This window comes from Gossypium raimondii, chromosome 3 (genome assembly GCF_025698545.1).
Source record: "Gossypium raimondii isolate GPD5lz chromosome 3, ASM2569854v1, whole genome shotgun sequence".
Taxonomy (NCBI): domain Eukaryota; kingdom Viridiplantae; phylum Streptophyta; class Magnoliopsida; order Malvales; family Malvaceae; genus Gossypium; species Gossypium raimondii.
In genome coordinates this window covers 21,722,996-21,783,943 of record NC_068567.1, presented here as the reverse complement: position 1 = coordinate 21,783,943, position 60,948 = coordinate 21,722,996, and the positions used below count along the sequence as shown (strand labels likewise).

General features: G+C 33.9%; 2 protein-coding genes, 1 long non-coding RNA gene and 1 other non-coding gene across 4 annotated transcripts; all 4 read left to right on the top strand.

The window, feature by feature from the left end:
- The first annotated feature begins 24,503 nt into the window (after positions 1–24,503).
- Positions 24,504–28,543, top strand: LOC105793860 (probable protein phosphatase 2C 27). The gene is made up of 4 exons (XM_012622720.2): positions 24,504–25,606; positions 25,794–25,988; positions 26,957–27,162; positions 27,634–28,543. The coding sequence occupies exons 1-4, from the start codon at positions 25,415–25,417 to the stop codon at positions 28,187–28,189; spliced, it is 1,149 nt and encodes a 382-aa protein (XP_012478174.1). The 5' UTR covers positions 24,504–25,414; the 3' UTR covers positions 28,190–28,543.
- An 8,184-nt stretch (positions 28,544–36,727) lies between these two features.
- Positions 36,728–37,464, top strand: LOC105796149 (uncharacterized). The gene is made up of 2 exons (XR_001134346.2): positions 36,728–36,892; positions 37,211–37,464. It is a non-coding gene; the product is annotated as an uncharacterized LOC105796149 (long non-coding RNA).
- Positions 37,465–50,106: 12,642 nt separating this feature from the next.
- LOC105793859 (high mobility group B protein 3) lies at positions 50,107–51,745 on the top strand. Its single transcript, XM_012622718.2, has 8 exons — positions 50,107–50,266; positions 50,353–50,402; positions 50,525–50,632; positions 50,863–50,920; positions 51,021–51,065; positions 51,155–51,235; positions 51,313–51,405; positions 51,499–51,745. Exons 2-8 carry the CDS (start codon positions 50,362–50,364, stop codon positions 51,514–51,516), a joined length of 444 nt encoding a protein of 147 aa, XP_012478172.1. The 5' UTR covers positions 50,107–50,266; positions 50,353–50,361; the 3' UTR covers positions 51,517–51,745.
- A 1,656-nt stretch (positions 51,746–53,401) lies between these two features.
- Positions 53,402–53,465, top strand: LOC128040297 (small nucleolar RNA snoR101). The gene has a single exon (XR_008194953.1). It is a non-coding gene; the product is annotated as a small nucleolar RNA snoR101 (small nucleolar RNA).
- Positions 53,466–60,948: the final 7,483 nt, after the last annotated feature.

Here is a 60,948-nt window from a genome sequence, read left to right as displayed (position 1 = left end):
ACAGGTGGGTAATTTTGCATTTGTTATTGTTGTTGTTACTGTCTACTATTATGATTGATGATTTTCTTAGGATCTGATGTTGGCTCTATAAGGGTGCCCTACTCCGAGTCATACACTGCAATCCATAGAGAAAAAGAAAAATAAGTTAGTAAATATGACAATAACTTAATGAAAATTGAAATCGTATCTATAGTTCTAAGACTTCCTACTTCTCCTATTAAGATGCAGAAACTAAAGACTAATCTAATGTCGCAACCTCTCCAGCAACAATGCCAACAACTTGACTGATGCCCGACGTGCTAACATCGAGAGTGTGAATACTGCAACTAAAGATGTGGAATTAGGTAGTATCCATAAATATATGAGTCAGGTTGTAATATAGAAGTTACAACGGAACAGGGAAGTATTCCTAAGATCATACCCAATGGAGGCTTGATTAAACTAGTGATTAATCCCTACAATAACAAGTCTAAACAATGATGAATTAATACCATATTTCGATAAATCATATGAATATATGAATGCAAATAAAACATGTAAAGAACATTAAATAATAGAAATAAGTGATCGTAAATCTCTCAAGGATAAAAATAGTAGACTAACTCGCTTCAATTTTCATTGATAACTTCTAACTTAGGGTTCTATGCAATCAACTAGTAGTTAACCTAGTTATTACCTCTCGGCCTCTAACTAGCCTAACTAGTCGACAAGAACTATTTATCTCTCAACCTCATAGTTTATACTGGGACAAGCTAAGTAATGCTCGGTAGACTACTCCCTCGACCTCATCTACCTAAATGACTTTCTAGGGTTGTCAGGCCTAGGGTTTAATCTCTCTCAACCTAGGCCAACTGATTCAACAAGAAACCCTAAACAATTGTTAACTATTCCCACATTCGCTTGTTACTCTCCCTCATATTTTAGTTACTCATTTATCTAATTAAAATAATATTGAACTTGAATTGAAACATTAATAAAATATTACACGATAAAATAGAGAGAAAAGAAAAAATATTTTGAATATTGATGAAGTTTGCAACTGGAAATTTGTAGCAACAGTTAAGAGATTCATAATCCAAATTAAGAAAATAAAAAACTAAACAAGAACTAAAAAATACTAAAAACAAAATTGCCAAAGTAAAAACCGTAATCTACGAATTGAAAACTTAAACGGAGGGGAAGAAGTTCCTTTTTGAGTTCTGAGTAGTCTTTTTTATAAAAGTCATGTTAAATGACTTACTTAGACCTTATACAAGTGACTAAACATCATTAATTAGAGCTATACAGACTAAAACATCCTTGTTGTCTTTAGTGGCCTTGTCGTAGTTGTATCACGACACCGAAGGCTGCATGTTCCTTTGGTGCTCATTCAAGCCTGTGTCACAAAATCCCCTGGTGTGTGTCGCGACATGGTGGGAAGTATGCTCTTAAGGTATTCTAGAAGTCGTGTTGCGACATCCAAGTAGCTTGTTGCGACATCCAAGTAGCTTATTGCAACAGAAGGAGAAATCCACTAACTCTTTGGCCTAAATCGACATCCTGCACACTCAACGAAAATGTTAGTCCTCCCTTCAGCCCGAATAAGCTTAAAAGATCATAAAACACTCCTAATTATAAGTCTATTTCAATAAAAAATAAAATCTTAGTTAAACTAGGAAAGAGAGGGGTAGAACCCTAGTTAAATATATTAGGGTTTTTCATCCAAAGTATTAACATGAGGGGTTTTTGGGCTTCTCTCGTATCGGCTCCAATTATAAGTGCTCCCTAGATTTTTAACCCAACACTTTATAATTTGATCCAACGCAATACATGTTTTTCTATTATCCAAATTAAACATCATAAGTTAATTTAAATTAATTAATGAATTTCCCAATTAAATATTTTTCTCAACCCAATTCTAATTTCGTTAAAATCATGGCATCTTTACTGTAAAAGAATCTATGAGAAAACATATTAAATATTTCTACATTCAATGGATTATTTTAATTCAATTTTCTAACTTTAATTATTTAATTAAATAATAGTTCGAAAACCATAAATTAATTTTCCAAGTCATTTTCATTTAGTGAGAAAATCACGTTCATTTTTTAATGTTTTTCATTTCTCTCACTTTACCATTTCTATCTATTTTTGTTCATTTAATTCAACAAACAATTTATTTTCAATTTCAACGAGCTAGCGGAGGGATCAATTGGACATGTGTAACAAGGGCTCAAATGATTTATAATTAAGTTTTAGCATACCGCCTCTTAATTATAGCCTCATTTAGTCACGAAGTCGTTCCACTATAATATTTTGACTAAGCTCTCCCTAACGACATATCATTACTAAATCAACTCGATCAGTATTCATCCAATGACCTTGTCATAAGTATGTTACGGTCATAAGATATCCTTAATCTCTTTGGGATAAATTCTTTCTCCCAATATTAGTCTATTTTATCTCATGGTAATCATTATATATCCTTCATGAAAACTCAATTACTATCAAATAGAAATTAAGTCATCCATCACAAATACGAACGACTCGTGGTCATGTTTACTTTTCATCTATCCTGTAATGCCAATGAGAGGATATACTTTGGGATACTACTTAATGAACTTCAGCACAGACTCAGACACGTCATTTGCCTTTCCACTCTATGCATAATAGCCAATGCGCAGCTCCCTTTGGCGTAGCCCTGGTGACCGACTGCACGAGTGCGTATTAAAACACTGAATTTATGAAACAATTTTTAAAGTTTGGTTTTACTGCAAGTGTACAATGTCGGTTGCAATATTTATAGTGTTACAATGAAACACCAAAGTATTCCAAGGATTGAACCCAAAGGAGTCGACGATTTAATGATTTCTATTCAAAAATACATGCAAGAAAGGAGTCTAGCAAGCTACTCACTATTTTCTATAATATGAAAAAGCATAAATAGAGATTTTCAACACTACTTTCTAAATTAACTATCCTAAAGACTAAATTGAAAAAATATAAAACTAAGGGACTATCCAATAAATAACTAATAGGGGTTGGTTGACTTTGATGTGGTTCACAAAATCTCAGGCTTGGGACATAAATCGCTTAAATTGCAAAGTGGTTTCATTTTATCTCTTGATCTCAATTTTACCGACTTAGACAAATTACTAAGTGACTTTGATATGGTTCACCAAATCTCGGGCTTGGGACAATGCAAATGCATGTAATTAATCTAAATCATCCTCATAGACCCTCGCTCGGTCTCGCAATTCCTTTACCTTTGCCTTGTATGAGTAACTTCTTGTAAGATAGTTCAGGTTGCTCGGTCGATTCCCTGATGACGGGGCCTCCCGTGGCTGGTTGCTCAGATGTAAATAAATCCTAGAAGTCATCATGGTATGGTGTTGCATCATCATCTTTCGTAGCTTCGTCATCATCACATTTTTCCTCCTCGTTCCCTTCCTTGTCGGCTTCCTCCTCCATATTTTTGTCATTGGACCTCATCGACCACTGAACAGGGTCTTTCCCTTGGCTCTCATTGAATGCATCAGTGAAAATTTGCATTGCATCTAGTCTGCAGTTAGTGTATCAGATCTCCCTAAACAACCTTTCAAGTTTTTTCAATACCATCAAATGCGGATCTAATAAATGTTTTCTTTGGACGAATAGGTGGCATGTTCGTCTTATGCTTCTATTATTGGTTCCAATCTTTGATTTGTTCTCGGTGAAGAGCTTGGAACTGATGAAGCATCGAGTCACCAAGTATGTTACAAACCAGTTGGTGTGATTACTCCATTGGGTCCATAATCACCTTCGTCTTATGGCATAGATCCGTAATTAGGTGAGGAAAATAGATCCCACTTTACCTCCTGCTGCACACTTTTTCATCTCTTGATTAATCCAGTGTCTTAAGAAAATAAGCTTACACTACAAAATGGAGAAAAGAAGTATAGGACAAAAAACGTTAAAAATGTTAGTGTTGAGAAAAAGGCTAATACGTGTGCAAATGAATTGCATCCACATCTTAGATATGGGGAGCATAATTTCTTGTTTAAAGGAAAGTGAAAATTCAGTACCTCTACCACGTTTCCATACACCTAGGTCCTTGGTTAAAAATTTTAAAACAGTATCCATATCTAAACGATCAAGATCCATGTTTTGAATATTGTCCCTTTGATAAAAACGAATGCCATAATGGTCGCAAATACGTTCAAGGCAATGTCTATCCACTTATGCTTACGTATACTCGATCATCTTTTGCACATTATAAATTAGCATAAAACTCTAGAACTACGAGTATTACTACAGGTATAGTTGGTAGAACTACGAATTGATTCCACCAATGGTGGCGAACCAAGTCTCAAATTTCGTGACAATCTGAGGCGACTAAGTCGAAACCACGCTCATAAATGAACGATCGACTTTGGATCGATTGAAAATATTTTTCCACTTATTTAGAAAAAAAATTTCCTCATCATATCACGATAAATGAAAAGGTTCAAATTGTGTGCGAGTCCATTTAGAGGCTCTTGGTGGCATTTTAAAAATTTTCTTTCCCTTAAAAAGCAATTGAAATACAGATAATTGAAACTAACTACTAACCAACAATCAAACAACAACTATAATCGATAATTACAACAAAATGAAAATAAAAAAATTTCAAAAATACTAAGGGAAAGAAAATTTGAACCGAAGTGATTGGTTGTTGTCAAAGAGGATTGAGGCGACGTTTCTCTACTGATCCAACGTAAGGAAGTAATTAAACCTACAAGAAAAATAAAAGATTGAACAACACTTTAAAAGAATTCAGAGGAGGTTTGAGAGACTTTAAAAGAAACTAAAAAGACAGTGGGGATGTATTGGGGGTTTGGGGTTTAAAGATTTTGAAAATAATGAATATTTACAGGGTTGGAAGACTTAAAAAGACTCCCAAAATGCGCGGACCGTGATACCTGACTCAAGTATTGCCTTACCCAACTTGAATATCGCGATACCCAATGTTCGATATCACGATATCCTCTATTTTTAAACCCCTTTCATTCGACTCTATTTGCGGTATCGCGATATCGAGGGTTGGGTATCGCGATACCATTGTGTAAAGCAAAAGTTTTTAGTTTTCAAATTCCAAAGGTATCATGATACTAGAGACTTGATATCGCGATACCCAAAGGATTTTTAGTCCCTCACCAAACTGTTCAAGAAATTACAATATCCCCCTTAAGTATCGCGATTTCACTAAACTAATCCCCAAAAACACGATAAAATCATCAATTTTTATCTCAAACCTCAAAAATCCAACCTATTAAGTCTCAAATTAAACTAACATAATTTAAAGTCCTAATCTAAATTAAAGAAATAAATGGAGTCCAAGCTCAAAACATCTAATTATTTATAAAATTTGTTCAATCACCACAGACGGTGAATCAAAAATCAAACTTTGGGCGGTTAATAACACCACTGAAATGGTGTTTCATTAGTGTCCTCGACACTAGAACTCATCTTTTTTTCAGCACACATTCAAGCCCTCTTGAAAGTCGTATCTTCTTTCTTATCCTCATTCGTTTCCTGATCCTTTTATGTGGCATATAAACACCTGAAAATTCACACCATTCCATGAAAGTTGCAAATTTGTTAACATGATAACCTTTCGTCTCAATCACTTGGCACTTATACTCTTGTGATGGTTGCACTTCCTTAGACCTAGACTCGGGCTTGACACACTTGAGAACATCAATTTCTCCTTCGATATCCATAATCAATTCACCCCATCCAACGTTTATGGTGGCCCTAGACGTAGCTAATAATATTCTCCCTAAGAGTATCAAAATTTCTAGATCTCTCCGAAGTCAAGCACAATAAAGTCAACGGGAAAAAATGAATTGCCTAACCCTCACTAACACATCGTCAAGGACTCCCTTGGGACTCTAAGGATCGATCATCTAATTGTGAAGTGACTTATGTGTCCTTAAGCTCTCCCAAATCTAACCTCCTATAAATTGAAAATGGCATGAGATTAATACTGGCTTCTAGGTTACACAAGGTCTTTTTGAAGCTCACTCTACCTATCTCAAAGGGAATGGTAAAGCTATTGGGATCCTTTATTTTAGGGGGAACTCTTCTAGACACTACCGTGCTACATACTTTGTTAAGTGCAATTTGTTCTCCTCTCCCCATTTTCCTCCGATGGGACATAGCTTTCCCAAGGAACTTGGCATATTTAGTCATTTTCTCAAGAAGTTATAATAATGGGAGGTTCACATTCAAGGTTTTAAACATATTGAGAAAGTTTATAAACTCTTCATTGTCCTTCTTCTTATCTTCTAACCCGCTCGGGAAAGGTATGGACCTTGGGCTAAGTGGTGGAACAGGCTTATCCTCGGTTTCGACTTGTGTAGGTTCACTCTCTAGTCTTTCCTTCTCTAAAATCTCATCTCCAACACTAGGAGTATGGATGTTCTCATCCTTCTCACTCACTTTCTTCTCCCCACAATTTAGTCGAATAGGTTCCTTAACCACAGCTACATATCTAAGGTTAATCGCATTGGCGTGCTCATTTCATTCTCTTTTTGGATTAGGTTCGGTATTTTTGGGTATGCTAGAGGCTAAATTGTTTTGTAACAGTTGCAAAACTTGGTCCAATTGGCTATGGATTTAGGCACATCAGCTCGCACTACATGCAAACCTTCCTCTACTTTACTCACCCTAATCGACAATGGAGGGTCACTACTATAGGTTAGTTTTCCTTCTTGATCTTGGGGTGCCCTAAAAGGTATTTGAGGTTAATATGGTGCATTAGGTTTTAGAGGGTTAACGTTTTGGTTCACTTAATTTGACGAACCCACTTGGTTTCCTCCCCACCTAAGGTTAGGGTGGTCATGCCACCCAAGGTTATAGGTATTGGAGTAAGGGTTATATCCTCTATTCCCCATATAATTCACCTCTACATGGTTGCTTTCCATGTTTTGTCCTACATTAAAATGCGTTAGATTGTGCTGGTGTTGAACTTGTGTCTTAGTCGCACTCATCTCTAATCTTGTTTATACTTATCCTCGTCATTAACAGCATTTGGTGTCACTTGTTTAGTTCAATATGTGAACCGCTTAGCCGACCACAAATAAGAGTTCTTCGCTATATCTTCAATGAGATGACATGAAGGCTCCGGCAAATGCTTCATCAAGGCCAGAGCATAAATTCTCGTCAATTCCATTGTAGAAGACTTTAAGTTCCAACAAATCTTGTAAACCATTGTATGAACACTTGCGCAACATCAATTTGAAGCGCCCTCAAGCCTCGTATAATAACTCTCCTTTCAATTGTTGAAAATTTGTAATGCCCATCTGAATTTTCATGGTCTTGCTTGGTGGGAAATATTTTGCCAAAAATTTGCTCGCTAGCTCAACCGAAGTGTTGATTGAATCTACCAGCTGCAAATCTAATCACATAAAAGCATCATCAGTAAGAGAAAAAGGGAAAAACCGAAGACAAATAGCGTCACCGGATACCCCGTTATACTTGAAAGTATCATAAATGGTTAGAAATCGCTTAAGATGTTGATCCTCATTCATTGACCCTCGAAATTGAAGGTTCAATTGGATCATTTAGATTATTTTTAATTTAATTTTGAATTATTAGAATTAATAATCAGCCGATTAATGCTACCTCGAACAGCATCTAAATTGGGCATTGCATAGTCGCACAAAGTTCTTTGCTCCATGGGTGGATATAGTGGTTGTCAAATTTATTCTTGTGCATTTTCGAAAGGTTTCTCCCTCGGTGCAAATGGTATGTCTCTCAAATGTTGCGCCCTTCTTGCGTGTGTGATGATACATTCCAGTTCTAGCTCAAATGGCAAGAATCCGTTACCAATTCGAGTCATACAACGTTCCTACAAGCACGAGAGATTCAAGAAAGTCAATTAACTCTTAAAATAAAATAAACACAAAAAAAATAAGGTTGTATTTATAAACCTTACTTTGGTTACTTATCTCTACCTACAAGTGCACACTAAAAACTACTCAATCTTACATCGTCTTCCCCAAAAACAGCGCATACAAGCACATCAAAACACTAAATTTATGAAACTATTTTTAAGTTTGGTTTTACTACAAGCGTACAGTGTCAGTTGTAATTATAGTGTTACAATGAAACACTGAAGTATTCTAAGAATCAAACCCAAAGGAGTCGGCTATTTCATGATTTCTATTCAAAAATACATGCAAGACAGGAGTCTAGCTAGCTACTCACTAATTTCTATAGTACGACAAAGCATAAACAATGATTTATAACACTAATTTCTAAATTAACTATCCTAAGGACTAAATTGCAAGAAATGTAAAACTAAGAGACTATCTAGCAAATATCTAATGGGGTTGGTTGACTTCGATGTGGTTCACCAAATCTCAGGCTCGAGACATAAATCGCTTAAATTACTAAGTGGCTCCATTTTATCTCTCAATCTTAATTTTACCGACTTAAATGAATTTGGTCCAGTTTATCTCTCGATCTCGTCGATTAATCCGGGACTACCAAACAGGTGCGCGAAAAGACTACCTATTGGTCTCACATTATCTTCAAATTCCGTTAGGGCGTCACTACCTAAGTTTTTAGTTCTATTCAAATTAGTCCAATTTGTTATGATTTAGTCCTTGTTCCAAAGATTTTAGTTTATTCATATCTCTATCAACCAACCCCTGTAAAGGTCATATCATGAAACCAAAAGCATCTAACAAGAAAATCTAATGCAAGAAACATAAAAGGAACAATCTTTAATAGATTTAAAGTAAAATAAATTGAAATGCATTAAACTAAAGCTTAGGGAGTTTTGAAAGCAAAGTACAGGGACTAGAAATGCAAATACCATATCTACAGTGTTAACTAACAACAAGAATAAGAAGTAAATGTAAAAAGTAAAGTCTAATCTAAGTTAGAAGAAGAGAAAAGATAAAAACCCTAGAAAGGTGCAGAGAAAATTAGAGAAAACTAAACCTAAAACAAATTTAAATGTGTCTTTTTCCTCCTCTATAATTTTTGGTTATTTTGAAGGGTATTCTGATGACTTTTCGATGCCAAAAATTCCCCTACATGGGCCTGATCTACCGTGATTCAGTGTAGCAGATTAAACTAATTATCACACATTAGGAGCTTGAAACAAGCATTTTTAGTAGGTTTGAATTATGTTTTCTTAAGTTTTTAATAAGTTAATAAAATTTGCAAATTGAGTCTTTTATTGAAACTAAGAGCCGAATGAGGCCTAAGGGTGAGCTAAGGCACTATGTGAGTGTACAAGAAACCTATAGAAGGCATATTAAACTGATACTAGTCACTACGTCAAAACACGAGATGACTAATGTCACAACATAGAGAGCAGAATGGAGAACCTTCAAGACTGCCTTCAATGTCGCGACACAGCCTGAGGGTCTCGTGACATACCCCTGAAGATATCCCAAAAGGAGTATACTAATTGCTATGTCACGACACAAGTCCTGGTGTGTTACGACATCGACTCTGGGATGGACATCAAATACAAAATAGGGGCGTTTTGGTCTACACAATCAAACTTAAAGCTCGAGAACGTCAACTAACCTAGGGTTGAGGACGACGACCACTTGAACTCTATAAATAGGCTCATTTAGCACATGTTATAGATAGTGTTCACTTAGCCTAAATTTTATTTAGTAAATTTAGTTTAGTTTTTCTTTCATTTTTAGGTTTTAGAATTTATATCAATTGTTCTTCGTTGTTCTCAAGAGATCTGAATTATGGAAAGCATTCAAACATTGTGGATTTGTGATTAATCTGAATACAATTAGGCTCTTTCATATACTCTATACTATTGATTTAATTAGTATGCTTTCTCTTTATATTGAGTTTATATTGTCTATGAAAACCATGAATAATTAATCCCTCTACAGGGAATTAGCGAGTGGAGATATGATCTATTAACTGCTTTGTAAGATTACCCAACGAATCAGCTATTTGGGAAAGGAAGAACGTGAAATGAACCCTAGGCCTGACAACCCTGAAAAGTCATCAATGTGGGAATTAACCCAAGATAAGTAGTCTTTGTTGACTCGTTATTTTAGTGGAAGATCGAAAGATCCTACCAGTTAGAACCTAGTTGATTGACGAGGAACCCAAAACAGCAGTTGATGGGGATTACCGAAGCAAGCTAATCACCCATAATCAAGATTTGATTCATTCTCCTTTTCTATCTCTTAAAGTTTATTTCTTTTATGATATTTTGTTTTATTATTATAAAAACCCTAAAAATCATTTATTTTATGCTTTCGCACTATAACTAATATAAAGTACAAATTAGATCTTTTAATGTTTAGGTTAGAATTGATTTAGCACTCGCCTCCCTTGGGTAAGATACATGGAGTACTCACCTACTCCGTTGTAAAACTATATTACAACTCGACCCGTATGCTTGCAGATACTGCCTTGTACTTCTATATTTTATTATAGTATCCACACTCTAGATGTTAGTACATCCAGAGGCGGTCAAATTGTTCGCACCATTGCCGGGGAGGCAATGTCACTAGATCGATTTTAATTTTTTCACTTTAAAAAGAATAGTTAGGAAATTTGTAGGTTATAACTACGAATTTCAATTTGTTTTTTTAATTAACATTTATAACATTTTTTTAGGAACCCTAGACACCATCAACCAAATAATCAGTCAGTACAAAGCCATGGATAACTTTGATTATATGTGGTTCGATGAAGACTTCAATTATGACGAAGATATTTACGAATGAGTCTAAGAAGACTGAGAGATACATGAGAACCAACGACTACTAATGCTTGAATTAAGTCAACTCTAGGGAGAAACCCCAGTTCTTTTCTAAAACGATAACGACCACATCGATATACCATCAGAAAGGTACCAAGAGGTGTTATCTCTATAGTTGAGCAAAGAAGAGAATGTCACTATATACACTTATGAAAAAGGAGAACTCCCAGACTATTATCCATCTCAACAGATAGAAGAATATCCAGAAAAATTAAACGCAACTACAGAAAAAGAAGATATAGAGCTAGTGGAGAAAATGGTCAGTGAACCGAAGAATCAGATTAGAATGGAACTCATTGTCCCAAAAATCTTAGGTTTTGCCAATAAAGCCGAAACACAAGAATAGTATACCACAAACCAACCAATAGAGACAATAGTAATTATGGTTGATCTAGTAGAAGAGTGACTATCGATTCCAGAATTCCCAGAGCAAAATAAAGAGATACTAGTAGTCCCAGCTGATGAACTTGAATTGACTACCCATTGCATGACCTTAGTCCTAAACCAGGCACCCAAGAGATTTGGCAGCCTAGGAATTTTCCAGGTGCTGAACAGAATTGGAAAAGTATATATATACAATGGACCTATGATCATATAGCAAGACTCGATCAAGTTGGACAACTGATGAGCATAGGCCTTGAGCTAGAGGCATCGCGGAATGTTTGGACACTACAGGAGCTATGCAAGAAAGCTATCTGTAAAAAAAATGGAGGAATTCAAAAGACCATAAATGGATTAATTTAAAAGTCTGCAGAGTTGGAATCTAGGAGACTTAGTGCAAAATCCCTAGCTAACCCCTTTGCCAACATCTGTCCCAATCATCACCTTAAGTAAACCTGAAAACCTATTCTGGATCGATGAGATGAGCAGAGATATAATAAACGAAAAGTATGAACTAGAATTTCCAACCTTTTTACGAAGCAAGAATGCTAAGCGCAGGCTAAAGTGGTTGAGTGGTTACGTAGCTTCTTAAAAAAGTAACAGCTATGATTTGCGAAAAGAACTATTAGTTGTCCAAGTAGGCCAGAAAGGCGAGTTTAGAGAAAGAGACAATCGTAGACGAGTCAAATGGAATGATGAGTGTTGAACCAATACAGATATAATCAAACTACAAGGAGCCCATTGACGTATATTGACTGAGGTGACGGACGAGTCAAGCAGTAAAACCGAACATCCTTACGTAAGACTCTTACTAATTCTACATATTGTATATTTCACTAACTAATTCATTAAAACAATATAGGTAGATCAAAAATAGTTTTGACAAACACTTGAAGCACTCTGAAGGTCAACAATTTTGGAAAACAAGATCAATGTTGCGAAACAGACAATTCCGTGTCACAACATCGTAGGCAGTAACGAAGAATTTCAAAAATCAACCTGATATCACAACATCACTAACTTGTGTCGTGACATATAAGACAATTTCTTAGAATTTCAAAATTGCAGAGTATGTCACGACATCGAACCCGGATGTGGCAACATGAGCAATTTGCTAGGGATGTCACGACACAGAATCCCAATGTCGTGACATCCCTGCAATTTTATGCAAAGTCAACCCAACCCAATTGCACAACCCACAATTTTAACCCTTAATTTACCCAACTTTTAACACTTAAAACCTTTTTTTAAAACCTAAAAACACATGAAACTTATACTCTAACCCCTTTTAAACCATTAACCTCTTCTATAAACCTTAAAACCCATTTTCCCTCTTAAACCCTAAAACACACCAACCTCTCATTATAATTTTTAAAGCTTTATTTGGAGTCTTCATCAAGTCCTTGGAGGAGCAATGAAAGTATTTAACAAGACATTGAGGTTAAGTAATCCTTTCTTCATATTAATGATATATTATTCACTATTTGTTTACATCCTTGTTAGAAATTTCGGTTATAAAATGCCTCCTAGAAAGAACAAGAGAACTATGGTTCAAAAAACATTGAGGATTTTGAACTCATCTCGATTTCATAATATTAACATGGAAAAATATTTTATTGAGTCATAAGGGAAACCATTAATAATCTAGGAATGAGGGTTTGAACTCTTCATGGTCCACTGTAAAGAAATCTAGACTTTGGATCATTATTAATGGGAGCATTTCTGTGTACTCCCATGAATAATGCAATCATACCTGTGGTTCAAGAATTTTATGTGTCCCTTAAGGATCAAGTGATTAAACGAGGTTATAATGCAGTCGTAACTGATGTTGAAGTACAAAAGGAAGACATTCCAAAATCCCCTAATGATATTTGCAAATTTTATAACATCCCATTTTATGAAAAGATTTTATTGATTGTACTAATTTAGACAAATTTCAAAATATTAACATGGAAGATGTTATAAAATATTTAACACAAGGCTAGAGTAGCTGGAACTACACGCCAAACACATAGCTTCCAACGAATTTCAATCAAGTCATTATGTTTCTTGTTGCTAAGATGCGAATGCAATTCATTGGCACTAGAATTGCACCCGCGTTGAATGTTTCTAACGTTAACTCCTTTCGAGATGTTTTGTTATATAGTATTCTGTAGCGTAAACAGATTTGTGTAGAGCACTGGATCTTTCGAGAAATGAAACAGTGTGTATAAAGCTAGAAATCCGGACTCTTCTTCCCCCATCTTGTAACACTACTATATCACCAGGAAAAAGTGCCAATGAGTGAAAACGAACAATTTATAAAGCCAACAAGAAGTATCGTTGGAGACAAATATATACCCAGTACATTGAGTTTCAGCGAAAGCAAATTAAAGAATGGAATCAAATGAGGAAGGAAAAAATGGATGTGCCGGCATTGCTCAAACAGAAAGATCAATTGAAGGATAGGAAGAGAGCCCGCGAAAACATAGAAGCAAAACTCGACAGAATGATAAGATGGATGCAGAAAACAGGCTCAATACTCTAGGAATTTGTAAAAATGAATGGGTTACACACTCTGAATTATCCCCCAAACATGTTTAGGCCGACTCTGACTCATCAGGATGAAGGGGATAACCTTAAGGAGGAAGGTGGTCCTCAATAGTACCCTGGAATAGAGGACGAATATGAAGTGGCATTCCAGCCACAATTTCCTATATTAAACGGGTCTGTCATACGAAGCCCAACTTGCCATACACCTTCAACGGGTGGGAGCTCTCACCAAACACATGTCAAAGGAAAGGGAAAAGCTACGATGGAAATTATGCAAGCACCACAGTGGGATGAGGAGGAGGATTGAACATTTTTATTTTTTTTCAAAGACTTGTATTAATTATTGGATAATTTTGATTCAAAAACTATAAGATTAGGATTAATAGTTATTTTTAGTTATGTCTTGTTTAGGTTTTTTATTTAGGAACCCAACACGAAGGAAACACAAACAATTCGAGCTTAACACGATCAAAGGAAGAAGCACCCACCATTAGCAATAAGAGTGGTAATGATCAATCGGGTAACTTCTTTTCTTATATTTATGGGCTACACATTGAAGACAATGTGTCAACTAAACTGTGAGGGGTAACATAGAAAACTTGTTTATTTGTTTCTACATTTTTCTTTGATTTTTCTTTGATTTTTCTTGTATTTTGTGTGCTTGAGCTTGTAGAAATAAAAGTGATTGGTTAAGAGCATGTACATAGGTTACCTGTATTTACAAATAAATTTGGCATAATGGTAGGTGATTTTAATTTTTTTTATTAGACTACTAAGTTATATATGTTACATTGTAAATAGGTATTAAGCAATCAATTGTACCAGCAAAAAAGCATTCATGAGTGACATGTATTGAAAAAGAGAAAAGTCACAAAGCCACAAAAGAAAGAAAAACTTGTTCATTAGTGCACAAAAACTCGTAAGGCTAGTCGTAGTTACTATGTCATGTTATGACTTCTTATATATGGAGAGACAATGAAGGTGAGAGGGTCAGGGTCACTAAAGGAGAAGAATAGGGACCAATATGATGTGCCAAACTATTTTCGTGTTTGTAACCCTCCTGATGCTTACTATCTTTGAATTCCATAACTGTCCTAAGCCTCAGAATGTTACAAGTCAAAAATACTTATGTGACCTAAATATCCTTATACATGAATGGACATCATACTAAACTTACGCATAAATGACTATTTGTATTCTGCTCGGATAATCAAAGTGCTCATATGATTTATTGATGGATCCCTACAGTTAAGACCCTTAATGCTTGTATACTTTGTAACATACTGAACTTAGATGTTTCTGGTCAAAAGTGGTAAATCAATTATTCATCATGTTAAATTTGTAAGTGAATGTAAAATGCCTAAGTCATTTGCTCCGAATTCAATATTTGTATCATATTTGGTCAATGGTTGTCATTTTTATTTCTTGTTTTTGTTCATGTTGCTTAAGAACAAGGAATGACTTAAGTGTGGGACCGCCTCTGGACGTACTAACGTCCAGAGTGTGAATACTACAATAAAATATAGAAGTACGAGGCGGTATCCGCAAGTATACGGGTCAAATTATAATATAGTTTTACAATGGAGTAAGTGAGTACTCCAAGGATCATACCCAAGTGAGGCGAGTGCTAGATCAATTCTAACCTAAACACTAAAATATCTAATTAGTACTTTAAATTAGTTATAGTATGAAAACATAAAATAAAGGATTTTTAAGGTTTTTAAAATAATAAAACAAAATATCATAAAAAAAATAAACTTCAAGAGATAAAAAAGGAGAATGAATCAAATATTGATTATGGGTGATTAGCTTGCTTCGTAATGTAATGACCCGATAGTCAAGGGTGTCAAAACTGTATTCTCAGGACTCCGTAACCATAAACTGGAATATTTACGAGGCTAGCTTAGTAGCTAATTAATTTTTGGATTAGTAAATTTTGTGAATTTAGGAGTTTTTAAGGTACAATGACTAAATTGTGTAAGGATTAAAAGTTGAATTATAAATTGAAATACACTTAAGGGGCTAAAGTAACAACTATGCCACTTAATTAATGTTTGTAAATAAGTGGCCGGCCATGAGCTAAGTAAAATGCATGTATATATTATATGTATATGTTAACATCAATGTATATATATTATAATAATAATTAAAATGAAAGTTGTAATAAAAGAAAGGCAAGTGGATGCATGCAAATTAAGCGAAGGAAAGATAGAAACAAAAGAAGAGAATGCACGGCTAGGGGTTTTGAAATTCAAACCCAAATTGATTAGTGCAATTTAGTCCTTATCTTTGTAATTTTTATATTTTTGGAACCCCGGTATTTAGGGCTACCCAACCCATATTGTAATTTTTAGTATTGTTCAAGATTTTAGATGTTGACATTGTTGAATAGTTTATTAGGGATTATTTTGATAGATTTTTAAGTTAGAAATGGAAAAATACTAAATTATGGGATTAATTGTTGATTTTAAGCAATAAGGACTAAATTGTGAAAAATTTAAAATTTAGGGGTCAAATTGGAAAAGAGGAAGCTAAATGTGGTCTAGAGTGAAATTAGTATAAAAATATGAAGTTAAATGTGAAGGCTAAAATTTGTCTCGATTTAGGGACTAAATTGAAGAATAAGCAAAATATAGTGTGAAATTTTAAAATTAATGTGAAATTGAAATGTTAATATTAATGTGATTTAATTTTTTTTATTCCGTAGCTAACGTCGTACCGAAATCCTAGAGTAAAAAGGGGAAGGATAAAATCGACGTCGAATAGCTCGGAAATCATGGTTTGTGTTTCTATAATCCAAATTAAATAGTAGATTATTGCATAGATAATTGTTTGCGTATGGTAAGCATTTGAGGTGAGTACTTTGGTGCTTTGGGATTGAATTAAACTCATAATTGAAATGAAATGGATTGATTTTGTATATTATGAATATATGTGTATTAAGAAAATTGTGATTATTATCAAATTGAATATATGTTTTTATGTGATGATAAACATTCATGAAATTGAGGCATTGGTTGTATTGAAAAGTGAAATGAATCCCTATTAACTGTATCGGGCTGAGTTGGATATAGATAGCATGCCATAGGATAGAAAGAGTTCAAGGATTACTTCAACCTCAAGTCGATGAGGCACTGAGTGCCAATTTACTTTAGTTTAACCGATGAGGCACTAGATGCCAAATTGGTGTGTTGGTTGGATCCATGTATCCGTCCGAGTCCTTGTCATGTTAATAGGGGGAAAGTAAAATAATAATTTATGTGATTGATATTGAAATGAAAAGATGAGAAATGAATATGAGATGAGAAAATATTGAAATGGCAAATATGATAAATGATTATAATATGAGAAATGAGATATGAAATGATGAATTGAGATGTGAAACTTGAATGAATTCAAGTATTGATCAAGTATATGAATCATTCCATTGCATGAGATAATGTATTACAATGTTAAATAAAATGCCATTGATATATACTTATATATTTGAATATGTGAAAATCTTAGTAGATGTGAATAAGGAATGAGAAAAAATTATACTATTGAATTGAAACAAATGAACATAGCTTACTTGTTGCATTTTCATTTTAAATGCTTATATCAAGTTTATGTTATTCGGATTATTGAAATACCACTGAGTTTTACTCAGCATGCGGTTTTGTTTTCCTTGCGCAGGCTAAGTACTATTCGAATTATTATCGACTCAGCATCAAATCACAAATCTCGAGCTCAAGTGTGGTGATATTTCACTTTGTAATGGCATGTACCTAGGAAGTCTTTGGTTGATATTGTTTATAAGGTGTGGTTATCTTAGTTGCTAGTGAATGATGCTTAAATGTGTATATGATTGTGGTTGAGGCTATGTTGGTATATTAGCCTAGTTTATATTTGGTATGTGTTAGGTTAAATTTTGGTAGCTTAAATAGCTAAGTGATAGTTCAATTATGGTAAATGTGATATGAATTAAAGTCTTGAATGTTTGATGTGTTGTGATGTATTTGAACATATAAAATGTGGTACCAATAAGGGTACATTGGTTAGGCATATTAGGTGATGAATTTAGTGTATTTTGGGCATGTTTAATCATGTTTTGAATAGGTTAAACGATTGGTAATTAAGTTTCTTAGTGCCCAAGTAAGTAGGAAATGGTAAACTTGAGTTTTAAGGTATTTTTAGGTGCACACGGCCTGGCCACACAGGCGTGTGTCACACACGGGCAACACACATGGGCATGTGACCCAAGTTAGAGAGTTACACGACCTGGCCACACGGGTGTATGACCTCTGAAATCAAAATTTTTGTAATTATTTCCTAAACTTCCAGAATTGTTTCAAATTAGTCCCTGCCTATTTTTAAACTACTTTTAGGGTTTCGTAATAGGGGCTGTAAGAGTAACTTTTACTCTGAATTGGGGTGGATTAGCAAACCTAAATTAAGAGCATTCCACTAACATCATCGAAGATAAATTAAAAAGATAATCGTAAATGGAGTATGGAACAATACTCTGATGTTAATAATTGGAATAGTCTTGTATGTTTTCGAATTTTGACGTTTAAGAAGGGATAAATAGTGATAAGAGTGTAAACAGTGGAAGACCAAGTTTAGCATTGCATAGCATGAATCATTATTCGATTGTATAATATTCTAGTATGATATGATCTGATTGTTTGTGACTTGCCCCTGTATATTATATTGTTAATGGCTAGTATATATATGTGTAATTATGACTGATTAATTGTATGACGTGTTAGTAATGCCCGTGACCCTAATCCGACGATGGAGAGGGTTAGGAGTGTTATAGGTAATCCCCATCAACTGTCATTTCGAGCTCCTCGTCAATCAACTAGTCACTACCCCAGCAGGATCTTTCGATCTTCCACTAACATAACGAGTCGACAATGACTACTTATCTTCTCACCTCACAGTCCAAACTGGCTTGGGGTGAAGGTGTTCACGGATGGGTTATACCAATTTTGGGTTAATTCTCACCTTGATGACTTCTCAAGGTTGCCAGGCCCAGGGTTTGGTTCACGTTCTTCCTTTCCCAAACAATTGATCCGTTAGGTAACCCTACAAAACAGTTAATAGATCATACCTCCACTCGCTAATCCCCCATAGAGGGATTAGTTCCTCATGGTTTTCATAGACAATATAAAATCAATATAAAGAGAAAGCATACTAATTAAATCGATTATAAAGTATATGAAAGAGCCTGATTGTATCAAGATTAATCTCAAATCCACAAAGTTTGAATGCTTTCCACAATTCAGATCTCTTGAGAACAACGAAGAACAACTGAAATAAATTCTAAAACCTAAAAAAGAAAGAAAAAATAAACTAAATTTACTAAATAAAATCTAGGCTAAGTGAATGTTGTTTATAACAGGTGCCAAAGAAGCCTATTTATAGAGTTCAGGTGGTCGTTGTCCTTAACCCTAGGTTAGCTCAAGTTCTCGAGCTTTAAGTTTGATTGTGTAGACCAAAATGCCCTTGTTTCATATTTGATTTTCGTCCCAGATTCGATGTCGCGACACACCAAAACCTGTGTCGTGACATTGTAGTAAGTATACTTCTTTTGGGATATCTTCAGGGGTATGTCACGACACCCTTAGGCTGTGTCGCAACATTTAAGGCAGTCTTGAGGTTTCTCCATTCTACTCTCTCTGTTACGACATCGGTCATCCTGTGTTTTGACATAGCAACTAGTATCAGTTTAATATGCCTTGTAAAGGTCTCATGTACACTTACAAAGTGCGTTAGCTCACCCTTAAGCCTCATTCGGCCCCTAGGGTCAATAGAAGACTCAATTTGCACATTTTATTATCTTATTAAAAACTTAAGAAAACATAATTCAAACCAACTGAAAATTCTTGTTTTCAAGCTCCTAAAGTACGATGATTAGTTTAATCTGCTACACTGAATCATAGTAGATCAGGGTCTTGTGTGATTGGTAGACCAGGTAGACAGAGGTTGCCCTTTTTGTCCAAGTTTGTCCCCCGAATGAAGGTGATATCGTGATACCCAGAAGAGGATATCACAATATCTCAAGTAGTGTTGAACTTAGGATCTTCCTTGAAAGGTGGATATCGTGATACCACTAAAGGTCTCCTTGGTCTTTTATATTGTCGGAGGTATCACGTTTCCAGGGGTTGGATATCTTAATACCATTTTCCTAGATGTCGTTCTCACTCATTTTCAACCTCCAACACGTCCATACAGCACTCAAACACACGTTAGGCCTACCAATGGTGCTATTGGTCAATTTGGGTCAAAAATGAGACAAAAATGAGATACTTTCACTTATTACTTGAAAATATTAAAATAAAAAAATAACGAAAAACCACGCTAAAAACTCTATTTTGCTTGAGAAAAAGCTCATTAACCATCCTTTTTCGTAACCATCACATTGGTTATTGGAGTTATTATGCCTTCTGGCGTGGCCTCATACCTCATAACCATCCCTTTCGTAACCATCACTTTCGTCATACCTCATACCTCATAACAAATCAATTAGTACAGGACCACATTGGTCACTGGAGGCATTATGCCTTCTAGCGTGGCCTCATACCTCATAATCATCATTTTCGTAACCATCACTTTCGTTTCACTTATCATCCTAATCTGACTAAGAATCCTAGTCTACTTATTTTCATATTAGAGTATGCCAATTCTATACGTCAAAAATGCATTTGGGCGAGTACTGCTACTTAGTCAAAGATTCCTCCCTATGATTCTTTAATTATTCCTATTATAGAGGGCTATATAAACAAAACATTCTTGGTTCGCCTGTTCTATACACCAAGATCAACCTTTTTAGGCAAACACTTCTTCACATGTCATTTTTCTATATAACTATACATCTAATTTAGAGAGTTATACACTCTTACCATTATTCTTTGAATCGTCGTACTTAACTTAGCCATAAGTTTCGTTCCTCCAGAATACGCCAGACTAAGGCGTCAAAGACGCGCTTGGAAAGCAACTTATACTTAATCCAATCCTAACGTTGGACACTTAAAACTTTCCTCTTAAGCCTTATTCCTATGGACTATATTTCAAACTTTCAGGACTTCGCCCAAAGGCGTACTCTTGAACTTTTGTTTCTCAAATGAGTCCATCACTTTACTTATTCAGAACTCAATCCAAAATTCTTACTTCTAAAACAACACCTGAATACTAGGTCTTCATCGGGCAGGATGTTAAATTGTATTACAATCCAACCACATAATATCGTTTAGTAGTAGTTTAAACATTAAACAACCAATGAGCCAATATTGCTTCTATTTTGCTTTGTATGTAAAAACCACATAAAAGACATTATACAAAGTATATTATTGTAATCCATGAATTATTTTATTAACCAATCTATTTGAAAAAATTACAAATTTAAAAATGAATATGCTACACTTAGGGCACTAGATCCAACAGAAACTGCATCTCCTATCAATTAGAAATAAACATTCCCTATTGGTCTGCTAATCATATCCTAAACTATTTATCTAAGCTACTAGGGCCTTGTTAGTGTTTTCAGAACATCAGTAATTTATATTTCAAATTTAGTTATAGTTCAAAAACAACCGCTATAACATAAAATAGTAGTTTCAATCATGGCATTATGTCGTTTTATTGAAATTCAAAGCCTTCACTTACATCTCCATATAGAGACCTCATTTGGAAATCATTTGAATAATAGTTTTTATGCCATTAACCAATTTTACCATTGTTCGACATATTTGAATGATGTGTTGTAGATTGATAAGGTAGATTAGACCATTTTCACACTCAAGGAATTTGGAAAATTATACAAGAAAAGTCCTGGGAGCAACAATGAGAAAGGCCTTGTTGCGACAAGAATGTTACTAATCCAGCTAAGAAGTTTATGTTTTCCAGTCCTTATCACGACAAAAAGGTTGTTGATTCAGCTATGAAGTTCTTGTTTCCAACCTTTGTCGCGACAACTCTATCACTATTGAAAGAAAAGAAGCAGAGAACCCTTTGTTGTCGCGACAACAAGAAAGGTGTTGTCTCGACAATGCCATTGTAATTACCAAATCTAGGGTAATTACCATTGAACCTTCATAGACATTTTCAATAACACATTTTAACCAACATTTAAATATTTTCATACAAAATTATACTTAGTGCATCTTAAATAAATCAACTTAAAAATAAAATAAGTATATTAAGAGATTTCCATAAATCTTACGACCATTTTGATACTTTAAGCTTGTAGTGACACTTGTCAACTTAAGGTAAAACTTTGCATTTTGACATATTTGTTTTCCATGGTAGTCTTATCTAATCTTTCCATATTAGTGACATGGTTCATACATGTCTACTAATACTTTCATGGCATCCCAAAGTTCTTATGTCATAATTTTAATTAATGAAGCACTTCATGGCTACATAATTAGAACTTTACATTTTGATGACTTATTTCATATCTTAATGCCATGGAATTTCACACTAATATTAACACAATTATACGCTTAATTATAATATTAATTTCATAAACCCTAAGCTTACTAGCTTAGGAGAAAGGTGAATATCCATAATACTTACCTCAATGAATGCTCTACAATACTAAATTATGCTTCCATGAACTACAACTCATCCTCAATCAAGCTTGGAACTCCATAAATCAACATTTCCCTATTTCCATACAATAAAAATACATTCAAAAATTAATAAAAATTCCTTCCAAGCTTTCTCATAACATTTTTTAACAAATATCAAGCTAATAAGGGCATAGGAAGTTATTTTTGCCTTATTAAGCTTTCTCACTCTAGCTTTAACTTCATTGGCTAAAACTCCATAAACCCTAAGTTAAAAATGATTAAATTGATTAAGGAATTGAGCTCAGGAGGTTGTTTACATGAAGATTTTAACAAAATCTTAAGGTGGGTAGTGGAAATTTTGAGAGAAATTGAATAAATAAGAAAATGGCAACAATGGTTATTGCTATTTTAGGGGGAAATTGGGCTAAAAGGGGTTCTCATCCTCTACAAAAATATCAACATATGGGGTATTGGGCCCATGTCCGACAACTTAAGTCCGAATTTGTCTGTTTGGAGATCATTTCCTTAATACGAGGTTCCAATGATCCAAAATAATTTCAGATATCAAATATCATATATAAATATCACTTCCATCATAAAAGTCTCAAGAATTGACCAAATTACCCTTTTGTGACAAAATTTTCTTTTTGCCCTTTTTTCATAATTTTATTCTCAGAATTGATACTTAGACCAAATTCAAGGTCATAATTCATCATAAATATTTAATATAACCTTATGAGTGGTAAAAATTGCACTTTGACCATTTTTTCGATAAAAATGAGAAAATTACAATTCAGTCTCTATATTAAAATTTCCAATTTTAGTCCCAAAAGTGATTTTCATCGCACCAAACCACATCACAATCCATTTCATTTCAAATAATCCATAATAATTGATGTTTTTCATTTTTTGGGTAATTTTGCACATAAGTCCTCATACTTGTCAAATTTTACAATTTGGTCCTTTTTGTCATATTTTCACTTTTACAACTTTTCACATATTTCCATCACCAATATCCAATGCGTTTTATAAAATTTCTTATCTGATCCATTCCATAAATTTTTCTCATAATTTTTTTGTTATTTAAACTTGGAATTATGCCACGTGTCATATTAAAATTTTCGGGGTGTTACAACGATGGTCAAATCGAACCAACCACGAGTTCCATTAATCCAACCGAATTGATTAAAATTCATTAAAAATTCATAAAAATATTAAAAAATCGAATCGGTCATCAAGTCACAGGTCAACCGACCCAACCTTTTGTTCCAAATCGGTAGCTCAACTGATTCTCAAACCAACCAGATGATTCGATTCAATTTCGAAATCCATAGTGTTGTTAGGTACTCGTTGAGGGGGTATCAATACTTACCCGACAAGTATCAATACATAACCTAAAATGTGCACAAGGAATACTTAGAAACATTTTTGAAAGGTCGTGGGGTCCTTAAAAACATTTGTCTAAGGCATTTTGGAGACTTATTTTTTAGTTTTATAAAACTTAAAAATATTTTAAGTATGACCAATTCATTTTTCTTTTTTTTTCTTTCTTTTTTTTGCAAATTTGATATGTGTATTTTTTTAAGGAAAAAAAGTTCAATATTAATATTTTAATTAAAATAATTAAAGGTATCAATTATTAGTAGAATGATATGAATCAATTTAAAATAAATCTAAAAGATATTTTGATTATACTAAGAATATGTAAATTTTAATTTTAAATTTAAAGATAGTAGAGGATCATAACTTAAAATAATCTGTAATTGAAATAATCATTAATGCTTAATTTAATAAAATATTAATATATTATAAAAATATTAGTAAAAATAAATGAAAGGGTGATAAGTGATGGATGCAAGAATGTGAACAGTGAACACTGTTATTATTTTGTGTTATTATTTTAGACAGAAGTGAACAATGTTCAATTTTAGACACGTATCTTGTGTTATTATTTTATACAGAAGTGAACAGTGTTCAATTTTAGACCGAAAGAGAGATGGATGCAGTGAAGTGTTGTAGTTGGATTACTTCTACTGCTTCTTACTTACCCTAAACTTCCTTCCAATCACAACCTGCCACGTCTTCTTAACGGACGTTAACGAGCCTAACGTCTCATCTCATCTCTCAAACCGTTAAAAGGAAATAAGAAAAGCAAGACAGATAGATCCAACGGCTAGGAAGTTGGGGCCGCAACTAACGAAAATAAAAACACCATCCGGTCAACCAAGTGTTACCACCAATTATTAAAAGCCACAATACAAACGCCATCTTCGGCCCGCGACAGCTTAGAAGATCCACCGGATTACCTGGAATCGCCGGTGACCAACCACATAGCATTAGCAACAAAGAACCAACAGCTACACCAAGTTTTTACCTTTGTTTTCCATTCCCTCATTTCTCTCTTTTCAACGCCCATTGCCTTCTCTCTCTCTTTTTCTCTCTCTTGGATCAACTCACCCAGAAAAAATTACTAAAAAAAAGGGCAAAGGCAAAGGCAAAGCACAAAGAATCGTCATATTTACCATTTGTGAGAATTTCGCTTATTTTCTTTACAGTTTTCCCCTATCCTTGGTTGGACCTTTATTGTTTCTTTCCTTTTATTGGTGCAATTCTTCTTCATTTCTTCTTCTCCTTCAATGAATATCGTGATGCTGTTGTTGGTTTCATCTATTTTTGGTAAATTAATCGAGTTCTGATCTGGGGTTCTTTTTGGAGAGATTCCGTCAATTGCTTCAAGTGATTATAAAAAACCCATAATTTAGATGGGCTGTTGGATAGCTTGATTCGGAGGTAATTGAAGACTTAGTCATCGTAAGTTTTGAGTTTTTCTTTTTCTGATACCGTCTGGGTTAGGTTCGTTTGATCTGGAAGTTGACCCCGGTTCTACATATTTTAGAATTTTTACATCTTTACCCAACGAATTGGTTTCCTCAGATTTTTGAATTGTTGCCAAGGAACCCTAATGCACAAAGTATAAGATTCCTTTAGGTTGGAATTTCGTCGAGGCATTTGATTGCTTTGAGTAATTTTATCTGTCTGGTAATAAACTTAAGATTGGCTCCAAGCTTTGTTTGGAAGATTTGTGACAAGTTGCTTCAGGATTTGGTTGTGTTTTGAGATATTACTCCAAGAATTTTAGAGAGGGTTGTTAAGATCTTTAATCTATGGTTGAGTAAGGAATATGGCAGCAGATATGGATTTTTCAACTCCATGTGAAATCGTAGAAGATAGTTATAGTAAGGATAATTTATCAGACATGGACAATGAAAATTTGGATAATGTAAAACGAGCCCCCCTTGGTAAACCTCCCCGCCACCTCTCAGTTATGCGCCATTCCATGGGCTCAGCCAAGTTGATTGCCGAGGCTAATCTGGTATGTTTCATCTCTAATCTTGAGCAAGATTTTTAATTGATTTCATTTGATGTGCTGTTGGATCATTAATTCAGAAGTAGCTGAAGATAACATCATATTAGCAATTTCACTCCAATAGTTTAATATGTAGCCGCTAGATTCGATGATCTTTCCTTTCCCATTTTTCACACACTTCTTTTTTCTTCAGGAATTGGATATTGGTATTATAGTCCACAAATCATCTTCTGATGAAAAGAACGAGTTTTTGCCAGTTTTGCGATCAGGAAGTTGTGCTGAAATAGGACCCAAACAGTATATGGAGGATGAACACATTTGCATAGATGATCTTATCGGACATTTGGGGACAACTGCCGAGTTTCCTTCTCCTGGAGCTTTCTATGGGGTATGATCATGTTGCAGTCTACCATCTATGACCTGACTAATCTTTTAGTGAACCATCTTAGTTATTGTATCAAATAGATAACTTTGTTTAATTTATATAGTATCTGATTTATGCACTTCCTTCTGCTTGTCCATCTCGTATGGTTGCTAGTCAGTGAAAACCTTGTTTCCTCATTGATGTAGCTTATGCTTATTTTGCCTTTGTGTGGTTAGTAGGTAAAAGCACCATGGAGGCCCCTGTAGTAGGAGTCAGATTGCATTTTGCCTCTCCTCAAAAAATGGGCAAACTAGTCTCTGTACGTTAGATCAAATAAATGAAACTTTTAACAGAAAAGGACAAATTTGCGCTTTCATCTAATGTACAAAGACTAATTTGCTCATTTTTCTTAGTAGAGGGGGCAAAATGCAATCTCACTCCTAATGTAGGGGCCTTTGTGGTACTTTTACCGTTGTTAGTATTGAGGAGATTTAGCAATGGTGTTTGGAGTGCATCCCATTCAGAGAAAGGGAATCTAGAGAGGAGAGACATAGGAACCATGCTCATTAGTTTCTTATGTCACCCAGACTCGTCAGTATATCGTATGGGTATGTGTCCAGAATGGGTATACTTATTTTTTTCAAAGCTTTTCTATATATTTGGAGGATCATACCTCCATGTCCAAATGTGTTGGGCACAGACTGTAGGGAAAATGAAGAGTATGGATAATATAGTTATCATCTCTGATATTGTAAACTGCAGCCAGATCTTCCATTAGCAATACTATAAGTTTTTTAACATACGCAATCCTTTTCCCCAAATGGATATTACTTTATAGTATTTTTCTTCCTTCGATCTTCTGCCTCCTTATACCATGGCTAAGTTTAAGGTGTCTGCAGATGTCAGTTCTATTACATGTACAACTGAAAGGTGGCCTTGGAATCATAGTTGGCCTTACTCATCAACTGATTCTTGCCAATGCATGTGGACAGGTTTTTGATGGTCATGGAGGAACTGATGCAGCCTTATTTATCAGGAAGAATATCCTTAAGTTCATAGTTGAAGACTCCCATTTTCCAATTTGTGTGGAGAAGGCAATCAAGAGTGCTTTTCTGAAAGCTGATTATTCATTTGCAGACGCCAGCTCTCTTGATATATCCTCCGGCACCACTGCATTAATTGCACTTATTTTTGGAAGGTAAGTGAACCACAGATCTGCAATAGTAATTCCTTGTTGGTAGTGTTTCCTTAAACCCACTTCTAGCAGCCTTTTTATGGACATGGTTTATTAATTTTGTTCAAAAAGTGAGATGTAAGGAAAATATAGAAACAGGAAGACAGAAAGCTAATGATTTGAAGAGTTTTCTTCTTTAACATCGCGAGCAATTCTGTAGAAGATTTTCAAGTAAATTGAAACTTGTACGATGTTAAATTGAATGGGGTTTTCATTCATCTTAGAAACTTAATATAGAGTTCATCATTTGAGGATAAGTATGAAAGCCATTTATAATGAAATTGTAATTGCTTAGTAAAAAAAATATAGAGGTAGAGGACAACTTATGTTTCTGTCTCTACTTTTAGCATCAGCATGATATGTTAGTCCCCTGGTGTATTTAACATTATGCATGGTCAAATCTGAACTCAAAAGTATTTTACATCCACTTTGTAGGACCTTGATAATTGCAAATGCTGGGGATTGTCGAGCTGTGTTGGGAAGGCGAGGTAGAGCAATTGAAATGTCCAAAGACCACAAACCTAACTGCACAAGTGAAAGACGAAGAATTGAGAAACTTGGGGGAGTCATTTATGATGGTTACCTGAATGGTCAACTGTCTGTGGCACGAGCACTTGGAGATTGGCACATGAAGGGGCCAAAAGGATCTGCCTGTCCTTTAAGTGCAGAGCCAGAGCTGCAAGAGACAGAGTTAAGTGAGGAGGATGAATTCTTGATAATGGGATGTGATGGGCTGTGGGATGTTATGAGTAGCCAGTGTGCAGTGACTATGGCAAGGAAGGAGCTGATGGTTCATAATGATCCTGAAAGATGTTCAAGAGAGCTTGTGAGGGAGGCACTGAAACGCAACACTTGTGATAATTTAACAGTAATTGTGGTTTGTTTCTCCACTGACCCTCCACCTCGAATAGAAATACCACAGTTCCGTGTTCGGAGGAGCATATCAGCGGAAGGGCTGAATTTTCTAAAGGGTGTGCTGGATAGTAACTGATGAAACAGTGGATAGATGAAAAGAGGTTGTACATGAAGGCATTGGAGGGCAAAATTGGCAGGCTGCAGGCTAACATTCAATCCTCCTTCAAGGACATGCTTATCATGTGATTCTTTATGAGTTTCTAAATCCTGTACATCTGAGATAACTCATGTTGTACGGATTGGCAGGAGTCGATGGTCAACCAGTTTTTCCTTTTCTTTTCTTTTCTTTTTTTCCTTCATCTGCTTACTCCTATCCTATCCTATCCTGTGTAGATAAACTGAACCCTGAGATATGTCGTAGCAGTTTTCAGTGAATCAAATAATTGCTATAAATTCACCATTGGTTTTATATATATTATTGGTTATTGAAGCGCTGCAGCAAATGCAAATTATGTGCAATGTGAACAAAAAGAATATGATTTTTTATGGGTGTGGTTCTTTCTTAGCGAATAATGATTCACTTTTAGTACTTTGCTGAATGAAAAATGATTTATTAGTCAACAGTTTTTAGGAAACAAAAGCTATTTTTGTTTTCTTTTGAAAATGGACAACATTAAAGTAACGTACTTGGAAGTCGAAAATATGTTAAAATAGAAAAAATTTTATTGTTTTAATTAAAATGTTCCATAAAATTGAAAAAGTTTGGAAAACAAATATTTTTAACTTTAGATGTGCTCGTTTGGTTGAAACTCGTATAAACTTTTAAAAAATTATTTCAATAGTTTTTATTTTAGTTTAAATTACACAATTAGTCACACAATTTTCCTAAGTTTTCATTTTAGGCACCGAAAATAAAATAAAAATTTGTAATTTAGACATTGTCATTACATACTTTAATCATTTTAGTCACTGTTGTTATATATATTTATCATTTTAGTCACTCATCGTTAACTTGTCATTAGATAAACTCATTTTAATTACCCAATTTTAGTAAATTTTCATTTTGGACACTCATTTTATCTTTTTAACTTTTAAGAATTAATTTAGTTTGTTTTCAATAAAGGGAAAAACTCAAGATTTTACACAGGAAATTCAGGATAGAAAAACCATTTTATCTTTTTAGTTTTTTTATTATTTTTCTCTTTTAGATTAATTTTAGTTTTCTCTCAATAAAAGAAAAACCTAGAGTTTTACAAGAAATTACCAAGCTTTTATAAGAAAGAAAAACTTTTACTAGAAAAATTAATTTACTTTTTTCGTTTTCCTATTTTAGAATTAATTTTAGATTTTCTTTTTAAAATAAGATGGAAAGCTTTTTGTAGACAAAACTTGGATTTTAGTAAAAACCATTTTACCTTTTTTAAATTAATTTTAGTTTTTACTAGTAGGAAAATAGATGGAGTTTAAGTTTTATATAGAAAAATCATGGTTATCTGAATCAATCGATCAGTTCAATCAATTTTTAATATTTTTTATTTTATTAATTTTTAATAATTTATTTAATTGAATCTGTTTAAACTAGTCAGATCGACGAATCGAGGTCTGAGCAATTTGACCTCGATCCGATTCTGAAAAGTTTGGTAAAACCTAAGTTTTTACATGAAATTGATTTACAAGTGAAAAACTAGGGTTTTATCTCCGCAGTTGAATAACTTAATTCCCTATAAACCCAAGTTTTTTTAGAATAAAATAAAATTAATTCTAAAAAAGAAAATAAATGACCAAAACAAAAACTTACTAAAGTTTGGTGATAAAAATGAGTATATTTAATAGCAAATTAACGATGGATTACTAAAATGATAAAAGTATGTAACCATGGACGGAGCCACATACAAGATTGTGGGGTCAATTGATCCCCAAAAAAATTATATAATTGGTGAATTGACCTACAAAAATTTGAAAATGGCTCATTGAAATTTTTGAAAATGAATTATTTTATAAAATAAATTACTTTATCTGAAAACTAGAAATCTTATCACATGCGTATGCGTGTGAAATCACAAATTTAGAATATAGATATGTGTTTAAAAATAACATATAATAAACAATATAACATATAGTTTGAAACTAATTAATCATAACAACATATGAAAGATGGGCGATATTAAAATAAAAAATTAGATTAAATTATGAGTAAAATAAAATTTAAGCACATAAATACATCGGATAAACAATACTAAATGCACTACAATTATTTACCATGGTTTTATCACCAATTGTGAGTTAGTGTCGAGTTAACTTGTGTTACCACTCAATTAATAACATTATTAATATATACAAGTGGTGAAGGTAATAAATTGTGCATATTTTAAAAATCAAAATAAAGTTTTGATTGAGTGGTAAATTTAAGGTTTTATTAATCCAATTGATAAAGGTTTAAATCTCACCATGTGCATAGCTTTTCGGTTTTTGTTAAAATGAAAATAGTAAAATGCCCTCGAATAATATGACTTATTTTTATTACGGAATGGCATTTCTGTAATTTCCTAACTGAGTTGGTACCCGATTAACCCATGAAACCAACTCAGTCAGGAGTTTTATTAACAACATAGTTTATAGATATACAACTGATAGAGGTAATAAAGTGTATATGATAAATTTAAAATATATCAAAATATCAAAATAAAGCTTTAGTTCAATTGTAAATTGGAGGTTTTACTAATATAATTGGTGTGGGTTTAAATCCCACTAAATGCATTTTTTTAAAGTGAAAAGATTAAAATACCCTTGAATAATATTACTTATTTTAATCACGGAAGGACATTCCCATAACTTGCTAACTGAGTTGGCACCCTGTTTGAAGGTGACACCAATTTAATTAAGAGTTTTATTAATAGTATAGATAAATGAATTTCACTCCACTACTAAAACCTAAAAATCTCTATTCCTTTTTATTTTCCTTCAACACTTACCACTTTTTTTCTCACACACTCTCTTGAATTTAGCTAGATAGGTAATCAATCTGGAACTCCTTAATTTAGTAACAACTCATCTTTTCTTTTCAAATTTTATTGATTAATCTCCACAAAATTAAAATTGTGGCTAACCCTTAGAAAATTAGAACCGTGGGTTTTCTTTAGATAAATTAGGATTTTTTATGTAATATTTAGTTTTTTATTTATTAAATGATTTTGAGATATTTATTTTGCATGAGTTTTCAAACATATTAACTGGGTAATAATTTTTAAAAGTTAATTAATAAAATTATTGAAAAAATCATGACTGGTTGTATCTATATTCTTAAATTTATTGAATATTAATTATAAATTTAACATTTTTATTCCTAAAGTTGTGAATCTTGTGTTTGAAAATTGACATGTTGCATTCACATGATTAAGTGATTTTTATTTTGTGAAAGAAAATTACTAGTTACAAGTTGGCTTCATAAAACCTTTAGATTTAAAGCGTAGATTTTTGTTCTAAATATTAGCTTGCACTAAATTTGCTAGTTACTATAACAAGTGTGGAAAGAGTGTTTTTCTTTACAATGAAATTTGTGAAAACTCGTTTGATGAATCAAATTGGAGATCAATGGATGAATAATTGTTTGATTACATATGTTGAGAAAGATATTTTAACAACATTAACAAAGAGAAGATAATTCAACGATTTTAACATATTAGAAAGTGTTGTGGATAATTATAAAAAAGTACGTGTTATTCAATTTTATTTTATGTACATTTTCTTTCCATTATTGTTTTAATAGTTTTGTAATAGTCGTACATCTAACCAAATACATTAGTTTTTCCACGATTAATATTACGGATTAGTTTATAAACGTTTTAATTTTTAAAAAACTTGATTCCACAATCTAGATTTTTGGCTCCACCTCTATATGTAACCATAGTGACTAAAATGATAAAAGTATGTAACGATGGTGACTAAATTATAATTTTTTATTTTTAATGCTTAAAATAAAATTTATGAAAGTTGAGTGACCAACTGTGCAAGTTACCTTTTATTTTATTTATCATGTTTCTACTATAGGAGATAAGTACCAAACTTTATTTTATTTTATTTTCAGAACTAAACGCGTTTTTGAATTTTTAAAAGTAGAAAATGAATATTATTTAAAAAAGTAAAAATAGAAAAGAAAAAAAACATTTTCAGAAACCAATCTGCCTTTAGGGAAGACAAATTTTGAAAAAAAATAAGTAAAATGATTTTTAAATAAAAATTAATTTAAATTAAGTCAATTTTATTATATTAATAATTAATTTAATATTATTATATTTTTAATATTTTTAATCTTAGTTTCTAAAAATATTTTTCAATATTATTAAAATACATATTTATATATTTATAAATATAGTAGTCATATTTTAAATAATAGATTGTTAATGTTAATAAAAATATTATTTAATATTGCAATATTATTGTTTTAATAATAAATTTTAACACTACTAATTATTTTAAATGGTATTATTAATATTTTATTGAAAACAATTTTATATTAATATGGATATTCTAATAGTATAAAAACGTTAATACGAATAATACTGCATGATTAGTATAATATTTTAAGATTCATAATATTTATATATATGATTAATGGAATACTAGATTATGACTTCTTAAAAATATGTAAAAAAATATAAAGATAAAATGATATTTTAGTTGAAATTATTAAGTTGATGCTTTAGAGATCATAATATCCCAAGTTAAAACTGCACCATAGTTATATTTTATAAAAATATTTTATATATAAATACAAAAGATAAAAATATTATCCTATTTATAATTGTTACTTTGTAAAAAAAAAGTTATCTTTCAACTAGGTTGGTATCTAGTTGATTTGTTACATCAACTCGGTTAAAAGCTTAAATAAGAATATAGATTATATTAATTTAAATATCGAAATATTATCATTTTGGATATTTACTATTAATATAATAATTTAAATATTATTTGTAAGGACACAAAGTTTTTAGTACTGGAAAAGTTAATTTTGTACCGAAATGAATAAAGTTGAGTGATTTTAGGAAATTAAATGGAGAGGCTTTAAAGAATAGGTATTGGGTTGATTTTATAATTCATTAATAGTATTAAGAAAAGTAGAATTTGAAGGATGGGCTAATTCGTAAGGAAATCAAAATTTGAGTGGCAAATATATTAACAAACACGCCTTACTTAATCCAACAATCCACATCCACACAAACCGATACGTAAACAATTTCTTTTTCAACAAAACATCAATTTCACTCAACTCGGTAAAATTTAGATGCAAAATCAAGTCATTCTTTAATCTTTTCAATTCATTAACAAAACTCATCTCATAAGCATGCCAAGTCAATTAAAAACCAAAACTTAGCTTGAGTAAATAAAAAATATCGTAACTAATCATTTTAAACATAATCACCTAAGTACAAACTCTTACCCGATAGCTCCAACCATTCTAGCCTATGGACCACAAAACTGAGTTTTCAAATGAATGTATAACAATGGAATTTTTTAAAATTTTCTTCAAAATCAACTGGTTGTGATATTTATAACAATTCGGATTAAATTATTCTTACCTTTCAATCATTCAATCTTCTTTGCTATCCTCGACCTTGGTTCGCTAGAGTGTGGGCTTTATTAACAATTTGATGAAAACTTGAGTGAAACTTCGTGGGCTAAAAACTAAAAGACGAATTCCGTTAAAACACATAATTTATTTGATAAATAACTTTTCTATATTTTGACAGAATGTCAACATATAAGAGGAGTCTGTTTGACCTAACCTTTAGTCTCTATTTATAGAGAAATAGCAAGAGTATCAGTAGAATAAAAATATATGAATTAATTATATTTTAATAGGAAACACAACTCCTAAATGGAGTGTACTATAAGGGGCGGAATGACCTTCTCTTAGACTAGGGTTTTCCACCCCTACCTTTAAATCGAGTCTTGTCATGTATCGGGTCAATTATATGTGTTATCTAGTCTTAAAACTAACTTATATAATTTATTCAATCCCGATTAATATATCTCCTATGCCCAAAATCTTATTTATTCATTTAATTAATTGATTAAAATAATTAATTAAATTGATCAAATTATTCCTTCAACCCAATTCAAATTTCATTATAATCATGATGACTTACCGTATTACTATCTATGAGTAAATAAATTCAATTTACTTGTTCTTATGAAACTTCGATGACTTAATTTAATTTTCGCTTCAAACTTTATTTATTTAATCATAATTTAATTAAATAATAAGTCAAATAAATTAATTAATTCTCAAGTCATCTCTTGTCCTTAGTGAGAAAAAGCATTCACTGCGGATAGTGATACATGAGATCTATTTCTCTAATTCGTCGTTTCACTTTTTCCATTTCATCAATTAATGCAAACCATCAAGGTTAAGCCAAGCTAGCGGAGAGATAGATTGGATATATATAATTAGGACTCAAATAGTTTGCAATTAAGTTCCGACTATGATGATTATCGAATCCACCAATATAAACCTACGCTTAATTTGCAATTTAAGCAGTATAGGGAGTAGGGTCGATCCCTCAGAGACTGGGTTTACTGCAAATTGTTGTTCTCTTGACCAGATTTATGTCAGGGCAGTTGTCGTGCCCAAGATATTAGGGGAGGATAAAATCGAAAACCTGAAACCTGAAATAAATAAATAAAACTTGTAAAAAGTAAAAGTTGAAAATGAAATAATAATAAAAAATAGTTAAATAAATTTGAAGAAAAATTAATTAGAATAAGCTCAGCTTTAGGCACTGATTTTTCCTCGTCTTTAAACCGATCCTCGAAATTAGATGAACTCCTATTTTCCAATAAGCTAGTTATAGCTACCAAGGACGCCTCGGACACCAACTCTTCATTGTGTAAATTAGTTATGGAACGTCCAATAACTAACCCTTACCGATCGAACAACCACGAAACGTTCATGATTTAGAACTCCGGCAGCCTTGCGTTCTAGAAGAGCCTAGCTCGAACCAATGTCCTCAACCGCGTGGGACATTTAAATCCAGTTACTACTTCCCTTGACGGAACCAAACAGCTATCTCCACTTGGCACGCCAATGTGTTCACAGAAAACCGATTAGAAACGTTCCTTTCGGAATTCCAACTGTACGTCTAACCACACTAACTCAAACGACGTCTTTTTTGACTTAGTGTTGATCTGACTTTATGAGTTGACAAAATCATACTCTTTGTCGAAACCATTTTTTTGAAAACAAAAATTTAGTTGTCGACTTTAAAAACAAAAAAAATTGGAGTCGCCACCGATCCTTGATTGAGGTGTGATCGGCTCACCTTAAAAATTATTCTGGTCTACGAAATTTGAGAAAACGAGTTCGGGAGTCAGTTACGCACGAGGAAGGGTTAGCACCCTCGTAACGCCTAAAAATCGATACCAAATTGATTATTTAATGTCTTGGTGTCGAAAATTAAAAAGATTTTGTTAAACTCAAATTTTGAAATCTGAAAAGGATAATCAATTATTCAAGTCATGCGAAGAAATTGAGACCCAATACGTTAGGGTATAATTTCTCAAAATCCCCGAATTTTGAATATCGCTTTTTTAATTAATTTTTTAAAGAAAATCTTCATTTCGAGAAAGCAATATGTTATGCCCAATGCGTTAGGACATAACATATTGAATTCCCGAAAATGATTTTTGTTTATATTTTAAATAACAAATATTCTCGGTTATTTGGAATTAACAAAGAAAATCGGAACCCAATACGTTAGGGCTCAATTTTCCTCGAAAATCCCTAACTTTGAATATCGTTTTTATTTTGAAAGCCTTTGGATCATAAAACCAATTTTACTATTTTTACAAAAATCAAAATATTTATTAAAAATATGTTAAAATATTAATGCAATATGAAGCAAATATTTAAAATTAAATTATGCATATTTATAAGTATAATATATAAACAATTTTAGCAAATACGTATAGGAATATGAGGGAAAGGGAAAAAATGCGTAAGTCATAAAAATAGTAATAAAATAAAATACACATAAAATGTATTAATACATGTTTTTTTTAAAATGTATAAATATAATGTATTAGTAAATATAAAACATGAAAAATGTTTATAAAAGCCTTGAAAAGAATGCAAAATATATGTACATATTATAAAATGTATATACATATGAATTATAAAACATGAAAACATAAATATTATTATATAAAAAAATGAATGTAAATAAAATATGTACGAACTATAAAAATAAAATATATGATAATAAAATATATATACGTACTACCTATATAGTTAAAACATTTATAATATATATGTATATTAATATATATAGGCGCACACATATAAATACAATAATAATAATATAATAATTATAATAATAAACAATATAAACAATATAATAAAAATAAACTAAAAAAAAAATTAAGGACTAAATTAAAATGCCAAACAGAAGTTGAGAGCTAAATTTGAAAATAAAAACAAGAAAGGGAGTAAATTAAAACACGTGTAACAGAAGGAGGACTGAAAAAACAATTTACCCAAACCACCCAAAGCATTGCGCAACATTGTATTAAATCAAAACATTAATAATGTTTCATGGAAAAATTTGAAAACAAACAACAATAATTTTGAAATGGTGGGATAAAATGGAAGGATTAAAAGCGTAAATAACCCATCAGTACTTAAAACCCTTTTCAATCTCAAATTTAAACGCTATTCTGCAGCAGCAATAGCTTTAAAAACTATTTCATCTTCTTCCCAACTCTTCACGCCAAAATCCCCCTCCCCTTTTAACTTCGATTTGGACAAAGCGAAGAAAACTATGCCGACGGCGCGCCTCTGCTGGTAAGAATCTCCTCCCTTTCTTTTACTTTTCGTTTTATTTTTTTTAAAAAAAATGAAGTAAAATACAAAAGAAAAAGATGAGACCAAAAAAACAAAAAAAGTAAAAAGACTTGGAAAGAACAAAAATCACCTTCAAAAATTTGTTTTTTTCTGATTCTTTTTTTCGTATTTCAGTCTTTTTCAATATATGTGTGTAACCCCCTCTTACAAAAATCGATTGACTTTATAGCCAATCTTTACCGGAAAGCATCCACCAAATTTCCCCCCTTTTTTTTGCTGTATATTCGATCCTATAATGTTGTTTATGGTTTGTTGCAGGTGAAGAACGTGTATGGTGGGTGTGGGGAATTGCTGAACGTGGGTGGAAACCGTTGCCATGTCGTGGGCAGTTGCTGCGGCACCGATTTGCTTCAATCTGCTTAGGGTTTCTGCTATACCCTATGTTCTTTTGGGCTAACAGGCTAGGGCTAGCAATTTGGGCCTTTTTAGGCCGAATTTGGGTTGTAATATGGACTCCCACTTAGTTTTATTTCAAATTGGGTTTTAATGGGCCCGGGCAAAATTGGGTATTACACTCTTAATCCGGAGAAGTAATAAGTACTGGAATTTTAGGAGTTAAATTGCTCGGGTTCGTAACTCACGGGTTTTGACGAGGCTAATTTCGGCCTAAAGCTGAAAATGAGTTTATTTGGCTAAGATTTGGGACATGATGGTATTGGACATAATTGGATAAGGTAAAAAAATAGATGGAAAGGATGGGTGGCGTAATTAAATATGGAGGCTAGAAATTTAGTAATATATTAAAATGGACGGTTGGCTACTGGAAATGAAAAGGGAATTTGAAAAAAAAATTGCAAACGATTTAAGGAGGTGGCTAACTAGGAATTAATGAATTGAAGAAAAAGAAACTATGAACAATAGATGCTACGTGAGAAAAAATGGAGAAAAAATTGAATTCAAAGATGAAAGTTGATTTATGAATTGATTGATGATTAAAATGAGCAATGTAGCCTCTATTTATACTAGTGGCCTTGCTAAATTAAGACCCAACTAGTGTAGAAAGTCAAGGAAAAATATTCCATGATATAAAAAATATCCCAAAATAATCTCCCACTAAGTCAACAATTTTAGCTAATTATTCTTGGAAAAATTTTGCTTTGGCTCCTTCTTTGCTTTTTTCTTCAATCTAGCCCAATTGTTTCCTTTTTCTTCTATTTAGTCCCAAATTGCACCCCTGCACAAAATTCAACAAAAATATGGAAAAATTAGTGGTGCACTCTCATAAATTAACCAATTTAATTACATAAAATATGTAACTTTGGCATTTAATCAAATCCCCCCTACTTAGCTTATGCTAGCCCTCGAGCATTTTGTATGAATCTGCAAAAGGCAAAGTTTTCTCCAAAATAGGACTTGACCCCCATGGTTTGCACAATTCAGCAATTTAATCCTAGCACATTAACATTTCAAATAACCTAGCCTAAGGAGTAAGTAAATATATTTCAGAGATAAACTTACCCTTCATTTTATTTTATTATTTGTACTTAGGACATTTTCGAATTTTTTTACGCGAGACATAATGACAACCCAAGCACCATGTTCCGGTTACTCAATTCGGACGTCTCTAACCGGGTTATTTCACCCTACTCATGATAACTTGTTAGCGGAGTGAGTGCAAAGAAATTGGGCAGCCACACGAACCTTTTTACGCGAGATGTGATGACAACCCAAGCACCACGTTTCGGTTACTCAGCCCGATGTATAGCCCCAATTTTTCACTCTTAACATTCGTATCAGAGGAGTGTTTTTATTTTTTATTTATTATTTTTTTTGTTTTTTTTTTTGTTGTTGAAAAGATTTGATATATGATAAAAGGTAAGCAGTCAAGCAAACTCATAATTCCCAAAAATTTCTTACCCACTAAGTCTAGGTTATTAAAAAGTTTCATGTGTAAAAATTAAATAGCTAAATAGGTCAAACCATAAGTGTACCATCAAAAGAAAAAATTTACCTTTTACCGAAAACATGCAAAAATAGTGATGACAGATAAGCAAATTAGAACCAATTTATATTTCCCTCCCCCTACTTATTTTACATTGTCCCAATGTAATTTAAAGAATAAAAGTAAAGATAAGTAGGAGAAAGAGAGAAAAAGAAACTCCCCATGTATTTCAACGTCGGGGAGGGTGGTCTCGTAGGTAGAGTGGGCCTTGGCTGAAATAAAATGAATTTTGTGGGTTGACATGTGGAATTTAATTTTGTCTTGGAATGTTTCCTGCAAAAATAAAAATGAAAATAAAATAAAATAGTAAAAATAAATAATAATAATAATAATAATAATAATAATAATAATAGGAAAATTAAAATGTTTTTTTTTTCAAATTTATTAGCTAAGCTATAAACTTGAGAAATAAATTATTAAAAACCAAGATTACGAGATTTGGTAAAACAGTCGTGATAAATGCACCAAGTAAGTTCCCAGGAAAGAGAGGTAAGTCACAATGGACATTCTTAAGTACCAAGTCTTTCCTTAGACAGAACTAATCCTTGACATGCATTTTCATTTTCCATTTTACCAAAAATTTTACTTGCATAAAGGAAAAGAAAATTTGAGTTGCCTCCCAACAGCACTTTGTTTAACGTCGTTAAGCTCGACGACCTGTTATTCAAGCTCTAGGCTCCTCGAGAATAATCTCCTCAACTGTGTGTGTTTAAAATTCTCGTAAAAGGGTTTCAGTCGTTGACCATTCTCCTTAAAGCACTTCCGGGTTTCTTCGCTTTGAATTTCCACAGCTAATCGCTTGAGCATTTAATCGATGAAGGGAAGTGGAAAATGGTATTTTTGGGTAGCTGCATTCAACTTCCTATAATCGATGCAAACCCTCCATCCATTCTAGACTCGGGTAGGGTCTAGCTCTCCTGATGAGTTTTTCACCACTGTCACGCCAGTTTTATTGGGCACGACATGAACCAGGCTAACCCAATCACTGTCGGAGATCGGGTATATCATTCCAGAATCTAATAGTTTTTGGATCTCCTTCTTTACTACTTCCATCATGGGTGGATTAAGTCATCTTTGAGCATCTCTCTTTGGTTTCATGTTTGACACTATCACTGGTAAAGTGTCTTTCTTTCCCAAAAAGATGTACTTAAGGTGGTCTGGTAATGCTTCAAGCTCCAAGGTTGGTGGCTGCAAAATTGAAGGCAAGATTTTAGTTTGGGAAGGTAATATTTCAAATTGGTTACCTCGATTCGTCAATGATGGTTGCGTCTCCAAGTGTTTGACAATTTCTCGCAACGGATCTCCAATAATTGATAATTCCTCGAGACGACTTAAAACATTCATGTCAATGCTTCTGTAAAGGATAGTTTCCAACTCATTAAAGTCATGATATTCAGGATAGGATTGAGTTAAACAATCTATAATATCAATGCTATAAATATTTGATAGTGAGTTAGGATGACCCATAGCTTCGTAGATATTGAATTTCACGATTTCACCGTCAAACTCCATTGTCAGTGTTCCGCTCCGAACGTTAATTTTTGCGCTTGCGGTACTTAGAAACGGCCTTCCAAGCAAAATGTCAAATGAATTAGTTGAGTTATCGTCTTCCATATTAATAATGTAGAAATCTACAGGAAAAACTAATTAGTTAACTTTAACAAGGACGTCTTCAAGTAACCTTTTGGGATATACGACTGACCTGTCCGCCAACTGGATAAGTACTCCTGTCTTTTTCAAAGGACCTGCGTTAATCAACTTATAAATAGGATAAGGCATAACATTAATGGAAGCCCCTAAATCACACATGGCTTTCTTAATGCCTATATTACCTATCTCATAGGAAATAACAAACATACCTTGGTCCTTGCATTTGTGCGGAACTTTCTTTTGCAGTACTGCGGAGACATTTTCTCCTACATTTACTTTTTCGTTACCTATTAACCTCCTTTTGCTAGTACACAGTTCCTTGAGGAATTTTATATAACGAGGGATTTGTTTGATAGTGTCGAGCAAAGGGATATTTACCTCCACCTTCCTGAATGTTTCGAGGATTTCTTTTTCCTCATTCTCTTTCTTATCCTTTGGGAGCCTCTCTGGAAAATGAGGTGGCATCACAACTGGTTTCTAAATTTCTGATTTCGGTTTGGCTTTTGGATCAGAGATCTACTTTTCCCGTTCATTGTCTTGCCCATGACTTTTGTCTGGAACTATTTCCAGAACTTTTCCGCTACGAAGAGTTATTGCACTTGCATTCTGCCGAGGATTCGGCTCTATCTGGAAAGGTAATTTACCTTGAGACTCCAAACGATTAACTGCCATCGAGAGTTTACTAACTTGATTAGTTAACTCTTGTATTGATGCGTCTGTCCTTTGTTGGTATTTTGCAGCATCGACAACAAGTCTCTCCATAATAGCTTCTAGAGATGTGCTCGGCTTGGGTGGCGGTTGCGGTGGTTGCAGAGGTCTCGGTTGGTATGATGGATTATATCGGGGATTAGCTCCATATTCAAGTTGGGATGATCCTTCTACCCGGGATTGTAGGTGTTGGAGAAAGGATCATAGCGTCTTTGTGGAGGCCCCGGAAAACCTCCGACAGCATCGACATGTGCCGTTGAATTTTTATTAAGGATTGGGCACAAATCCATCGGATGTTCAGATGTAGTACAAATTCCACACAGTTGGGTCAGATTCTTCTTTTCTGTAAGCATAGATTGAACAATATTAGTAAGCTTATCCAACTTATCTTCTAAGGATGAAACGTTTACCCCATTAACCCGTCTTGTGGGTTCTGAATTCGGCCGATACTGTTGAGAATTTGCCGCCATGGTGGATATCAGTTCTCTTGCCCTTTGAGGAGTCATATTGACAAGCGCCTCCCACTAGCTGTGTAACACCCCTTAACCGTATCCAACACCGGAATAGGGTACGAGGCATTACCAAAACACATACACTTGTAAACGTATTTAACCGAGTTATAAAATTTCATCAAAATTAAAACTTTCAAAATAATTAACATGTTTCTATAACTTTTCACAATATATCCTCAAAATATTATAATCATAATAATTAGGGCCTGCGAGACCCGATACATACTCATGCAATTTAATGCTTCATTTCCATTTCATTCAATTCGCAATTTCTCATGCTCATAATTTAAATCATATCACTAGCAATTTCCATTTAATTCACGTACAATTCAATGACATCAAATTCAAAACTAATACGTATTTACCATTTAACTCAATGTTTATTGATTATACCATTCAATAACACATTTATGAAATTCTCAATTTAGCAATGAAAATATCACTTTAGTTTGAATAACAACATCGTCTCCGATATAAATACACTACCACTTATCCATTTACTTTAATTCTTTCGGCCCATTTGTCACTTACCATCCTTAATCAAATTAGGGAACGGTCACGGAAAATTGAGTACTTCACTTTCACTTTGCCATAGTATAACTATGGTCTTACGTATGATCACTTATCACTTGTCCCGATCGATAAGTGTAGCCACCTATCACTTTGTTTCTTGATCGATAAGTGTAGCCACTTATCACTTTGTTTCTTGATCGATAAGTGTAGCCACTTATCACTTTGTTTCTTGATCGATAAGTGTAGCCACTTATCACTTTGTCTCTTGATCGATAAGTGTAGCTAAAGCTATTACTTATCACTTTGTCTCTTGATCGATAAGTATAGCCAAGCTATCACTTATCACTTTTCACTTGTCACTTGATCGGATAAGTGTAGCTAAAGCTACCACTTATCACTTTGTCACTTGATCGATAAGTATAGCCAAGCTATCACTTATCACTTTGTCACTTGATCGATAAGTATAGCCAAGCTATTACTTATCACTTTCCACTTGTCACTTGATCGGATAAGTGTAGCTAAAGCTACCACTTATCACTTTGTCACTTGATCGAAGTACTCAAATCCGCGTTCCCGCTCAATTTGATCATTTATTCATATATCAGCTTACCAACATGTGTTAATTCATAAACCATTCATGGTATTATTTCATGCCAAATCATATACTGAATATACCATACACACATACTATGAAACTTTATTTTCACACATGAGCTTAAACCATGACCAATAATGCACAAAAATAAGCATCATTCATATTTCATCGTTTATGAGTTATAATCAAACATATGACCATTTATACACGAATCATTCATATATTTCCCAATTTTCCTCCTCCTCCTCTCCATTCCACATCCTTAATGTGTATAACACACTTAAACAACATTAACCATAATTTCAATATTCACTAACATGTATATTCAAAGCTGTTTATCCGAGTCAGAGTCACTAAATTATTTTTATCCGGAGCTACAGAGCTCCAAATTAAGATCCGATAATTTTCCCTGAAACTAGACTCACATATCTTCATACCATAAAATTTTCATAATTTTTGGTTCAGCCAAATAGTACAGTTTATTCTTTAAAGTTTCCCCTGTTTTGCTGTCTGACAGTTCCGACCACTCTTCACTAAAATTAATTATCTCATTGTACATAATTCGGATGATGTTTTAGCTTGTTTCTTCTAAAATAGACTCATTAAGGATTCTAACCATATAAACTATAACTCATAATCATTTTTTACAATTTTTAATGATTTTCCAAAGTCAGAACAGGGGAACCCGAATTCATTCTGACCTTGTCTCACAAAATCTATTATATCTCATGATTTACAATTCCATTGCTTACATCATTTCTTTTATAAGAAACTAGACTCAATAAGCTTTAGTTTCATATTTTATTCATCCTCTAATTCAATCTCTACAATTTTTGGTGATTTTTCAAAGTTACACTACTGCTGCTGTCCAAAACTGCTTTAGTGCAAAATGTTGATTTCCATTTTGCCCCAAATTTCACAGTTTATACAATTCGGTCCTTTCTCAATTAACCCTCAATTAATCTAATTTTCTCAATTAGTACTTTACTAGACATTATAAGTTGTTACACAACTATTGAAATTCAGAATTTCCACATATAACTCTATCTTCAAACTCTTTTACTATTAGGTCCCAAACATTCACTTTCTATTCAATTCTTTCAATAAAATCAGCATATGAACAATTTAAAGCTCTAATTTCATGCTAAATCATCATATACTTCCAGCACATATTCATATCAACTTTCAACTTCTTTCATAAAATCAAAACTAATGAATTTAACAAGTGGGCCTAGTTGTAAAAGTCATAAAATACAAAATTTCAAGAAATAGTCAAGAATTGAACTTACTTGTAATAAAAATATGAAGAACCAGCTTGAAGAAGCCCTTCCATGGTGTTTTAGCTGATGAGAATTCAGAAAATGAAGAGAAATCTAGATAATTCCACTTGGGTCCTAACTTTATTAAGCAAATTTTGCAATTTTCCAATTTTGCCCTTAATTCTCCTTACTTTCTTGCTGATTTCATGCCTCTGTTGTCCAGCCCAAATAGACCTTGGGTCTATTTGTCTTTTAAGCCCTCTTCCTTTTATCATTTAAGCTATTTAATCATTTCCCAAAATTTTGCATTTGTTACAATTTAGTCCTTTTGTTCAATTAATTATCGAACTTTAAAATTTCTTAACTAAACTTTAATACTAACTTTTAACACTCCATAAATATTTATAAAAATATTTATGGCTCAGTTTAAAATCCCGAGGTCTTGATACCTCATTTCGATTCTAATTATTTTAATATTTATTTCTAGTGCACTATTCACTATTTCAAAATTTTCCTAACTTCATATTTAACTTATACTTACTAAATTAATAATATTTTCTACCCATTTGTCGAATTTAGTGATCTCGAATCACCGTTCCGACACCTTTGAAAATTCAAGCCATTACATTTTTTTTTCGTCGGATTTGTGGTCCCGAAACCACTGTTCCGACTAAGCCTAAAATCGGGCTATTACAAGCTGCGTCAATCATTTTCATTTCTATGGGGAGCAAACCCTCGTAGAAATACTGAAGAAGTGATTGTTCGGTCAAACCGTGTTGAGGACAACTTGCACACAGTTTTTTGCATCGCTCCCAATAGTTGTAGAGCGATTCACTCTCCATTTGGCGAATTCCTATTATGTCTCTCCTAAGTTCAGCTGTTCGCGATGCTGGGAAAAATATGTCAAGAAAAACACGAGATAAGTCATCCCACGTTGTAATAGAACCGGGGGGGTAAGTAAAATAACCATTCTCTTGCTGTATCAACTAAAGAAAAAGGAAAGGCCCGAAGTTTGATTTCATCTTCGGTTACTCCCTGTGGTTTCATGCTTGAGCAGACCAAGTGGAATTCTCTCAAGTGGGTATGTGGATTTTCATTTTTCAAGCCTCGAAAAGTGGGCAAAAGGTGAATAAGGCCTGACTTCAACTCGAACGGGGTTTCTCCGGCTGGATAGTTGATGCATAACGGTGTTTGCTTGTTGGGAGCAGCTGCTAGTTGACGAATGGTTCAGTTCGCCATCTTTTCTAGTTAAACAAATTCTGCTTCTTTTGTTTAAAAAAATGGTTCGGTCTCAGGTTCGACCACTTCGACTCGTTTCCCACGTTGAATTGCTTCTGTATGAATTGCTTGGCTCAACCTTTCGACGTCGGATTCTAGGATCCCTTGTCCTAGCTCAACTTCTGCTTTACTTGCACGTTTAAGAGCTTCTGTCTCTTTTCGTCGTGCTTGTGCTGCTTTCTCGATCTCTAGGTTGTATTCGAGATCTTCGGATAAAGATCTGGTCATGAAGATGATTTAAACCATTTGTAAGTGTTGCCAGTCCTCGGCAACGGCGCCAAAACTGATGGTTGTCAAATCCACCAATATAAACCTACGCCTAATTTACAATTTAAGCAGTATAGGGAGTAGGGTCGATCCCTCAGAGACTGGGTTTACTGCAAATTGTTGTTCTCTTGACCAGATTTATGTCGGGGCAGTTGTCGTGCCCAAGATATTAGGGGGAGGATAAAATCAAAAACCTGAAACCTGAAATAAATAAATAAAACTCGTAAAAAGTAAAAGTTGAAAATGAAATAATAATATAAAACAGTTAAATAAATTTGAAAAAAAATTAATTAGAATAAGCTCAGCTTTAGGCACTGATTTTTTCTCGTCTTTAAACCGATCCTCGAAATTAGATGAACTCCTCTTTCCAATAAGCTAGTTATAGCTACCAAGGATGCCTCGGACACCAACTCTTCCTTGTGTAAATTAGTTATGGAACGTCCAATAACTAACCCTTACCGATCGAACAACCACGAAACGTTCGTGATTTAGAACTCCGGCAGCCTTGCGTTCTAGAAGAGCCTAGCTCGAACCAATGTCCTCAACTGCGTGAGACATTTAAATCCGGTTACTACTTCCCTTGACGGAACCAAACAACTATCTTCACTTGGCACGCCAATGTGTTCACAGAAAACCGATTAGAAACGTTTCTTTCGAAATTCCAACTGTACGTCTAACCACACTAACTCAAACGACGTCTTTTTTGACTTAGTGTTGATCTGACTTTATGAGTTGACAAAATCATACTCTTAATCTGGAGAAGTAATAAGTACTGGAATTTTAGGAGTTAAATTGCTCGGGTTCGTAACTCACGGATTTTGACGAGGCTAATTTCTGCCTAAAGTTGAAAATGGGTTTATTTGGCTAAGGTTTGGGACATGATGGTATTGGGCATAATTGGATAAGGTAAAAAAATAGGTGGAAAGGATGGGTGGTGTAATTAAATACGGAGGCTAGAAATTTAGTAATATATTAAAATGGATGGTTGGCTACTGGAAATGAAAAGGGAATTTGAAAAAAAATTGCAAACGATTTAAGGAGGTGGCTAACTAGGAATTAATGAATTGAAGAAAAAGAAACTATGAACAACAGATGGTACGTGAGAAAAAATGGAGAAAAGATTGAATTCAAAGATGAAAGTTGATTTATGAATTGATTGATGATTAAAATGAACAATGTAGCCTCTATTTATACTAGTGGCCTTGCTAAATTAAGAGCCAACTAGTGTAGAAAATCAAGGAAAAATATTCCATGATATAAAAAATATCCCAAAATAATCTCCCACTAAGTCAACAATTTCAGCTAATTATTCTTGGAAAAATTCTGCTTTGGCCCTCCTTCTTTGCTTCTTTCTTCAATCTAGACCAATTGTTTCATTTTTCTTCTATTTAGCCCCAAATTGCACCCCTGCACAAAATTCAACAAAAACATGGAAAAATTAGTGGTGCACTCTCATAAATTAACCAATTTAATTACATAAAATATGTAACTTTGGCATTTAATCAAACTGTCCGTCTATTAATTACAAAATTATTTAGTCATGAAGTCATTCCACTAAAGTACCATGACTAAGATCTCCTTATTATATACTATTACAAAAGCTACTTTATCAAATGTCCGTCCAATGACCTTATCATATATGTGTTACCCTCATAAGATATTCTTAATATCTTTGGGATAAATTTGTTGTCCCAATATGATCCTATTTTATCTCGTGGTAACCATTACATCCTCCTTCATGAAAAGTCAATTACGAACAAGTAGTAATTAAATCATTCGTTTTAAGACAAATGACTTGTGGCGACGTTACTTTACATCTATCATATAATGCCAATAAGAGAATATCATTTACCCTTTGTTAGGCTATGAATTCCACTATTATAAGTGAAGTTATGTCATGCAGAAGTCAAATACCCAACATACCAACTTTCGAATCTATTACCAATTGAACTTAGGCTATGAATACATCAAATCATTCGAGTCACTCATACATAGTCCGTCACTTACTCAAGATTAAAGTAAATTACACTATGAACGTCACAAGTGAATAAATCCATAAATAGATTTAGGATTTACTCTACTTGGGTTCTGTCCAATGTATTGCTAATCCAGACATTCACATCTATATATCTATCTTTTGGGAGTCATCTACTTCGATACCAAATACAAGGTATGTTCCTATTTGGAATTGATAGATGACATATTAGTCTTTCAATTAACTTGCTGAATTTCAATTATACTACGTACGTGTTAGATTATCTGTTAATACAAGTTGTCTTCTTGAATTATAATCCATCCACATAATGCAACTTAATATTAGTTAAACATTAGGCAATCAATGAACCAATATTTTCTTTTATTTTGTTTTGCATGCAAAAACCATTGAGGACAATAAACAAAAAAAAATTAATAATAATGATGGAGTTTTATTAAACTAATTTGTTTGAAAATTTTCAAGTACATAGACATAATCACTACACTAAAGACGCTAGATCCCAACTCCAGTTGCATTTATAGATTTGATTAATCGTATCTTCCAACAATATGTTGATAAATTTTTGGTGGTGTTCATTGATGATATTTCAACGTATTCGAGGTCCGAGGATGATAATGATAGACATCTCTGAGTTGTTCTACAGATTCTCTAAGAAAAGAAGTTATCTGTAGAGTTGAGTAAATGTGATTTCTAGTTGTCGAAAGTGATTTTTCTTGGTAATCTTATTTTGACGGTTGGTGTTAAAGTTAACCTTAAGAAGATAGAAGCTATCTTCGAGTGGAAGGAACCTAAGAATGTTACCGAGGTTAATAGTTTCTTGGGTTTTAGCTAGATTTTATTGTCACTTTGTTAAGGGTTTTTCCATGATTGCCACTCCGTTGAAGAAATTGTTGTAAAAAGGTAAGCCATTTGAGTGGAATGAGAAGCATCAGGAGAGTTTAGAGTAATTAAAGGCTATTTTAACTAAGGCTCTTGTTTTGAATCAATCAGAATTAAGGGAAAGACTATTGTTTACGATGATGCTTCATATACTGGTTTGGGATGTATGATGATGTAAAAGGGGAAGGTAGTGACATATGCTTCAAGGCAATTGAAAAATCATGAGTGGAACTATTTGACTCATGATTTAGAGTTGGTGATGGTGGTATTTGCATTAATGATATGATGACACCATTTATATGGTAAGAAGTGTTATATTTACATTAATTACAAGAGTCCCAAATATCTTTTAACTCAGAATAAGTTGAACTTGAGATAGTGAAGATGGATTGAACTATTAAAGGATTATGATTATTTTATTGATTATTATCTAGGTAAGACAAACGGTGGTGTTGATGCTTTGAGTAAGAAGTTGTTGGTGGACTTGAGAGCTATGTTTGCTTGGTTATAGTTGGTGGATGACGGTGGTCTTTTGGCTGAATTGCAAGTTAAGCAAATTAGAAGTTGTTAGCAAATTAGAGATAAACAATTGGTTGATGTGAAGTTGTTAGCAATGAGAAGGTAATTTGAGGAAAATAGAGCTAATGACTGTGATATCGATAATGATGGTCACTTGATGTTCTAAGAGAGGATTTATGTGGCTAGTGATGAGGAGTTGAAGCATGATATACTTCAAGAGGCTCACAACAGTTTCTATGCCATGCATCCTGGAGATAACAAGATGTGTCGTAATTTGAAAGGTTTGTATTGGTGGTTCGGTATGAAAAGGAAGGTTACCGAGCATGTTGCAAAATATTTGACTTGTCAACAAGTCACAGTTGAGCATTAGTTTCTATCAAGTTTACTTTAGTCGATTGCAATCCCAAATACGATGATTTTTTTGATTAGGCTGCCTTTGACTTTGAAGAAAAGATGAACAATTTAACTAATATTAGTGTGAAATATTTTCACATCGCTATGACAATGCGACTACCATGAAATAGCGACTGGTATACCACTATAGTGCTGCTTTTCGAAACCCTTCTTTGCACTGCCCAACAAGTCAATTACAAGCATTGAAAGAAGAAGGAATTCAAAGATTCCTAGCTTACAACCCTAGTGACAGTAAACGTAGCCTTACGATTCAATTAAAAGATTAGTATAAGTTTTGTTTTTAATCTTGGATGAATAGAGTAATTTGAGTGGCGGTGTGGCGTAAAGTTGAGCTGAAAATGGACTTGGGGAAATTTTTTGAGCCATTTTAAGGTCCATGTATGAAGGCCCTGAAATAAATGGATTGGGCTAGAATCAGGGGAAGGGCCCATTAAATCACGAATCAGGTGAGAGAGAGAAGAAGCACAGAGGAAGCACAACAAAAGAAAGAGGTGAGAATCTGGAAAGCCAAAAAGATTAGGAGTGACACAGCCAATAACATAAAAGCACACAGATCGATGGCGTGGCATGAAAATTCCAAATCCCGCCTAAACCCCCTCAATTCTCATTTCGCGTGCAATTGAATTTCAATTTGCCCAAAACTTAATATCTCCGCTTTCGAGTTTCGGCCTCTCAACTCTAGCCTCCTCTATTCTCAACACATCTCTATTTCTATCGCACTTTTATTCCCCTATTCCTCTCTCCCTCTCTCATCCGTAGCTCTAACCCTAGCCCTCTATCAGGTATTTCCCCATCGATTTTTATCGAATTTCCACTTCTTTCTATCGATTTCATCTGCTTTTTCACTCATCTGCGAATTCATTTGCAGGATTCAAACATGAAAGGAGGTAAATCCAAGTCGGATGCCAAGAGCGCCAAGTAAGCTTTTCTCCTTTCGGCTCTTCAGATCGCGTGTTCTAGGACCTCAGATCGTGATGTGTATTAACGTTTCCTATTATTTGACTTTTATTTTTATTTTTATTTTTTTGGTTCGTTTATAGGCTCTCCGTGAATAAGAAATCAACCACGAAAGCTGGAAAGAAATCGGGGAAGGCAGCTAAGGATCCAAACAAGCCAAAGAGGCCTGCTAGCGCCTTCTTCGTTTTCATGTAATCATTCATGATTCTCTCCTGTATTTGTCGGTTTTCTTTAAATTTTTTGGTTTGTTCCGTTTGCTTCGTGGAAAACTCTGGCCTTTATATTCTTCGTAAAAACCACAATCGAAGAGGTGAATTGAACGATTCTTCTTATGGTCAAAGCAAAGTTGATCTTCGAGGATGATTTTACTATTTACATTCATATTTCATCTAATTTTTTAATGTTGATTTCGTGATAAAAGGGAGGAGTTCCGCGAGCAATACAAGAAGGAGCACCCTAAAAACAAGTCCGTTGCTGCTGTAAGTATGAACATTTTCTTTTTTGGATTTTCTTACAGGTTTCTTTCCTTTTCCTTTTTTTATTTTGTTTTCTTAATTTCTCTTTTGGATTCAAATTCAGGTTGGCAAAGCTGGTGGAGATAAATGGAAGAGCCTTTCTGAAGCTGTAAGTATTTTTCTACGTTCAGCACTGAAAATAATCTTCAACATAGATGCAAATATGCATCATGATTAATGTAAAATATATGATTTTAGGAAAAGCGACCTTATGTTGATAAGGCCGAGAAACGAAAGGTCGAGTATGAAAAGAACATGAAAGCCTACAATAAGAGACAGGTAATTTGCTGTTATCTTTTGTTTATACATATAATTTGATGAGTTAAAAGTTAATAAACTTTTTGGATTAATTCCAGGCTGAGGGTCCCCAAGAAGATGAGGAGGAATCTGAGAAGTCTGTATCTGAGGTGAATGATGAAGAAGAAGATGATGATGAAGGCAGTGGAGACGTGAGTTGCAATTAGTATCAGTTTTGTGTCACTGATCTTCTGGCTTATTTTGGACCCTATTGATTCGGGTTTCTCTTTTTTTTGTAAATGCAGGAAGAAGATGATGAGTAGGAAAAATCCAGGGAGGATAGCATAATCAAACTAGGCTGTGATAGTGTTTGATCATCTTATGTTAATGCTTTTTAAATGCAAATTTCATTTAAGCAAAAATGTAACTCTGGATGCTGTTGGTTTCTTTTGACGTTTCGAAATTAATAGTTTTAGATGGGTAATTTGTTGCTACATGTACTTTGCATTTGAAGTTGAATGGCGTAAGATAGGTAAATCCTTTTCTAGAAAATTTGGTCCCTCTTTGTATGACTTTGTTGCCTGTCCATATTCTATTGCTTTTTTGCTGCTGTTCTATTGGTTCATTTATTCTCGTGGCATGCAGCTTTTTAACACAATTCATTTGAAATAATTCCTGGGTTCTTATTCGGGGGCAATAGGGGTAGATGTTAAGAGATTGAACTTAAGATTTGATACCAACCATTTTATGGGACAATTCCTCGGTTTTGCGTTGAATTCTTGGTTCAATGGTCATTTTGTTTGTGTTTCTTCTAATTGTTGCCTGCTATGCTGTTTTCACTTGGAGTTTTGGTTCTGTATTGCCCAGTTTTCTTATTTTCTAAATTAACCTTAATTGTTTCTGTATTTAAATTTTAATTGGTTTATAATTTACATATATAGTCTCTAATATTGGTTTGTATTGTTAATAATTGTTTAATATTGAATAATATGTAAAAATGAAGATGGATTTATCGTACGCTTTTCTTCATTATAGTATTTTATGATAATAATCTCATTTTACTACATTCTAATTTTACTCCTAAATTTTATCTCATTTTATGGTAATCGATTCTGTTTTATATATATTTATCGTTCAATCTCCAATTTTTTTTATTCGGTTAGGCTTTTGTTAGATTACCTAGTAGAAAAAAAAACCCACAATTTAGCAATTGAACGTCCGTAATTCTTCGGGTGTAGTTGATTTTATTAATTTTGTGAAGTGTAAAGCTTTTATTTAGTCTCTGTTTCTTGCTTGTCAATACACACTTGTTTAATGATACGGACTATTAGTATTCGATTCGTATGTATTGCGTCAAAATAAACTAGTGGAGTAGCAGTGTTGAAGTTTTTATAATTACTTTTTGAGAATAGCAGTGCTTAAAATTTTTAAATCATAGCCATCTCGAATTTGGTATTTCTACCGTCGTTACCACCCCAATCTCCAATGGAAAAAAGAATTCTGCCTTTAGGGGAGAAAATGACAAGGCTAGTTAAAATTCCTTTTGGGTTTGGGTTTATCAAATAATCTCGAGAAAAAGTTGATGGGCTGGCTTAAGAGAGCAAAGCACACAAGGCCCATGACACATTTCATAGAAAGAAAGTGGATTTGCTGGTTTCTACTGATTGCACTGTTTGCATTCCATGAAGGCGAAGTCGGAGACCTGCAGGCGCGCCCCTTTACAGGTTTTTTTCCCTTAATTACTCCTTCTGTTTGCGCTATTCTCCTATTTTCTTTTATTACTGAATCTGCTTTTGTCTTTGCCTATTACTGTTTCCTGAAACTCGCTAACTGCAATTTTCAAATTAGGTTTTCGGTAACCTCAGCAAATTAATGTCAAGGTTTAGGGTTCTTTCGTATATTATGAAGATTTTTTTTTGGGGGGGGGGGATTTCACAGCCTTATGAGCGAATAGTTGTTCGTAGTTGGGTCATCTTCTTCCTTTTGATTTACAAGGAGTGAGTCAGTAGTGACCCATAGTAAACCGTTGGTGGTTATTGAAGTGTCTCCCCTACAGTCTAACCATATGTGTGTGTGTGTGACAGTAATACAATCTTTTTTTTTGTCATGGTTATTTTGGGGCAGTTTTAATTTTATTCTCGGTGGTTGCGATAGGGGAGATTATTGAAGTCTGTAATTTAAATTGTGATGCAAAGTTAGGGCACATGATGGTTACACTTGATCTCTGAACTTCAGGTAAGTTCATCTGTTGAGAAGCTTATGTGCTGATGCTCTTTTCGTTGCACCACATATTACAATAAAAAGCTTTTTCATTCTCTTCCTGGTCCTTTTTTCTTTTCTTTTCCTGTTAACTGCTTTTTACAAGAAATAAATTCAGTGGCCTGTTTTGTGCTGTAAGTGTGCCTTGGTGTGCAAAACCTGAATCTGTGGCTCACTTTTCTAAATGATGAAGATGATCCTAGAGGATCTTTTTTCATATTTCTGTGGTAGAATTGGTTGGGGTAGTTCAGAGGCTGTGTTTTATGAGATGCATACCCTGATATGAGATTGCAAATGAATGGTATTAATCATATAATCTTATAAAAAATGTTACAGCTCCCCCATCTGACTTTGTTTTTTTCCCCTTCCTTTTGTAGTTTATTATGTAATTATCTGCATATTTAAGAATTTATTTTTCATGTATTCTTTTACTGAAATTTAATTAGATTTCATATATATATATATATATATATATATATATATATATATATATATATACTAGATTCTTTGCGATTCACAAGTCGATTTTATGTATTAATTAAAATACGGTTTATTTTTAATTTAATACTAATGAATTTAAAAGAATTGATTTATGAATCTTGAGGGCGTCTTAGAGAAAGTATTGGTAAAGGTTAACGAGTTAATTTCCCTGCAGATTTGTACATCATAAATATAGAGGATGACAAGTCACTTAGCTCCTTCGATATATAACTTGGGAGGCCATTCATTGGCACTGCTAAAGTAATTATAAATCATTTAAGAAAACATCAAGTTTTAAACACATTTATAAGATGTTATACAACTAAATTCGAGCTTTAATTGAACTTACAAAAGCTCTAGCGCACAAAATAGAATTAAATTGTATAGTTTTGAAAATTTAGGGTTGATGTTGTGATGTTACTTTTTTTTACATTGTGATGTTGCCAAATAATGTTATGTCATGATGTCAGATTACTCGACGTTGTAGTGTTATATACTGTTGGTCGATGTTGCAATGAGAAAAATGTGGTCATCGAGATGAAAACTCTGTTTTTGGTTAAAAATAGGCCTTTGTTACTTATTTTAAGCCAATTGCACCATTAACCAATTGGTGCATAATTGCAGCTTTGTTCTTGGACAAAATCAACCAAAATACATTCCATGGTATTCATTTAACTATTTTTAAAATCAATCAATTCAATATGCCTCAATTTGACACTTTTTCATACCAATTCAACCTATTCAAACTCAACCTATATTACCATGTCTTAAAGCCTTTCAACATCAACATTATACCATCTCTTTTCATGATCAATATGCCATTTAAATACCATTCAACATGTTGTAACATTACCAAATCAAACATATATATAAAATTGACATTAGTTTGCACATAATCAAGCTTTACCAAAGTTTCAAACCAAAGTTCGATGCCACTCACACGAGCTTTAAAGAATCTGCAACACATGCTGAATCTCAAGCCATCATATTAATTCTTGATCAAACACCCCTTTCTTTTTTATGACTTTAATGATATGCCAATCGTATCCTAATCATTTACTAAGCTCACATGGGCGCTATTATTGTTTCCATATAAATTTAAACCTCGTAACATAATCATATTTTGTTGCCATTGTTACTTCGATACATTGTAAGGGAAGATCGGGAGACATCTATTGTTCCTCCAACTATCTAAGTTCAAGTAATTGCGGTGATTCGTTAGTAAGCGTTAGTTTTGTTATGGGGTTTTACATCAAAGTTTTCGACATAGTTGGTTGATTGCTATTTGAGCGAATTGTTTCGTTTAAGTTGTTTGATTGAACATTGGTTAACGTTTTTAGGCTTTGAGATCACTTCTGTTGCTTCTACGTCGAATCCATATTAGGTGTGTAACGAAAACCCAAAATTCTACGAACAATGAAAGCCAAAAACCATGGCTATCGATGCCACATGGCTGTGTGTTAGGTCCTGTGGTAGGCCGTGTGAGTCATACGGCCGTGTGTTAGGTCGTGTAACTCATTGTTTTAGAATTAGGTTCACACGGGCCAGAGACACGAACGTATGTCTAGGTCGTGTAACTCACTGTTTTGGAATTAGAGTCACAAGGGCTAGAGACACGGGCGTGTTTTCAGGTCATATAACTCACTATTTTGGAATTAGGTTCACACGAGCTAGAGAAATGGGCATGTGTCCAAGCCGTGTGAGAGAATTTTTGGGTTTTGAATCACACGAGTGTATTCTTGGCCGTGTGCTAGATCGTGTAACTCACTGTTTTGGGTCACACGGACGTGTGCTAGGCTGTGTGATAGACCGTATGGGCACAGACGTGAGCCACAAGAGAGTGTGCCAGGCCGTGTGGGCTACACGGGCCAGACATCCAGGCCGTGTGAATCCACACGGGCGTATGGGTAAAAAATCAAAATTTTTCCCTAAGGCCGTAATCGTTGCTCGAATTGAACATAAGCCTTCTGAAGGATTCGTATGATCTGAATTAGGCTATATAACTTGATATTTAAGGATTTGATATGAAATAATCTATTATTTGAACGCTTATCTGATGCGATATTTGTTAAATGGTTATGATCTGCATTAGCTGAATGTGATTCGTATCTGAGTGACCGCATATGCATATTTGATATCTGATAAGTTTGTATCTGTACTGGTCTGAGATTTGTGATAAAGGAAGAAGTGTGGGAAGATTAATTATCTGTCAATTCTGGCGGCTAAGCCATATATAAATATGTTTCTGGTGATCTATTACTTTTTGTTCTGGCAACTAGTCTGTAATTATCCTGAAATGTGACGTATAGTCACTATGCGATGTGTAGGGATGAATGGGTATTTGATACCCTGAAATGTGACGTATAGTCTTATGGCCCGTATAAATCACACACTTCCCTCCATACAAGTACTAGCGCCAAATCTTAAGTGCAAATACGATAACAGCTAATTCCAAATCATGAGTAGGGTAGTTGCGCTTATGCGTCTTCAACTGCCTTAAAGCACAAGCCACAACTTTCCCTTTTTGCATCAACACACAACCAAGACTTGAATACGAAGCATCACTATAAACCATAAAATCTTTTCCAGGCTCTAGTTGAATCAACACTGGTGCCTTAGTCAAAACTGCCTTAAACTATTCAAAACTCTTTTATCTTTCATCAGTCTACTACAAAATCACATCTTTTTGAAGCAGTTTCGTTAAGAGTGCAACAATAAGAGAAAACCCTTCAACGAATCTACGATAATAGCTAGCTAAACCCAAGAAACTCCTAACTTTAGTAATGCTCCTAGGCGGCTTCTACTCTAGAATCGCTTCAATCTTCTTTGGATCCACACGAATCCCTTCTGCTAAAACAACATGACCTAAAAATACCACTTCCTTAAACCAAAATTCACACTTACTTAACTTCAAATATAATTGTTTATCTCGAAGAATCTGTAGGAAAACCCTTAAGTGTGCATTGTGATCCTCATTAGAACGATAATACACTAAAATATCATCTATGAAGACCACCACAAACTGATCCAAGTACGAATGAAACACACAATTCATCAAATCCATGAACGCAGCAGGGGTATTAGTTAAACCAAACGGCATCACCAAAATCTCATAATGCCCATACCGAGTCTTAAAAATAATTTTCAACACATCAGACTCTTTCACCTTCAACTGATAATACCCAGTTCTAAGGTCAATCTTCGAAAACACCATTGCAACTCGAAACTGATCAAACAAGTCATCAATTCAAGGCAAAAGATACTTATTCTTAATAGTCAACTTGTTCAACTGCCTATAATTAATACACATCCTCATCGTACTGTCTTTCTTCTTCAGAAACAAAATTAGTGCACCCCACGAAGATACACTTGGTCGAATAAATCCTCTATCAAGCAACTCTTGCAACTGAATCTTTAACTATTTGAGCCTTTTGGTGCCATGTGATAAGGCACTATAGGCACTGATGCAATATCAGGATAAAGCTTAATACCAAACTTAACTTTATGATCTGGTGGCAAACCCAACAACTCTTCAGGAAACACGTTAGGAAAATCCTTAACAGTGCGAATATCTTGAACTTTCAACTCCTTACTAATTTAATTCATCACATAAGCTAATAAGCTTCACAACATTTCCCCCCAAACTTTTCAACCTTCATAGCCAAAACCATATTAGGCAGAAAACCCGGTCTTTCACTAACAATAACAATTATCGACCCATCATCATTCCTCAAAGTAATTCGCTTTGTCTCAAAATCTACCTTAGCCTTATGTTCAGTTAATCAATCCATACCAAGAATAACATCGAAACCATAGAAAGACAATTCCATAAGATCAACAGAGAAAACGTGCCATTGAATCATAAAGGGGCATCTACAATACACTTTGTTCACTACTATACTATCTATAACGCCCCAAAAATATAAGTTTTTAATTTCTGCATGTTATGACACAAATTGATTGTTTTCTTTAGTGGCTAAGTGATTTAGGTGTGTATGAGAGTGTTTGAGGAGCCTGGGTTCAAGCCTTGGCTTTTGCAGTATTTTTAATTTCTCTTAAATGACCTTGGACGCTAGTATATAAGCTTTAAAAATAATAGTGTTTGTTTTATGACACAAAAGAGTTTGTGTTCTAGTGGCAAGGTGGTGTGTGGTGTAACTGTGAGGTTTGAGGTTCAAGTCCTGGGTTACGCATTAGAGTATTTATTTTGGTGCTTGAGCTGGGTAGGTGGTGGAGTTGGATTAAAATACCGCTTAAGGGAGTTTGAACTGGTCATGGAGGGAGTTGGAGAGGATTTGATGGAGGAAATTAAGAAGGGATAAGGGGAGAGATTTTAGGAGAAAATAAAGGAGTTTGAGAGTGAGGAGGGAAGTGTGCCGTTTGGGGGTAATTCAACTTGGAAAAATCAGCTGGGGGAGGGGTTTTGTGCCGAACTCATTAGTCAGTAAGGTAATCGGTTTGGGGGTCTTTCTTTACTCTGTTTGCTTCGGTTTTGCTTAGCTTTTCCTTTCCTCTTTTTGTTTTCTTTGTGCCAATTTTCGCAAAGGATCTTGGGAATCTCTCGGGTTTGTTCATCTACCTTTTCCTACTTTTCTTTTATTTCTTTTTGATTGGGGTGGCTGAATAGTTTTTTCATCCTCTCTATCAAATCCTTTTTCCTCTTTCTTCTTCTTTTTGTGCCGAATCTTCTCTTCTCATCTCTTCTTCTCCTATTCATTTTTGTGTTACAAGTATTGTCTACTACCGGTAAGTGCTATGCTCTTCATTCTGTTATCTTCTTTTTCTCTTCCTAAAATCGAATAGCCTCCTCCGTAATACTTTGATTTCTGACTACTGATGTTTTCCTCTTGATACGCTTCTTGTTGCAGTGTTAAGGTTTTCCTTGAGGTGTGGTGTAGTGTAAGCATTGTAAAGTCGTCGAAATCTCTCTCTCATTCCTCGATCAAGGTAGGTAGGCTAGCCTTCTTTTATGTGAAAGCCGAATGTTCTATGGTTCTGCATATGATCATGTGTGGATTTCAACCACATGATTAATTAAGACTGTTTAATGAGATTGTTGTGATGCAGACATCTGACAACAAGTTTGAAGTTACTCCTTATCGGTTGTAAAAGTGGGCTAAGCCATTGTTGTTAGTGGAGGCAAGTATTAGTTTAGTTTTTATCTTGGATATAAAGAAAGAGATTAGTCCTATTGTTAGCGATTAATAGAAAACGTGTTTGAATACAAATTTTGGGTGTTCGTTGAATTAAGTGCACATTCGCAAACAGGTGTGTAATCACTCTACTGCAACCGTAGATCGATGAAAAGTCGAAACATGACAATCGAGGCCACATGAGCGTGCAATCGCTCATGTGGAAAATCGAGCCCACGAAACTAGACGTTGGACTGTAGAGGCCTCTATGGGCGTTTTCAGGGGCTTAGGCCAGAAAATTATTGAAATACTCTCGAAGTGTAAAATTATCGAAATACCCTCAAATGGTAAAATTATCGAAATACCCTCGAATGGTAAAATTACTAAAATACCCTCAAAGGGTAAAATTACCAAAATACCTTCGAAAGGTAAAATTATCGAAATAACCCTAAAGGGTAAAATTACTGAAATACCCTCGAAGGGTAAAATAACTGTTATACCCCTAGGAGTTGAAATGAGTGTATGACCAAATTACTCTATGATATATATATATACATGACTGTTACTGAATATGACATACTGCATACACGTATGATTTATGACATGACATACTGAATGGGGTTGGTATTTTGATATAAGGGAAGTGTACTGTACTAGTGGCCTTGCCACAAATCTCATTCTTCGGCGACTTTCTTGTGTTATTGATCTTGGTAGCTCTGCTGCTTTCTTTATCGCGGCGACTTTTTCGCGATATTGGTGTGTTGGCTGAGTGGGTCGATTTTATCCCCACATGGTGTGTTAGTGGTACGGAGTGGTGTGTTGGCTGGATTGGGATGGGTTGCATTATTGCAGTTGTAGTGATTACTATTTTGGGCTAAGGCCCACACTGTTACTGAATTGGGCTAAGGCCCACACTGCTATCAGATTGGGCTATGGCCCACACATCACATCAGATAGGCTCAGCCTGATCGATTCTCGCATGTTGTATGCTGATTGTTTGGTAGAGGATTACACACTGAGTTTTCGTAAACTCACCCTCTCTTTTAACTGTGTAGGTAATCCTTAGACTTAGGCGGTTCGGTGCTGCGAGGGAATTGGAGGAGGCCATACAATCACTGCTGTTTACTTTAGCTTTTATTTTTATTTTAATTAATGAGTTGGGTTTTGTTATTGTAATAAGGCCTTTAATTGGTTTTAAATTTTAATTGGGTTTTTACTTTCATATTTTATGCTGCTAGTTATTTGAAAACGGATTTTTAAAATATTTTTTGTTTTCACACACACGAGGTTTAAGCGTTAGAGTTTTCAAAATGCTTCCGCGTTTAAAATCAACTTAATATAACAATAGCAGTTAACAAGGAAAACGTTTCGACTAGTGATTTTTTAACTAATAATAAAGAGGTTTATATAAGCTTAGAAACAAATTTTTACCAACGAGTCCGATTTAGAAAAGACACTTCAATGTGACACGCCAGATCCGACCATATCGTCTAGGCCGGGTTTGGGGTGTTACATTATCACCGAAAGAACTAATAACAATCATACCAAAATCATTAAACTCTACTATAATCCCTAACTTACAAACCATTTCACTCAAGATATACGAATGCGTAGAACCAGAATCAACCAACAGAAATAACGGAGTAGACTGCAAAGTAAAAGTACCAGCGATAACATCAGTCAGTTCCCGATCTTCTGGCTCCTTGATCAGCTGTTTAACGTTACATGAATAATGTGCAAGCATATGCTGTTGATACAAGTATAGTAGACAGATGGGAGTCTGTCGGATATAGATCCATAGGGATGGTTGTCTTTTGTCTATTAATGCCGGTACAATAACTAGATAGAAACGAGATAAATTGTGAGGATAGTTATCGGAGCAAC

Coding starts and splice junctions, on each gene's coding strand:
- LOC105793860 (XM_012622720.2), top strand. CDS start 25,415: ATGGCAGCAGATATGGATTTTTCAACTCCATGTGAAATCGTAGAAGAT. Junction 25,607..25,793: donor TGATTGCCGAGGCTAATCTG/GTATGTTTCATC, acceptor TTTTTTCTTCAG/GAATTGGATATTGGTATTAT. Junction 27,163..27,633: donor ATTGCACTTATTTTTGGAAG/GTAAGTGAACCA, acceptor TCCACTTTGTAG/GACCTTGATAATTGCAAATG.
- LOC105793859 (XM_012622718.2), top strand. CDS start 50,362: ATGAAAGGAGGTAAATCCAAGTCGGATGCCAAGAGCGCCAA. Junction 50,921..51,020: donor AAAACAAGTCCGTTGCTGCT/GTAAGTATGAAC, acceptor ATTCAAATTCAG/GTTGGCAAAGCTGGTGGAGA. Junction 51,236..51,312: donor AAGCCTACAATAAGAGACAG/GTAATTTGCTGT, acceptor GATTAATTCCAG/GCTGAGGGTCCCCAAGAAGA.